General features: G+C 46.1%; 2 protein-coding genes across 2 annotated transcripts; both read left to right on the top strand.

Annotated features, from left to right (window-relative positions):
- Positions 1 to 1,719: 1,719 nt before the first annotated feature.
- LOC143774960 (olfactory receptor 5J3-like) lies at positions 1,720 to 2,658 on the top strand. Its single transcript, XM_077262771.1, has one exon. The coding sequence runs from the start codon at positions 1,720 to 1,722 to the stop codon at positions 2,656 to 2,658; it is 939 nt and encodes a 312-aa protein (XP_077118886.1).
- Positions 2,659 to 15,861: 13,203 nt separating this feature from the next.
- LOC143774959 (olfactory receptor 5J3-like) lies at positions 15,862 to 35,236 on the top strand. Its single transcript, XM_077262770.1, has 2 exons — positions 15,862 to 16,212; positions 34,649 to 35,236. The coding sequence occupies exons 1-2, from the start codon at positions 15,862 to 15,864 to the stop codon at positions 35,234 to 35,236; spliced, it is 939 nt and encodes a 312-aa protein (XP_077118885.1).
- Positions 35,237 to 72,089: the final 36,853 nt, after the last annotated feature.

The following is a 72,089-nucleotide window of genomic DNA, read 5'->3' as shown; positions in this document are numbered from 1 at the left end:
AAATCCTCTCACAATGGAGGCTGTCCGTTGCCTTCCCTTCTATCTCCCTGTGGCAGGGCTTAGATCCCTTTAGAGGCCTGTCTCCTGTCAGAGTCTCACATACCAGTCCTTGCTGCCATCACCATCCTTTTTCTGACTGACTCAAATCTAACCGACTCATAATAGTTAGCTCCTCCTCATGACATGTGACTTTCCGAGAAGCAGTCATTGGTTGACTGCACTGTCAATACTCCTTCCCACAAAACTCACTAAATCCTTTACTGATGTTGTCCCTGTAAGAATATTCACAATTAAGACAAGCAAAGAAAAGGGAATAACATAGGAAAAACCACATACAATGAAAATGCAGAAATAACGTAATAACAAAAATACTTCTATCTCATAAACTTTATGTGATAGAGCAAAACTAAGCATATTTTTGTAATCAGCACATCAAACTCCATAAAACAGACATATCACTTTGCTGATGATTTTTTTGTGTTGACCAGTGTAATGAGACACCTAGGAATTAATAATTCATTATTCATTAAGTTAAATTCCCATGGGTATATTGCTGCAGAATTGCTTTTCTCCAGACACCTTGTCCTGAGAATTTTCTTATAAAAGACACATAGGCACACATTGATGAATTTCTTCGATCATCATTTACCTCAGTCTTGAGAAGGTATTATCTGTGACAAGATTTCATTAACCGAATGATGATTTGGTCTATTAATATCGCCAAGAGCAAACACAGAAAACTGTTTAACATTTGTTTCTTAAATTGATACTATATGATTAATAGCACTTCACCTAAGATGATTATGTATTTTATTAATGTAGGTGTTATTATCATAGGTATCCTAATCATATATAAAGACTGGGGCTCACAACTAGTTATCACATCCAGACTCTAAACACTATCATGAAATTTACTTACTAATAAATGTGAAATATTTCATCATGATTTTTTTGTACTTAGATAAAGCAAATTATATAATAAAAAGTCATCATTAATGACCTCTGAGGATGTCAAGGCCACCATCAATATGAAGAGGGACTTTCTAAACAAGCAAGCACTGATCAATAGAGAACTAGTGTTAACTCACATTATTCCAATGCCTTAATATAGTTTCTGTAATAATGTTGAGAGTGCATTAAGTTAGGATTTTTTTTTGCCATTTTCTGTGGTGCAATGAAAAGGAGTTGACAGCTGGCATTAGGTACCCTATAGTTGGTATTTTTGGTCTTTGGCATTACTAGTCATCTTTAGATTATTTTCATTATCTATTATATTAACTTATAGATAATTAAAACAGTAATCATGAAGATATTAAAAAGATGTCCGACTGTACCGCCTTTCTGAGGCTCTTTTGTTTCAGTGTATGTGTGGCAACAATCTGATCATTTAGTTGTAATTTAGAATTATTTTGTCGTTCTTTTGGTGAAAATTAGCACCGCATGGATTGACCTGTGGTGGGCTGGTGCTTATAAACAGCAGCCAAAGAGCAAAGAGCAGAGTAAGTTAGGAATAGTGAAAGAAAAAATAATCATCTTCATGTTCTCATTTTTATATACTTTTGTAACTTTTTGTTTTATATGGTTTTAGATTAATTGCCACATACCAGATATCTACATTATTCCATTTGCTTACAGATTTGGACCAATACAGCTTTAAATGAAAATCTGGAGAAATAATTGTTCTGCAATGTCCATCCTTGTATTGTGCGCATGAATGCAATGGGGCAAAGTAACAGAACATTTGTCACAGAATTCATTCTCTCTGGTCTCTCCTCCAACCCAGACCTCCAGCTTCCTCTCTTTCTGCTCTGCCTGTTAGTCTACATGATAACTTTGCTGGGAAACCTTATGATCATTGTATTAATTAGAGTAACCCCCGGACTGCAGACACCAATGTACTTCTTCCTTATGAATTTATCACTTCTAGATGTCCTTTATTCATCAACTATTACACCCAATATTATTGCCAACATCTTCTCTGAAATCAGAAAGATCTCCATTATTGCCTGTGCTATACAAATGTTTTTATTCATTGACCTGGCGAGCACAGAAGGGATGATACTTGCAGTGATGGCTTATGACCGATATGTAGCTATATGTAAACCGTTGTATTATACAGTCATTATGAACAAAGTGAAGTGTGTTAAATGTGTTATCTCAGTGTATATGGCAGGATGTGTTAATTCATTAATTCATACATGTGCTGCATTTAGCCTCCCGTTCTGTCGGTCTAATCGTGTCAACCATTTCTATTGTGATATCAATCCAATCCTAAGACTTTCATGTAAAGATACATTTCTTAACCAAGTTTTCTTATTTGTGTTTGCTGGTTCTATTGAAGTAGGCTCTTTTTTATGTATTGTGATATCATATGTCTACATTTTATTTGCCATATTTAGAATAGGTTCATCTGGAGGTAGGAGCAAGTCTTTATCCACTTGTGTCTCTCATTTTACTTGTGTAGCCTTATTCTACTGCCCGGTTTTCTTTATGTACTTGCGACCAAATTCTGCATATGCAGAGGATCAGGACTGGGTAGTGTCAGTGTTCTATACAGTAGTAATTCCTATGTTAAATCCCATGGTCTATAGTTTAAGGAATCAGGATGTTAAAAAAGCTCTGGTGCAACTTAATGTAAATAGGATTTGCTGTGTATAGAGAGAGCAGAAACACAATTATTGTATCACATGATGTCAACTTTTTTGTATATACGTATATTCAAATAGGGTCAGGCCAAAAATGAAAATAAAATAAAACACAAAGTATAATGATAATGTAAAAAGTGCTGTATCAAATAAAATTAGATAAAATGCTCAAATGAGTGATCAGAGATTATATTTCATGAATGTTTTCTTTCACGTACTATCCTGAGTTTTTAGTTTAGTTGAATGCTCACCATTTGGTGTTTATGTTTGCATTACCAGTTACATTTTCTTTAAAAACATATAGACCAACATTTGCAACTATATGCCTATTTTGTGCCATAAGACTATCAATACAAAACGTATACCATGCAGTATGTGGATGCTGTCTATGCCTGCATAAACAATAAACGTATAAAATTACCTATCCTTGGTCCTCTGCATGTCTGTCCCTCCGCTGCAGCTTTTCTTTTATTGTCTAGAAGCTTTCTCTTCATTCTTTTATGGTCATGTCATCTTTCAACCCAGGCTTTAATTAGCCACCCCCTACATGGTTTGCATCCCACGTGACTATTGGGGCCCAGTGAGCAATGGTGGTGTCCAAAAACCAAACTGAAGAAAAGGAAAGAGGAAGCTATGGGAAAAAGAAAGAGGAGAGGCAGCAGTAAGACAGTTATACGGAGGGCCACTGAGGTCGATTCATACAAAATATAATCAATGAGATTTGATTCTCTTGCCTGAATTGAGCAAATATGTGTTAGGGTTGGCAGAATGCACTAAATAAAATATAATAATAAAGTGCATTCGCCACCCGGGGTCCACTGTGCAGAGATGTAAAACTGCAGCTAATGTGAACAATGGCGAAATAAAGGTAGAGAAATAGCAACCTAAACACACAGTCTTATCCAACACACAGTGTGAACAGAAAACTAAGTAGCAATCTCTGTTACTCCACAGAGCGGCAATATACTGCAGAGCACTGAGTGTTATACCCTGTTAAACATCACAGGAGTATTGCAAATAATGATGCAAGATACAATCCCTGTTAAACTCACAGAGGAAAGAAGCTCACTAACGGAGCAGGTAGCATACAGTGGTCATACAGTCAGCAACTGCACTCAAAACAACTCCTCTCCGTAGGTGCCGGAATTCTAGTGGCTATACCCAGCCCTGAATTCATACAAACTCCTCTCTGGAAGTGCCGGAATTCTAATGGCTTACAGCCGACCCTGAGCACATGCAGACAGAGACCACATAGTTGCAAAGTTCATACACTCTTGAACATAAGTTGATACTATCACACCGGCAGGCGCCATTGAGAGCCTTTTATATCTTAACCTCAAGTCCAGTCAGACAGGACCTTGCCTGTGCACCAATCTGAAGCTGCTACATCACCAGAGCAGCTGATGTCCAAGCACCAATGAGGAGGCCCCGCATCACGGACATGCTCAATAGGGTGAAATCTGGACTTAGGCTTCAGAGCACATCGCTGCACGTGTATACCAGTAGTCACCATAGGCTTAGCTGGAGAGCCAGCAGTAACTACACATACAGCACGAGCCTGGGCAAGGCACTGGGACCGGAGTCTGTGCTGAGCAGTCATCCCAGTGGCTGAGCTTGAAAGGGAGACCACAGCTCCAGACAAGGCTTGGGATCTAGCCCATGCAGTGGAAAAATCCTGGCACTTAACATTTTGTTTGAGTAGAATTTCAGGAAATTCGCTCTACTCTACAAGCTATCACCACAATTTAGCGTGCTAAAGCACTAGGATGTGTAATTTGTCTAAAAAGCAATAATATTTTAAGTGCTATATTTAAATTGCCATACATGTGTCCAGCAGTATCTGCCACATGCATAGGTAGAATCATAGAATGTTAGAGTTGGAAAAGACCTCAAAGGTCATCATGTCCGATTCCCTATTAAATTCAATAAACCATCTCAGGCAGAAGTCTGTCCAGCTTCTGTTTGAAGTAAGAAAAATAACCTGGCACTCAACTTAAGGTGATTCTCCTTTGTGTTTATTTACAGCAAAAGAGGAAATAAACGTTTCTGCCTTTGTTGGCATACAAAGGCCGAAACGTTTATTTCCTCTTTTGCTGTAAATAAACACAAAGGAGAATCAACTTAACCCCTTAACGACCGCCGATACGCCTTTTAACGGCGGCCGCTAAGGGTACTTAAACCACAGCGCCGTTAATTAACGGCGCTGTGGAAAAAGTGAATAGCGCCCCCCAGAGTCGGATTTTCTCTGGGGTCTCGGTTGCCGAGGGTAGCCGAGACCCCAGAGAACATGATTCGGGGGGTTTTTACCGACCCCCGAGTTGCGATCGCCGGTAATTAACCGTTTACCGGCGGTCGCAAAAAAAAAAAAAAAACGCGATTTGCCGTTTAATTTCTCTGTCCTCCGATGTGATCGCACATCGGAGGACAGAGAAATGTGGTCCCCGATGGCCCCCAATAGCCCCCCAATACTTACCTACCTCCCCCGGTGCTCCTCGTGTCTCCCCATGGGCGCCGCCATCTTTTTTCCGGGAAAAAATGGCGGGCGCACGCGCAGTGCGCCCGCCGCCCGGCACCCGGATGTTCTTTGGGGTCTCGGCTGCCGGGGGTAGCCGAGACCCCAAAGAACATGATCGGGGTCGATTTGCACCGACCCCTGCTTTGCGATCGCCGGTAATTAACAGTTTACCGGCGACCGCAAAAAAAAAAAAAAAAAAAAAAAAAGCGATCAGTTATTTCTCTGTCCTCTGATGTGATCGCACATCAGAGGACAGAGAAATAGGGGGATTCGGGGACCCTATCATACTCACCCGGGGTCCCTGGGTCCTCTTCTGTCTTCTCCTGCCAGCCGGCTTTTTCATCATGGCGGGCGCATGCGCAGTGCGCCCGCCATCTGCTGCCATCTGCCGGCCGGCAGGAGAAGACAAGTTGGGGCTAAAATTAGGGTTAGGGTTAGGGTTAGAGTTAGGGTTAGGGTTAGGGTTAGAGTTGGGGTTAGGGTTGGGGCTAAATTTAGGGTTAGGGCTAGGGTTAGGGTTAGGCTACTTTCACACTAGCGTTTTTTGGCTTCCGTCGCAATGCGTCGTTGGAGAAAAAACGCATCCTGCAAAAGTGCTTGCAGGATGCGTTTTTTCTCCATTGGCTTGCATTAGCGACGCATTGCGACGGATTGCCACATGTCGCATCCGTCGTGCGACGGATGCGTCGTGCTTCGGCGGACCGTCGACACAAAAAAAACTACATGTAACTTTTTTGTGCGACGTGTCCCACATATTTCAGTGCCACGTGCCACGTATTTAAGTGACACGTGCCACGTATCAAAGTGCCACGTGCCACATATTTCAGTGCCACGTATCAAAGTGCCACGTGCCACGTATCAAAGTGCCACGTGCCACGTATCAAAGTGCCACGTGCCACGTATCAAAGTGCCACGTGCCACATATTTCAGTGCCACGTGCCACGTATCAAAGTGCCACGTGCCACGTATCAAAGTGCCACGTGCCACATCTTTCAGTGCCACGTGCCACGTATTTAAGAGACACGTGCCACGTATCAAAGTGCCACGTGCCACGTATCAAAGTGCCACGTGCCACGTATCAAAGTGCCACGTGCCACATCTTTCAGTGCCACGTGCCACGTATTTAAGAGACACGTGCCACGTATCAAAGTGCCACGTGCCACATATTTCAGTGCCACGTGCCACGTATTTAAGTGACACGTGCCACGTATCAAAGTGCCACGTATCACGTATTTCAGTGCCACGTATTTAAGTGACACGTATCACGTATAAGTGCCACGTGTCACGTATTTAATTGCCACATATTTAAGTGCCACGTATCAAGATTTTCCATGGAGAACAGACACATCCAGAGATATGTCTGCTCTCCACGGCTGCAGCAACACACTGACAGGAGCCATAGTTCCTGTCGGTGTGTCACTGCGCATGCGCGAGCGAGTTTACCGACGGTCATTGACCCCGGCACTCTCGCTTAACGGCAGTGCTGCGTGGGAAAGTTCAACGCAGCTGTACTGCTGTTAACCGAGACGCCGGAGTCATTGAACTCCGGAACAGTACGCGATACACTGCTAGGAGCTTCGCTCCTGGCAGTGTATCGCCGGAGAGCAGCCGATCGGCGTGGGACACTCGTTTTATGGATTCTGCGGACAGGGAGTATGAATTTGGTTTATTATTTTTGGATTTTTTCCTGGAGGATCGAGGGCTTCGCCTACAAGTGTGCTGTTGGTGAGTATATACTCTGTGTTATATGTTGTATGTACTGTGTGTCATGTATGTGTATTGTGTGTAGGTGTTTTGTGTAACTTTACAATTGTGCTAAGTCGCCGGACACAGGGTCAACTCTCCCATCCTAATACCGGATGGGAGTAGTAGTCCCATACGGCGACTTAGCACAATGGTGGCACTAGCGTCGCATGGGGACACACACACGCACACACACGCACACACACACACACAGAAGGACTCCATGCTGCTTCACTGGGGGGCGGGGGCTTCCCTCTTCCTGTCCGACGTCACGTCCGGTCCTGGGTGTCAACCCCTCCGTACAAAGACGCCGACACCCAGGACAAAGGCGCTGTGTGTGGAAGGTAATATGGGGCCCTAGGGGGATACGCAGACACGCCGCTGCGTAAAGAATTGACATGTCAATTCTTTTTACGCCGGCGTGTTTGCAGACAAAAGCGCCGCGTTTTTTTGCGGTGTGTCTGAACGGCAAAGTGAATTTCTCATTCACTTTGCCGGCAGACGAAAATGACATTGCGCATTTTTGAAAAGCGCCCGCAAAATAGCGCTCAAAAATGCGCTATGTCTGAAAGTAGCCTAAGGCTTCTTTCACACTTGCGTCGGTACGGGGCGGTCGCAATGCGTCGGCCCGATGTACCGATGCACGTTGTGAAAATTGTGCACAACGTGGGCAGCGGATGCAGTTTTTCAACGCATCCGCTGCCCAGTCTATGTCCTGGGGAGGAGGGGGCAGAGTTACGGCCACGCATCCGCGGAAATGGCGGACGCGACGTACAAAAAAAAGGTTACATTGAACTTTTTTTGTGACGACGGGGGCTAAAGTTATGGTTAGGGTTGGGGCTAAAGTTAGGGTTGGGGCTAAAGTTAGGGTTAGAGTTGGGATTAGGGTTAGGGTTTGGATTAGGGTTGGGATTAGTGTTACGTTTGGGATTAGGGTTGGGATTAGGGTTAGGGTTGGGATTAGGGTTAGGGGTGTGTTGGATTTAGGGTTTTGATTAGGGTTATGGTTAGGGTTGAGATTAGGGCTGTTTTGGGGTTAGGGTTGTGATTATCGTTAGGGTTGTGATTAGGATTATGGATCGGGTTGAGATTAGGGTTAGGGCTGTGTTGGGGTTAGGGTTGGAGTTAGAATTGGGGGGTTTCCACTGTTTAGGTACATCAGGGGGTCTCCAAACACGACAGCCAATTTTGCGCTAAAAAAGTCAAATGGTACTCCCTCCCTTCTGAGCTCTGCCGTGCGCCCAAACAGTGGTTTACCCCCACATATGGGGCATCAGAGTACTCGGGATAAATTGGACAACAACTTTTGGGGTCCAATTTCTCCTGTTACCCTTGTGAAAATAAAAACTTGGGGGCTAAAAATCTTTTTTGTTGGAAAAAAATATATTTTTTTATTTTCACTACTCTGCATTATAAATTTCTGTGAAGCACTTGAGCTTTCAAAGTTCTCACCACATATCTAGATAAGTTCCTTAGGGGGTCTAGTTTCCAAAATTTGGTCACTTGTGGGGGTTTCTACTGTTTAGGTACATTAGGGGTCTGCAAACGCAACATAACGCCCGCAGACAATTCTATCAAAGTCTGCATTGCAAAATGGCGCTCCTTCCCTTCCGAGCTCTGCCGTGCGCCCAAACAGTGGTTTACCCCCACATATGGGGTACCAGCATACTCAGGACAAATTGGACAACAACTTTTGGGGTCCAATTTCTCTTGTTACCCTTGTGAAAATAAAAATTTGGGGGCTAAAAAAATCTTTTTTGTGGGAAAAAAAATATTTTTTATTTTCACTACTCTGCATTATAAACTTCTGTGAAGCACTTGGGCATTCAAAGTTCTCACCACATATCTAGATAAGTTCCTTGGGGGGTCTATTTTCCAAAATGGGGTCACTTGTTGGGGGTTTCTACTGTTTAGGTACATTAGGGGTCTGCAAAGGCAACATAACGCCCGCAGACAATTCTATCAAAGTCTGCATTCCAAAATGGCACTCCTTCCCTTCCGAGCTCTGCCATGCGCCCAAACAGTGGTTTACCCCCACATATGGGGTACCAGCATACTCAGGACAAATTGGAAAACAACTTTTGGGGTCCAATTTCTCTTGTTACCCTTGTGAAAATAAAAACTTGGGGGCTAAAAAATCTTTATTGTTAAAAAATATATATTTTTTATTTTCACGACTCTGCATTATAAACTTCTGTGATGCACTTGGGCATTCAAAGTTCTCACTACACATCTAGATAAGTTCCATGGGGGGTCTAGTTTCCAAAATGGGGTCACTTTTGGGGGGTTTCTGCTGTTTAGGCACATCAGGGGCTCTCCAAACGCGACATGGCGTCCGATCTCAATTCCAGTCAATTTTGCATTGAAAAGTCAAATGGCGCTCCTTTGCTTCCGAGCTCAGCCATGCGCCCAAACAGTGGTTTACCCCCACATATGGGGTGTCGGCGTACTCAAGACAAATTGTACAACAGCTTCTGGGGTCCATGTTCTCCTGTTACCCTTGGTAAAATAAAAATTTGGAGGCAAAAAGATCATTTTTGTAGAAAAAATGCGATTTTTTTATTTTCACGGCTCTACGTTATAAACTTCTGTGAAGCACCTGGGGGTTTAAAGTGCTCACCACACATCTAGATAAGTTCCTTAAGGGGTCTAGTTTCCAAAATGGTGTCATATGTGGGGGGTCTCTACTGTTTAGGCACATCAGCGGCTCTCCAAACGTGACATGGCGTCCGATCTCAATTCCAGCCAATTCTACATTGAAAAAGTAAAACGACACTCCTTCTGTTCCAAGCTCTGCGGTGCGCCCAAACAGTGGTTTACCCCCATATATGGGGTATCGACGTACTCAGGAGAAATTGCACAACAACTTTTGTGGTCTAATTTCTCCTGTTACCCTTGTGAAAATAAAAATTTGGGGGCAAAAAGATCATTTTTGTAGAAAAAATGAGATTTTTTATTTTCACGGCTCTACGTTATAAACTTCTGTGAAGCACTTGGGGGTTCAAAGTGCTCACCACACATCTAGATAAGTTCCTTGGGGGGTCTAGTTTCCAAAATGGTATCACTTGTGGGGGGTTTCCACTGTTTAGGCACATCAGGGACTCTCCAAACGCGACATGGCATCCGATCTCAATTCCAGCCAATTCTGCATTGAAAAAGTCAAACGGTGCTCCTTCACTTCCAAGCTCTGCGGTGCGCCCAAACAGTGGTTTACCTCCACATATGGGGTATCGACGTACTCAGGAGAAATTGCACAACAACTTTTGTGGTCTAATTTCTCCTGTTACCCTTGTGAAAATAAGAATTTGTGGGCGAAAAAATCATTTTTGTGAAAACAAATGCGATTTTTTATTTTCACGGCTCTACGTTATAAACTTCTGTGAAGCACTTGGGGGTTCAAAGTGCTCACCACACATCTAGATAAGTTCCTTGGGGGGTCTAGTTTCCAAAATGGTGTCACTTGTGGGGGGTTTCCACTGTTTAGGCACATTAGGGGCTCTCCAAACGCGACATGGCGTCCGATCTCAATTTCAGCCAATTCTGCATTGAAACAGTCAAACGGTGCTCCTTCACTTACAAGCTCTGCGGTGCGCCCAAACAGTGGTTTACCTCCACATATGGGGTATCGGCGTACTCAGGAAAAATTGCACAACAAAATTTGTGGTTAAATTTCTGTTTTTACACTTGTGAAAATTAAAAAAAATGGTTCTGAAGTAAAATGTTTGCAAAAAAAAGTAAAATGTTCATTTTTTTCTTCCACATTGTTTTAGTTCCTGTGAAGTACGTAAAGGGTTAATAAACTTCTTGAATGTGGTTTTGAGCAGCTTGAGGGGTGCAGTTTTTAGAATGGTGTCACACTTGGTTATTTTCTATCATATAGACCCCTCAAAATCACTTCAAAGGTGATGTGGTCCCTAAAAAAAACATGGTGTTGTAAAAATGAGAAATTGCTGGTCAACTTTTAACCCTTATAACTCCCTAACAAAAAAAAAAATTGTTTCCAAAATTGTGCTGATGTAAAGTAGACATGTGAGAAATGTTATTTATTAACTATTTTTTGTGACATATCTCTCTGATTTAAGGGCATAAAAATACAAAGTTTGAAAATTGCAAAATTTTAAAAATTTTCGCCATATTTCCATTTTTTTCATAAATAATCGCAAGTAATATCGAAGAAATGTTACCACTAACTTGAAGTACAACATGTCACGAAAAAACAGTCTCAGAATCAGCGGGATCCGATAAAGCGTTCCAGAGTTATAACCTCATAAAGTGACACTGGTCAGAATTGTAAAAATTGGCTCGGTCATTAAGTACCAAATTGGCTCTGTCACTAAGGGGTTAAGTTGAGTGCCAGGTTCTTTTTCTTATGTCACATAGTGTGGGAACCTTCCTTGGCACCTCATTGGGTAGTGCATACGGTATTATTTTAGTATCAGCTTCTGTTTGAAGACTTCCGTTGAAGGAGAACTCACCACATTTCAAGGCAGCCTGTTAAACTAATTGATCACTCTCACTGTCAAAATGTTTTTTCTAATATCTAATCTGTATCTTCTCTCTTTCAGTTTCATTCTATTGCTTCTTGTGTTTTCATCTGCAAATGAGAACAAGGATGATCCCTCTGCACTGTGACATACCTTCAGATACTGTATTTGGATACAGCTCTTAAGTCTCCTCTTAGCCTTCTTTTTTGCAAGCTAAACATTCTTAGATCCTTTAATCGTTTCTTGTAGGACATACTTTGCATTGAGCTCACCATCTGGGTAGTTCTCTGAACTTGCTCCAGGTTTTCAATATCTTTTTTAAAATGTGGTGGCCAAAACTGAACACAGTATTCCAGATGAGGCCTGACCAAGGAGGAGTAAAGGGAGAAAATTACTTCAGGTGACCTAGATTCTATGGTTCTCATAATACATCCTAGAACAGTGTTTGCCTTTTTTGCTGCTGCATCACACTGTAGATTCATGTGCAGTCTGTGATCTATTAGTATACCCAAGTCTTTTTCACATGTGATGTTGCTTAGTTCTATTCCTCCCATTCTGTATATGTGCATTTTGTTTTTCTTGCCCAAATCTAGAATCTTGCTTTTTCCCTGTTAAATACCATTCTATTAGTTGCTGACCATTGTTCAAGCTTATCTAGATACTTCTGAATTCTTTCTCCAATACTCCAATTTTTTCTATGATCCTTGATGTGAGGCCAGAGTGAGGCCGGTGTCTGAGCCCCAGGTGGATGAGCATAGAGCAACTGGCTGAGCTGGAATCAAGTTTCTAGAAATTAAAAGTGCTTGACATTAGACTGTTGTTGATATAATTTTTCAGGGTTGTCCCTATATAACATCCAACAGTAATCTGCCATCATTGAGTCATTCCAAAAACCCTGTTAGCCGTGTTCCATTACTTTAATGTCTTGGTGAAACCACTCGGCTTGTTAATCGTTTACATCCCCAAGATTTTCAGGGAAGAAATCTAAATGTGAATGCAAAAAGTGTATTTTCAGAGACATGCAACATCCAAGACACTGGTATGTATTCAGGAGTTCCTCAACACCTTCAACATATTCTGGAGATTTTTGTCTTCCTAAGAAATTTTCAATGATCCACTTGAAGCTTTTCCAAGATCTCAATTCCTTATCATTTAGAGTTCCTTAAAATCATCTCTCATAAGCTCTCTCATCTGAGGACCAACAAGTACCCCTTCCTTCAGTTTTGCTGGTGAAATGCTGGATAATTTCTGTAAAATGTACTGGAATCCTTTTAAATTTGTCTTTGCAGTGGCTTTTACCAAGTTTTTAATCAATTCCAACTTTATATGTAATGGAGGAAGAAAAATGTTTGTTGGAGCAGCTAAAGGATTATGCTGAACATTGTCTCTACCTGGAACATAGATGTTTCTCTGTCCCCAATTGCAACAAACTTAATGCTCTACTGTATACCTACTGTCCCATAAACACAAGAAGCAACAATATTTTGTGAAAACAACTTGCCTTCCCATTAGTAGACCAATCCCTTTCAACTCTCCACAGATATTTCATTGATGATGCTTATATTGTATAGCATCCAAAATAACTGACAGATTTTCATAACTTTCCTTTAGATGACATGAGTGAGCTATAGGGATTGATGGTTTCATATTTCCATTGTGAAGCAACACTGCTTTCAAACTTCTCTGGTATGAGTTAATAAACAATCGCCAATCTGCAACAAAATATTCTTGATTTAGTTCTTCAAAGAGTCCATTCACATTGTTACAGTACACCATTGATCCATCAACTGCGAAAATTTGTGTTACAGTGTTACTTCTGTTTTAGCATTAATACACTTTGAAATCATCAAGAACATTCTCCTGCTTCAATCTAGATGCAAGAAGTTCAGCATTATCTTTTGACAATGAAATGTCTCTGATGAGATAATTTAATTCATGTTGAGTAAAGCATTCTGGCTGCTAGGCTGCTCCATCCAAATCATGACAATCCAGACAACAATGGTACAGGAACTGGCAAGGTACCATCATGTGGAACTGGCCTAATTGCAGATTCAAGTTCAGGGTATTTAATCTTATGTTTGTTCTTTGTAGAAAATGTCTTCCGTTTGACAAAACAAAAGTAGCAGTCATCACTATGATTTTTGTGCTCCCTCCAAATCATGGGAACAGCAAAAGGCATAGCCACTCTCCTCATATTCAACCAGTCATGAAGATCATTTGAACAACTTGAGCATATCACATGAGAGGCCCAGCTTTTGTCTCGATCACCAAGTGGACACTTAAAGTACATCTGGTACATCTTTTAATATCATGAGTTATTGAATGTACTTGGCCTTTTTGTGTGAAATAACCACACACAACAGAATCTGTTCAGATGATTGATACTGTCAGGGCATTTGTCTCCTTTAAATTAGATCAAACAGTAGAGTAAGTATAGTTCAATGGTGGTGGCAAACTAAAAAAAAAATCCGATGACCTGATCGAATATATGGAGATATTTCCCCAGAGATGACAGAACTGTATTTAGAACTGATTTTACTGGAGGTAATCTGGTAGATAACTATATACAATTGTGAGGTAAACGTGTCAGCCTATTCCTTACAGATGAACATTTGCAGACAGGCAATTTCTCAGTGTGATATTGGCTGGTTTCAGGTTCTTTCTCTGTGAAGTCCCTCACTTAGTTACACTCCAGTGACTGAGCTGTTTTCTTCCCTCTGAAGCGAATGGCCCTTCCAGACATGCAGTGAAAATCCTCTCACAATGGAGGCTGTCCGCTGCCTTCCCTTCTATCTCCCTGCAGCAGGGCTCAGATCCCTTTAGAGGCCTGTCTCCTGTCAGAGTCTCACATACCAGTCCTTGCTGCCATCACCATCCTTTTTCTGACTGACTCAAATCTAACCGACTCATAATAGCTCCTCCTCATAACATGTGACATCCCGAGAAGCAGTCATTGGTTGACTGCACTGTCAATACTCCTTCCTATAAAACTCACTAAATCCTTTACTGATGTTGTCCCTGTAAGAACATTCACAATTAAGTAAGACAAGCAAAGAAAAGGGAATAACATAGGAAAAACCACATACAATGAAAATGCAGAAATAACGTAATAACAAAAATACTTCTATCTCAGAAACTTTATGTGATAGAGCAAAACTAAGCATATTTTTGTAATCAGCACATCAAACTCCATAAAACAAACATATTACCTTTGCTGATGATTTTTTTGCGTTGACCAGTGTAATGAGACACCTAGGAATTAATAATTAATTATTCATTAAGTTAAATTCCCATGGGCATATTGCTGCAGAATTGCTTTTCTCCAGACACCATGTCCTGAGAATTTTCATATAAAAGACACATAGGCACACATTGATGAATTTCTTCGATGCTTACATAATTTACCTCAGTCTTGAGAAGGTATTATTTGTGACAAGATTTCATTAACCGAATGATGATTTGGTCTATTAATATCGCCAAGAGCAAACACAGAAAGCTGCTTAACATTTGTTTCTTAAATTGATACTATATGATTAATAGCACTTCACCTAAGATGATTATGTATTTTATTAATCTAGGTGTTAATATCATAGGTATCCTAATCATATATAAAGACTGGGGCTCACAACTAGTTATCACATCCAGACTCTGAACACTGTCATGAAATTTAATTACTATTAAATGTGAAATATTTCATCATGATTTTTTTGTACTTATATAAAGCAAATTATATAATAAAAAGTCATCATTAATGACCTCTGAGGATGTCAAGGCCACCATCAATATGAAGAGGGACTTTCTAAACAAGCAAGCACTGATCAATAGAGAACTAGTGTTAACTCACATTATTCCAATGCCTTAATATAGTTTCTGGAATGATGTTGAGAGTGCATTAACTTAGGATCGGTTTTTGCCATTTTCTGTGGTGCTATGAAAAGGAGTTGACAGCTGGCATTAGGTACCCTATAGTTGGTATTTTTGGTCTTTGGCATTACTAGTCATCTTTAGATTATTTTCATTATCTATTATATTGACTTATAGATAATTAGAACAGTAATCATGAAGATACTAAAAAGATGTCCGACTGTACCGCCTTTCTGAGGCTCTTTTGTTTCAGTGTATGTGTGGCAACAATCTGATCATTTAGTTGAAATTTAGAATTATTTTGTCGTTCTTTTGGTGAAAATTAGCACCGCATGGATTAACCTGTGGTGGGTTGGTGCTTATACACAGCAGCCAATCGCAAAGAGCAGAGCAAGATAGGAATAGTGAAGGAAAAAATAATCATCTTCATGTTCTCATTGTTATATACTTTTGTAACTATTTGTTTTATATGGTTTTAGATTAATTTTCACATACCAGACATCTCTATTATTCCATTTGCTTACAGATTTGGACCAATACAGCTTTAAATGAAAATCTGGAGGAATAATTGTTCTGCAATGTCCATCCTTGTATTGTGCGTATGAATGCAATGGGGCAAAGAAACAGAACATTTGTCACAGAATTCATTCTCTCTGGTCTCTCCTCCAACCCAGACCTCCAGCTTCCTCTCTTTCTGCTCTGCCTGTTAGTCTACATGATAACTTTGCTGGGAAACCTTATGATCATTGTATTAGTTAGAGTAACCCCCGGACTGCAGACACCAATGTACTTCTTCCTTATGAATTTATCACTTCTAGATGTCCTTTATTCATCAACTATTACACCCAATATTATTGCCAACATCTTCTCTGAAATCAGAACAATCTCCATTATCGCTTGTGCTATACAAATGTTTTTATTCATTGACCTGGCGAGCACAGAAGGGATGATACTTGCAGTGATGGCTTATGACTAGTGTTGAGCATTCCGATACCGCAAGTATCGGGTATCGGCCGATACTTGCGGTATCGGAATTCCGATACCGGGATTCCGATACTTGCCGCGTATCGGATACCGGAATCGGAAGTTCTAAGATTCAAAAAGCAGAAATTCAGCCAATGAGATTGATTCCAAGTGTGGGCACATCCTGTTTAGCATGGAGGGCATGAAACTACTGGCAAGGCTGTGATTGGCTGGTGTAATGATGTCATGATGCAGTTTAAAAGTCGCTGGCGCCATTTTGCGATCACTCTGCTGTGAATTCAGTTAGTGACAGGACGCTGTTTGCTGACTGAGGGACAGTTTAGAGATAGCGATTTGCTTCTTTGTGCTTTCCAAAGGCTAATTTAGCAACCGCTGTGTTCACCTACTATTCACCTTGCTTTTGCCTTGTAGCGCTGTTTTCACAGCGATCTGCAGGGTCTGTGTGTGTGTGTGTGTGAGTGCAGCCCAGTCTCCAGTCTGAGTGCAGCCACATAGGCCATCCATAGCTGGTTGTATTCAGTTCAGGGAGGGTGGTTCATTGCCTCATACTGTTCCTTTTTTTTTTTTTTTTCCCAAGTAGTGTAGTCTGCTGCTAATTTATTCAAAAAAATCCTATTAGTGTCTTTCCACCCGTCTCCAGCTAATTTGTGGAAAAACACTACATAGGATAAAGTAGAGGAGGGTTTTTGGGCCTTGCAGCGCCGTTTACGGCTGTCTGCACGGTCTCCGTGTGACTGCAGCTCGCCCTGTAATCTGTGAGCAGCTGTAGCCTGGTTGTCTCCAGCTCAGGGTTTTTCACTGCGTCATACCGCCAAATCAATTTTCTTTTTTTTCAAAGTAGTGTAGTCTGCTGCTAATTAATTTTAAAAAATCCTATTAGTGTCTTTCCACCCGTCTCCAGCTAATTTGTGGAAAAACACTACATAGGATAAAGTAGAGGAGGGTTTTTGGGCCTTGCAGCGCCGTTTACGGCTGTCTGCACGGTCTCCGTGTGACTGCAGCTCGCCCTGTAATCTGTGAGCAGCTGTAGCCTGGTTGTCTCCAGCTCAGGGTTTTTCACTGCGTCATACCGCCAAATCAATTTTCTTTTTTTTCAAAGTAGTGTAGTCTGCTGCTAATTAATTTAAAAAAATCCTATTAGTGTCTTTCCACCCGTCTCCAGCTAATTTGTGGAAAAACACTACATAGGATAAAGTAGAGGAGGGTTTTTGGGCCTTGCAGCGCCGTTTACGGCTGTCTGCACGGTCTCCGTGTGACTGCAGCTCGCCCTGTAATCTGTGAGCAGCTATAGCCTGGTTGTCTCCAGCTCAGGGTTTTTCACTGCGTCATACTGCCAAATCAATTTTCTTTTTTTTCAAAGTAGTGTAGTCTGCTGCTAATTAATTTAAAAAAATCCTATTAGTGTCTTTCCACCCGTCTCCAGCTAATTTGTGGAAAAACACTACATAGGATAAAGTAGAGGAGGGTTTTTGGGCCTTGCAGCGCCGTTTACGGCTGTCTGCACGGTCTCCGTGTGACTGCAGCTCGCCCTGTAATCTGTGAGCAGCTATAGCCTGGTTGTCTCCAGCTCAGGGTTTTTCACTGCGTCATACCGCCAAATCAATTTTCTTTTTTTTCCAAATAGTGTAGTCTGCTGCTAATTTATTCAAAAAAATCCTATTAGTGTCTTTCCACCCGTCTCCAGCTAATTTGTGGAAAAACACTACATAGGATAAAGTAGAGGAGGGTTTTTGGGCCTTGTAGCGCCGTTTACGTCTGTCTGCACGGTCTCCGTGTGACTGCAGCTCTATCTGTTGTCAGTTCAGCCCCCAAAAAATAAATAAATAATAAAGTTCACCAAACACACCAGTTACACCACTTTACATTTCTGTAGGCCACATTAGCTCATATTAAAGTCTAGTCCACACTTTAGATAATTAGTGCTTCTTATACCTGTTAGGAGGAGTTGCTCAGGAATAAGCACACAAATCCGTTAGTACTTTTCTGCTTATCTTTATCAGTCAACCAAGATGAAGAAGGCAGTGAGTAAGGCACGGGGGCGTGGGAGCCGTCGCGGAGCAGGGAGGGGACGTGGGGATTCTGTGCCTGCTGCGGGCACCGGTGACTCATCAGCACCCACTTTCACCAGGCAACAGTCGTTCATGCGAAGCTTTGTGTCCGAGCGCCGTACACCGCTGCTGCGTGAAGAACAAATTGAAGCTGTTGTCGGATGGATGGCAGCTAATGCATCAACTTCCATTAGTGCCACATCCTCTCAGACACAGAGCACTGGAGAGCAGCCATCTGTCTCTTCACCACCTGCCAAATTGCCCAGGCAGACAGAGAGCCCAGGACAGGAGCCGTCTCTACTTCTGTTCTCTGAATCTCTTGGCTTGGAAACAGGGGGCCAGCCAAGCAGCATTGGAGAAATGGAAGAAGAGGCAGGGTGCAGTGATGCCCAACAGCTTTTTCTGTCTTCCTCTGAAGAGGCGGGTGGGCCAGTGGCTCCGGTCACCACATCGCAGGCCGCATCAGCTGATGATGACACTCAGGTGCCACTTACTGGTGCGTGCTCTGCTGCTGAGACTACCCAGGAGGAGCAGTTGGGGGCAGAGGGTAGTGTAGATGATGAGGTCCTCGACCCATCTTGGCGTGAGGGACAGGAAGGTGGTGGGAGCAGCTCTGAGGAAGAGATTCCCCGTACGGCCCAAAGAGGGAGAGGGAGGGGGAAGACTGCGGATCCTGCAGCCTCCGCTTTGGCACCCGTTAGGAGCATGTCTCTTCCAAAAGCCAAAAAGGGCGCTCCCAAGACTTGCAGTGCCTGGTCCTTTTTTGACACAGTTGCAGATGACATTTGCTATGTCAGATGCAACGTGTGTCATCAAAAAGTCAAAAGAGGGAAAAATGTCAGCAACCTCAATACCTCCAACATGTGGAAACATGTGCGCAACAGGCACCCGGCGGAGTTAGAAAAACACACTGAAGAGGTAGGCCAACCAACAGCGGCAGCTACCACCTCTTCAGCTCGTGTTGCCTCTTCCTCTACCTCACACGCAGCTGGTTCGGCGTCCTCCCAGGATCGCCGTGGAAGAACCTCTGCCCCTGTTGTCCAGAGACCCGCTGTAATTCCACCCGCAGCGCCACTTTCCCAGTCATCCACACACTCCCAGCCCAGTCTACAGCCATCGGTAGTACAGGCATGGGAGAAAAGGCGGCCTTTCTCGTCAAACCACCCACGAGCACAGGCTCTGACTGCAGGCATTGCCAAACTTCTGTCACTGGAAATGCTGTCATTCAGGCTGGTGGAGACTGACAGCTTCCGTGACTTGATGTCATTGGCAGTCCCACAGTACAATGTGCCCAGCCGCTTTTACTTCAGCAGGCAAGCCGTCCCTGCCCTGCAGAAGCATGTGGAGGGACACATAAAACACGCGCTACTGAACGCCGTCAGTAGCAAGGTCCACCTCACCACCGATGCGTGGACCAGTCAACATGGACAGGGGCGATACCTTTCCCTCACTGCCCATTGGGTTAATGTCGTTGAGCCGGGTACAGACCGTGCGAGTGGCGCAGGACGTGTCCTGCCCACTCCAAGGATTGCAGGAATCCATTCTGTACGCATTGACTCCTCCTCTTACACCAGTTCCTCAGAATCATCGCTGCAGGAGCCGTCACAGTCCACCTCCACATGGACCCGTGATGAACGTGTACCTGTTACGACCGACATGAGCACAGCCGTGGCCAAACGTCAACAGGCCGTCTTGAAATTAATTTTCTTGGGGAATCGTAGCCACACAGCGCAGGAGCTCTGGAATGCCATCAAGCAGGAGAGCGATGTGTGGTTTGTGCCAGCGAATCTCCAGCCAGGCATGGTAGTGTGTGATAATGGCCGAAATCTGGTGGCAGCTCTGGGCCTCGGCAACCTCACTCACATCCCATGTCTGGCACATGTGCTCAATTTGGTCGTGCAGAGCTTTTTGAGGGACTATCCGGATCTTGATGCACTGCTGCACAAGGTCCGCCTAGAGTGTGCTCACTTGCGGCGTTCCAGCACGGCAAAAGCGCGCATTGCGGCTCTGCAGCGCCGACACCGCCTGCCGGAACATCGCATCATATGTGACCTACCTACCAGGTGGAATTCCACGTTACATATGTTGGAGCGGTTGTGTGAGCAGCAGCAAGCTGTAATGGAGTACCAGCTGCTTCAGGCGCAAAAAAGTCGCAGTCAGCGCCGTACAGACTTCACAACCACAGAGTGGGCCACTATGAATGACGTCTGCCAGGTTTTGCGTCCCTTTGATTATTCCACGCGGATGGCGAGTGCAGATGATGCACTAGTCAGCATGACTGTCCCCCTTATCTGCCTGCTTGAAAAATCACTGCAAGCGCTAAGGGATGATGTTGTGGAAGAGGTGGAGGATGAGGATTCACCATTTCCATCATCTTCTGGACAGTCAGCGCCACGTGGTTCCTCACAAACGCGTAGGCAGGGGACCGTTTGTGAGGAGGATGAGGAGGAGTCAATGGAGGAGGAAGACATCCGTCCAGAGGAGGGAGTTACACAATTGTCCAGTACTCAGTGTGTACAGCGAGGGTGGGGTGATGACGAGCGGGCAGAGATCACGCCTCCAGCAGGGGACAGCGTTTCTTGGGCAGTTGGCAGTCTGCAGCACATGGTGGATTACATGCTGCAGTGCCTGAGAAACGACCGCCGCATCGCCCACATTCTCAACATGTCTGATTATTGGGTGTTCACCCTCCTCGATCCTCGCTACCGGGACAACGTAGAAAGCCTCATCACACCGTTGAACCGGGAGCGAAAAATGCGGGAGTACCAAGACACACTGGTCAATTCCATCATCTTCTCCATTCCAACTGAGAGAAGTGCTGCTAGTGCATTCCAAAGCAGCTCAGTGCGTCCAGGCCGTGGTGGAGGCTCTGCACAAAGAGGGAGCAGAAGCAGTGCCTCTGCCCAAGGCAAGACCAGTATGGCCGAACTGTGGCACAGTTTTCTGTGCCCGCCACAAAAGTCTACACCATCACAGACGGCTCCAGTCAGCAGGAGGCAACGGTTCCGTCAGATGGTGACAGACTACATGTCTTGCCCTCTTGCTGTACTCCCAGACGGCTCTTCCCCTTTCAAGTTTTGGGTCTCAAAGCTGGATACATGGCCAGAGCTAAGCCAGTATGCATTGGAGGTGCTGTCTTGCCCTGCGGCCAGTGTATTATCGGAACGTGTCTTTAGTGCTGCAGGTGGTGTACTAACTGACCGTCGCATGCGACTATCCTCCGATAACGTTGACCGGCTTACTTTCCTGAAAATGAACAAGGCCTGGATCTCGCCGGAATTTGCCACTCCTCCTCCTGATTGAATAATTAGGTCACTGTATACGTTATCCAGGTCTCCTGTTGTGTTCATCTTTCTACCACCTGAACTTAAATTCCTGGGCTCCAACACCGCCAGTTGAGGCTCAGACGTGCCGTCTGCACAGTCAAAACATACGACCCAGTGTTATTGGGTTTCAGTAACGTCAGCTGATCCCCAGCTGTGTAGCCGGCAATGTGTCATGCGACCGCCACGCTGACACAACAACTGAAATGTAAGGGAATCTGTCCCCCCCCCCCCAAGGCGTTTGTTACTGAAAGAGCCACCTTGTGCAGCAGTAATGCTGCCCAAGGAAAAGGTAGCTATTTTTGTTTAGCTCCTTGCACACGCAGAACTTAACACTTATAAAATGTGTCCACTGATACCGTAAAACCGTCCCGGAGGTGGGACTTTCCTTCGTAATGTGACGCAGCCCAGCCGTCATTCCTACCCCCCCGGCGCCGCGCACCGGCTCCTCAGCGTTGTTTTATTCCGTCCAGGAGCCTGCGCTGTTATGTTATCCCGTGGCCAGGCACACTTAGCGCTGCCCGTCTTCTGGCATCATTTGGTGTCTGGATGGCTGCGCCTGTGCGGCCGCGCTGGCAGAGAGCCCGCCTCGCAGTGTCTTCTGATTTAATCCCACTGGGGGCCTGGGATCCATGGACATGCGCAGTGCATATCTGAACCTCCACCTCTCACTCATTTCCCTATGGCTTCTTCAGACTGTTCGGTGTCAGCTGGTCCCTAACAGCATGCCACGGCCGTGACACCGCACAGTCTGAAGAAGCCATAGGGAGATGAGTGAGAGGTGGAGGTTCAGATATGCACTGCGCATGTCCATGGATCCCAGGCCCCCAGTGGGATTAAATCAGAAGACACTGCGAGGCGGGCTCTCTGCCAGCGCGGCCGCACAGGCGCAGCCATCCAGACACCAAATGATGCCAGAAGACGGGCAGCGCTAAGTGTGCCTGGCCACGGGATAACATAACAGCGCAGGCTCCTGGACGGAATAAAACAACGCTGAGGAGCCGGTGCGCGGCGCCGGGGGGGTAGGAATGACGGCTGGGCTGCGTCACATTACGAAGGAAAGTCCCACCTCCGGGACGGTTTTACGGTTGCAGGGGACACATTTTATAAGTGTTTAGTTCTGTGTTTGCAAGGAGCATGATGAAAAGAGCCACCTTTTCCTTTTGCATCTTTTGTGCTGCACAAGCTGGCTCTTTCAGCTACAAACGCCTTGGGGGGGGGTTAAAGGTTCCCTTTCGACTTTCTCAGGCTTCGGCCTACATTGTGTTCCTCTGCTTTTCCACCTGTCCCTGGGCTCCAACACCGCTAGTTGTTGCCTGGTAGTGCTGTACGCACAGTCCCAACAGTCGCTCCTCTGTTATTGGGGTTCAGTAACGTCAGCTGTTCCCCTGCTGTGTGTGTGGCAATCCCTCCTACCTCCTCCAACCTCCTCCTCCTCCACCTGTCCCTGGGCTCCAACACCGCCAGTTGCCGTCCAGAAGTGCTGTACGCACAGTCAACAGTCCCTCCTCTGTTATTGGGGTTCAGTAACGTCAGCTGTTCCCCTGCTGTGTGTGTGGCAATCCCTCCTACCTCCTCCAACCTCCTCCTCCTCCACCTGTCCCTGGGCTCCAACACCGCCAGTTGCCGTCCAGAAGTGCTGTACGCACAGTCAACAGTCCCTCCTCTGTTATTGGGGTTCAGTAACGTCAGCTGTTCCCCTGCTGTGTGTGTGGCAATCCCTCCTACCTCCTCCAACCTCCTCCTCCTCCACCTGTCCCTGGGCTCCAACACCGCCAGTTGCCGTCCAGAAGTGCTGTACGCACAGTCAACAGTCCCTCCTCTGTTATTGGGGTTCAGTAACGTCAGCTGTTCCCCTGCTGTGTGTGTGGCAATCCCTCCTACCTCCTCCTACCTCCTCCTCCTCCACCTGTCCCTGGGCTCCAACACCGCCAGTTGCCGTCCAGAAGTGCTGTACGCACAGTCAACAGTCCCTCCTCTGTTATTGGGGTTCAGTAACGTCAGCTGTTCCCCTGCTGTGTGTGTGGCAATCCCTCCTACCTCCTCCAACCTCCTCCTCCTCCACCTGTCCCTGGGCTCCAACACCGCCAGTTGCCGTCCAGAAGTGCTGTACGCACAGTCAACAGTCCCTCCTCTGTTATTGGGGTTCAGTAACGTCAGCTGTTCCCCTGCTGTGTGTGTGGCAATCCCTCCTACCTCCTCCAACCTCCTCCTCCTCCACCTGTCCCTGGGCTCCAACACCGCCAGTTGCCGTCCAGAAGTGCTGTACGCACAGTCAACAGTCCCTCCTCTGTTATTGGGGTTCAGTAACGTCAGCTGTTCCCCTGCTGTGTGTGTGGCAATCCCTCCTACCTCCTCCTACCTCCTCCTCCTCCACCTGTCCCTGGGCTCCAACACCGCCAGTTGCCGTCCAGAAGTGCTGTACGCACAGTCAACAGTCCCTCCTCTGTTATTGGGGTTCAGTAACGTCAGCTGTTCCCCTGCTGTGTGTGTGGCAATCCCTCCTACCTCCTCCTACCTCCTCCAACCTCCTCCTCCTCCACCTGTCCCTGGGCTCCAACACCGCCAGTTGCCGTCCAGAAGTGCTGTACGCACAGTCAACAGTCCCTCCTCTGTTATTGGGGTTCAGTAACGTCAGCTGTTCCCCTGCTGTGTGTGTGGCAATCCCTCCTACCTCCTCCTACCTCCTCCTCCTCCACCTGTCCCTGGGCTCCAACACCGCCAGTTGCCGTCCAGAAGTGCTGTACGCACAGTCAACAGTCCCTCCTCTGTTATTGGGGTTCAGTAACGTCAGCTGTTCCCCTGCTGTGTGTGTGGCAATCCCTCCTACCTCCTCCTCCTCCACCTGTCCCTGGGCTCCAACACCGCCAGTTGCCGTCCAGAAGTGCTGTACGCACAGTCAACAGTCCCTCCTCTGTTATTGGGGTTCAGTAACGTCAGCTGTTCCCCTGCTGTGTGTGTGGCAATCCCTCCTACCTCCTCCTACCTCCTCCAACCTCCTCCTCCTCCACCTGTCCCTGGGCTCCAACACCGCCAGTTGCCGTCCAGAAGTGCTGTACGCACAGTCAACAGTCCCTCCTCTGTTATTGGGGTTCAGTAACGTCAGCTGTTCCCCTGCTGTGTGTGTGGCAATCCCTCCTACCTCCTCCTACCTCCTCCTCCTCCACCTGTCCCTGGGCTCCAACACCGCCAGTTGCCGTCCAGAAGTGCTGTACGCACAGTCAACAGTCCCTCCTCTGTTATTGGGGTTCAGTAACGTCAGCTGTTCCCCTGCTGTGTGTGTGGCAATCCCTCCTACCTCCTCCAACCTCCTCCTCCTCCACCTGTCCCTGGGCTCCAACACCGCCAGTTGCCGTCCAGAAGTGCTGTACGCACAGTCAACAGTCCCTCCTCTGTTATTGGGGTTCAGTAACGTCAGCTGTTCCCCTGCTGTGTGTGTGGCAATCCCTCCTACCTCCTCCTACCTCCTCCAACCTCCTCCTCCTCCACGTGTCCCTGGGCTCCAACACCGCTAGTTGCCGTCCAGAAGTGCTGTACGCACAGAGCCAAACACCTCGCCAATGTGTTAGTGGGGTTCAGCACCGCCAGCTGTTCCCCTGCTGTGTATACGGCAACGTGTACTGCGACCGCCACGCAGACACAACAAGTTAAATGTAAGGGAACCTGCCCCCCCCCCCCCCAGGCGTTTGTTACTGAAGGAGCCACCTTGTGCAGCAGTAATGATGATGCAAAGGGAAAAAGTGCCTCTTTTCGTGATGCTCCTTGCACATGCTGAACCAAACACTTATGAAATGTGTCCCCACACAGCGTTACACCGTCCGGTAGGTGGAACTTTCCTTTGTCGTGTGACGCAGCACAGCCATCATTTTTACCCCCTTGGCGCCGTGCGCCCCCTCCTCAGCGTTGTTTGAATCTGTCCCGGAGCCTGCGCTGTTAGGTTAGCCCTTGGCCATGCACACATGTTGCGCTGCCCGTCTTCTGACCTCATTTGGTGTCAGGCTGGCTGCGCCTGTGCGGGTGCGCTGGCCGAGATCCCGCCTCGCAGTGTCGTCTAATGTAATCCCACCGCGGGCCTGTGATCCGTGCCCGTGCGCAGTGCATATCCTCTCCTCTCACTCCCCTCCCTACGGCTTCTTCAGACTGTGCGATGTCAGCTGGTCCCTAATAGCATGCCACGGCCGTGACACCGCACAGTCTGAAAAAGCCGTAGGGAGGGGAGTGAGAGGAGAGGATATGCACTGCGCACGGGCACGGATCACAGGCCCGCGGTGGGATTACATGAGACGACACTGCGAGGCGGGATCTCGGCCAGCGCACCCGCACAGGCGCAGCCAGCCTGACACCAAATGAGGTCAGAAGACGGGCAGCGCAACATGTGTGCATAGCCATGGGCTAACCTAACAGCGCAGGCTCCGGGACAGATTCAAACAACGCTGAGGAGGGGGCGAACGGCGACAAGGGGGTAAAAATGATGGCTGTGCTGCGTCACACGACAAAGGAAAGTTCCACCTACCGGACGGTTTAACGCTGTGTGGGGACACATTTCATAAATGTTAGGTTCCGCATGTACAAGGACCATAATTAAAAGAGCTAAGTTTACCTTTTCCAGCATTAGTGCTGTACACAATGGCTCTTTCAGCTACAAACGCCTGGGGGGGGGGGGTTAAAGGTTTCCTTTCAACTTGCTCGAGTGCAGGCTTCGGCCTACACTCCGCTCCCCCTGCTCCTCCTGCTGACCCTGGGCTCTAACACCGCCAGTTTTTGCCCAGATGTGCTAGCTGCACAGAGAAAAACACCAGCCAATGTGTCAGTGGGGTCCAGCACCGCCAGCTGTTCCCCTGCTGTGTAGCCGGCAACGTGTCCTGCGACCGCCACGCAGACACAAGAACTGAAATTGAAGGGAACCTGTCCCCCCTCCCCCAGGTGTTTCTATGTTTTACAGCTACCTTGAACAGCAGTAATGCTGCATGTGTTCAAGGTGGCTCAGAAACTTATTCTCCTTGCCCATGTTGAAGTGAACACGTCTAAAATGTGTCCTCTGTGACCATTAAAACGTCCCTCAGGTGTGATTTGACTTTGTATTGACACACGCAACAAGCTCCTTGGTAACGCTGCCCGTCTTCTGGCATCATTGTTTGGCTGGCTGCGCTTCTGCGGCCGCCCTGACCCACACAACAGCCCTCGTTGTCTTATTTAATGGGACTGCGAGGGTGTGATTGATGGGCAGGATCAGTGCATCAGTTCGCCTGTCCCTCCTCTCCTTCCGCCTTCTTCGGACTGTGCGGCTTCATGGCCGTGGCATGCGATAAGGGATCAGATGACGCCGCACAGTCTGAAGCGGGTGTAAGGACCCGAGTGTGAGAGGCGAACATATGTGCTGCGCCAGGCCCTGAATCCCAGCCCCGCAGTGTTTTAACAATGTTAAGACACTGCGGGGCTGGGATTCATGGTCATCGCGAACCGCACCGGCCGACATTACATGATGCCAGAAGATGGGCAGCGCTAACGGCGCTAGGCCAGGGGATAACACGACAGCGCAGACTCCTGTACAGCAAATAACAACGCTCGGGAGGCTGCACCCAGCACCAAGGTGGGATTCTTGACACCTGTGCTGCGTCTCATTACAAAGGGAACTCTCGCCTCCATTACACAGTTTGACTGTATAAAGGGCTAAATGTTATACGTGTTCCATTCAGCGTGTGCAAGGAGAAAAATTACAAGAGCAACCTTTGACTTGCGCAGCACTGCTGCTGCATAAGCTGTGGCTCTTCTACTTTGTAACCCCTGAGGGGGGGTTAAAGGTGACTTTTGAAATCGGTTCAATTAGGCTTCGGCCTACACTCTGCTCCACCTGCAGAGCCCGGGCTCCAACAACGCTAGTTGCTGTCCGGAAGTGCTGGCTGCACAGAGCCAAACACCTCGCCAATGTGTCAGTGGGGTCCAGCACCGCCAGCTGTTCCCCTGCTGTGTAGCCGGCAACGTGTCCTGCAAAAGCCACGCAGACACAACACACCCAAAGCTGCCGCCTGTGCAGGCTTCGGCCTACACTCCCCTCCCCCTGCTCCTCCTCCTCCTGCTCCTCCTCCTGCTGTCCCTGGGCTCTAACACACCGCCAGTTTTTGCCCAGATGTGCTAGCTGCACAGAGAAAAACACCAGCCAATGTGTCAGTGGGGTCCAGCACCGCCAGCTGTTCCCCTGCTGTGCAGCCGGCAACGTGTCCTGCAAAAGCCACGCAGACACAAGAACTGAAATTGAAGGGAACCTGTCCCCCCTCCCCCAGGCGTTTTTACGTTATCCAGCCACCTTGTACAGCGGTAATGCTGCATGTGTGCAAGGTGGCTCAGAAACGTATTCTCCTCGCACATGTGGAACTGAAAACACGTCTGCAATGTGTCCTCTGTGTGACCATTTAACCGTCCCGGTGGTGTGACTTTCCTTTGTAATGACACGCTGCAACCCCCTTGGTAGCGCTGCCCGTCTTCTGGCATCATTGTTTGGCTGGCTGCGCCTCTGCGGCCGCCCTGTCCCACACAACGCCCCTCGGTGTCTTATTTATTGGGACTGCGAGGGTGTGATTGATGGGCAGGATCAGTGCATCAGTTCGCCTGTCCCTCCTCTCCTTCCGCCTTCTTCGGACTGTGCGGCTTCATGGCCGTGGCATGCGATAAGGGATCAGATGACGCCGCACAGTCTGAAGCGGGTGTAAGGACCCGAGTGTGAGAGGCGAACATATGTGCTGCGCCAGGCCCTGAATCCCAGCCCCGCAGTGTTTTAACAATGTTAAGACACTGCGGGGCTGGGATTCATGGTCATCGCGAACCGCACCGGCCGACATTACATGATGCCAGAAGATGGGCAGCGCTAACGGCGCTAGGCCAGGGGATAACACGACAGCGCAGACTCCTGTACAGCAAATAACAACGCTCGGGAGGCTGCACCCAGCACCAAGGTGGGATTCTTGACACCTGTGCTGCGTCTCATTACAAAGGGAACTCTCGCCTCCATTACACAGTTTGACTGTATAAAGGGCTAAATGTTATACGTGTTCCATTCAGCGTGTGCAAGGAGAAAAATTACAAGAGCAACCTTTGACTTGCGCAGCACTGCTGCTGCATAAGCTGTGGCTCTTCTACTTTGTAACCCCTGAGGGGGGGTTAAAGGTGACTTTTGAAATCGGTTCAATTAGGCTTCGGCCTACACTCTGCTCCACCTGCAGAGCCCGGGCTCCAACAACGCTAGTTGCTGTCCGGAAGTGCTGGCTGCACAGAGCCAAACACCTCGCCAATGTGTCAGTGGGGTCCAGCACCGCCAGCTGTTCCCCTGCTGTGTAGCCGGCAACGTGTCCTGCAAAAGCCACGCAGACACAACACACCCAAAGCTGCCGCCTGTGCAGGCTTCGGCCTACACTCCCCTCCCCCTGCTCCTCCTCCTCCTGCTCCTCCTCCTGCTGTCCCTGGGCTCTAACACACCGCCAGTTTTTGCCCAGATGTGCTAGCTGCACAGAGAAAAACACCAGCCAATGTGTCAGTGGGGTCCAGCACCGCCAGCTGTTCCCCTGCTGTGCAGCCGGCAACGTGTCCTGCAAAAGCCACGCAGACACAAGAACTGAAATTGAAGGGAACCTGTCCCCCCTCCCCCAGGCGTTTTTACGTTATCCAGCCACCTTGTACAGCGGTAATGCTGCATGTGTGCAAGGTGGCTCAGAAACGTATTCTCCTCGCACATGTGGAACTGAAAACACGTCTGCAATGTGTCCTCTGTGTGACCATTTAACCGTCCCGGTGGTGTGACTTTCCTTTGTAATGACACGCTGCAACCCCCTTGGTAGCGCTGCCCGTCTTCTGGCATCATTGTTTGGCTGGCTGCGCCTCTGCGGCCGCCCTGTCCCACACAACGCCCCTCGGTGTCTTATTTATTGGGACTGCGAGGGTGTGATTGATGGGCAGGATCAGTGCATCAGTTCGCCTGTCCCTCCTCTCCTTCCGCCTTCTTCGGACTGTGCGGCTTCATGGCCGTGGCATGCGATAAGGGATCAGATGACGCCGCACAGTCTGAAGCGGGTGTAAGGACCCGAGTGTGAGAGGCGAACATATGTGCTGCGCCAGGCCCTGAATCCCAGCCCCGCAGTGTTTTAACAATGTTAAGACACTGCGGGGCTGGGATTCATGGTCATCGCGAACCGCACCGGCCGACATTACATGATGCCAGAAGATGGGCAGCGCTAACGGCGCTAGGCCAGGGGATAACACGACAGCGCAGACTCCTGTACAGCAAATAACAACGCTCGGGAGGCTGCACCCAGCACCAAGGTGGGATTCTTGACACCTGTGCTGCGTCTCATTACAAAGGGAACTCTCGCCTCCATTACACAGTTTGACTGTATAAAGGGCTAAATGTTATACGTGTTCCATTCAGCGTGTGCAAGGAGAAAAATTACAAGAGCAACCTTTGACTTGCGCAGCACTGCTGCTGCATAAGCTGTGGCTCTTCTACTTTGTAACCCCTGAGGGGGGGTTAAAGGTGACTTTTGAAATCGGTTCAATTAGGCTTCGGCCTACACTCTGCTCCACCTGCAGAGCCCGGGCTCCAACAACGCTAGTTGCTGTCCGGAAGTGCTGGCTGCACAGAGCCAAACACCTCGCCAATGTGTCAGTGGGGTCCAGCACCGCCAGCTGTTCCCCTGCTGTGTAGCCGGCAACGTGTCCTGCAAAAGCCACGCAGACACAACACACCCAAAGCTGCCGCCTGTGCAGGCTTCGGCCTACACTCCCCTCCCCCTGCTCCTCCTCCTCCTGCTCCTCCTCCTGCTGTCCCTGGGCTCTAACACACCGCCAGTTTTTGCCCAGATGTGCTAGCTGCACAGAGAAAAACACCAGCCAATGTGTCAGTGGGGTCCAGCACCGCCAGCTGTTCCCCTGCTGTGCAGCCGGCAACGTGTCCTGCAAAAGCCACGCAGACACAAGAACTGAAATTGAAGGGAACCTGTCCCCCCTCCCCCAGGCGTTTTTACGTTATCCAGCCACCTTGTACAGCGGTAATGCTGCATGTGTGCAAGGTGGCTCAGAAACGTATTCTCCTCGCACATGTGGAACTGAAAACACGTCTGCAATGTGTCCTCTGTGTGACCATTTAACCGTCCCGGTGGTGTGACTTTCCTTTGTAATGACACGCTGCAACCCCCTTGGTAGCGCTGCCCGTCTTCTGGCATCATTGTTTGGCTGGCTGCGCCTCTGCGGCCGCCCTGACCCACACAACGCCCCTCGGTGTCTTATTTATTGGGACTGCGAGGGTGTGATTGATGGGCAGGATCAGTGCATCAGTTCGCCTGTCCCTCCTCTCCTTCCGCCTTCTTCGGACTGTGCGGCTTCATGGCCGTGGCATGCGATAAGGGATCAGATGACGCCGCACAGTCTGAAGCGGGTGTAAGGACCCGAGTGTGAGAGGCCAACATATGTGCTGCGCCAGGCCCTGAATCCCAGCCCCGCAGTGTTTTAACAATGTTAAGACACTGCGGGGCTGGGATTCATGGTCATCGCGAACCGCACCGGCCGACATTACATGATGCCAGAAGATGGGCAGCGCTAACGGCGCTAGGCCAGGGGATAACACGACAGCGCAGACTCCTGTACAGCAAATAACAACGCTCGGGAGGCTGCACCCAGCACCAAGGTGGGATTCTTGACACCTGTGCTGCGTCTCATTACAAAGGGAACTCTCGCCTCCATTACACAGTTTGACTGTATAAAGGGCTAAATGTTATACGTGTTCCATTCAGCGTGTGCAAGGAGAAAAATTACAAGAGCAACCTTTGACTTGCGCAGCACTGCTGCTGCATAAGCTGTGGCTCTTCTACTTTGTAACCCCTGAGGGGGGGTTAAAGGTAACTTTTGAAATCGGTTCAATTAGGCTTCGGCCTACACTCTGCTCCACCTGCAGAGCCCGGGCTCCAACAACGCTAGTTGCTGTCCGGAAGTGCTGGCTGCACAGAGCCAAACACCTCGCCAATGTGTCAGTGGGGTCCAGCACCGCCAGCTGTTCCCCTGCTGTGTAGCCGGCAACGTGTCCTGCAAAAGCCACGCAGACACAACACACCCAAAGCTGCCGCCTGTGCAGGCTTCGGCCTACACTCCCCTCCCCCTGCTCCTCCTCCTCCTGCTCCTCCTCCTGCTGTCCCTGGGCTCTAACACACCGCCAGTTTTTGCCCAGATGTGCTAGCTGCACAGAGAAAAACACCAGCCAATGTGTCAGTGGGGTCCAGCACCGCCAGCTGTTCCCCTGCTGTGCAGCCGGCAACGTGTCCTGCAAAAGCCACGCAGACACAAGAACTGAAATTGAAGGGAACCTGTCCCCCCTCCCCCAGGCGTTTTTACGTTATCCAGCCACCTTGTACAGCGGTAATGCTGCATGTGTGCAAGGTGGCTCAGAAACGTATTCTCCTCGCACATGTGGAACTGAAAACACGTCTGCAATGTGTCCTCTGTGTGACCATTTAACCGTCCCGGTGGTGTGACTTTCCTTTGTAATGACACGCTGCAACCCCCTTGGTAGCGCTGCCCGTCTTCTGGCATCATTGTTTGGCTGCCTGCGCCTCTGCGGCCGCCCTGACCCACACAACGCCCCTCGGTGTCTTATTTATTGGGACTGCGAGGGTGTGATTGATGGGCAGGATCAGTGCATCAGTTCGCCTGTCCCTCCTCTCCTTCCGCCTTCTTCGGACTGTGCGGCTTCATGGCCGTGGCATGCGATAAGGGATCAGATGACGCCGCATAGTCTGAAGCAGGTGTAAGAACCCAAGCGAGAGGCGAACATATGTACTGCGCCAGGCCATGAATCCCAGCCCCGCAGTGTTTAAACTATGTCAATACACTGCGGGGCTGTGATTCATGGGCATCGCGAACCGCACCGGCCAACATTAAATGAGGTCAGAAGATGGGCAGCGCTAACAGCGCTAGGCCAGGGGATAACACGACAGCGCAGACTCCTGTACAGCAAATAACAACGCTCAGGAGGCTGCACCCAGCACCAAGGTGGGATTCTTGACATCTGTGCTGCGTCTCATTACAAAGGGAACTCGCGCCTCCAACACAGTTTGACTGTATAAAGGGCTAAATGTTATACGTGTTTCATTCAGCGTGTGCAAGGAGCGAAATTAAAAGAGCAACCTTTGACTTGTGCAGCACTACTGCTGCATAAGCTGTGGCTCTTCTACTTTCTAACCCCTGAGGGGGGGTTAAAGGTTACCTTTGAAATTGGTTCAAGTAGGCTTCGGCCTACACTCTGCTCCCCCTGCAGAGCCCGGGCTACAACACCGCTCGTTGCTGTCCGGAAGTGCTGGCTGCACAGAGCCAAACACCTCGCCAATGTGTCAGTGGGGTCCAGCACCGCCAGCTGTTCCCCTGCTGTGCAGCCGGCAACGTGTCCTGCAAAAGCCACGCAGACACTTGCTCTTGTACCTTCTGCTCCACATCCTGGTTCCAGTACCGTCAGCTGGTTCCGGGCAGAGCCTTTGGCTTAGGTGCCTCCCTCTGGGTATCCGAGTTCCACCAACGTCAGGTGGTCCTTGGTAGTGCTTTCAGGCACGGGTACCTCCTGCTTAGTAACCGGGTTCCAGTAACGTCAGCTGGTCCTCGGTAGTTCCATTGGCTCTTGGACCTTCGGCTACCCATCCGGGTTCCAGCACCGTCAGCTGGTTCTCGGCAGTGTCTTTTGCTCTTGTACCTTCTGCTCCCCATCCTGGTTCCAGTACCGTCAGCTGGTTCCGGGCAGAGCCTTTGGCTTAGGTGCCTCCCTCTGGGTATCCGAGTTCCACCAACGTCAGGTGGTCCTTGGTAGTGCTTTCAGGCACGGGTACCTCCTGCTTAGTAACCGGGTTCCAGTAACGTCAGCTGGTCCTCGGTAGTTCCATTGGCTCTTGGACCTTCGGGTAGCCATCCGAGTTCCAGTTCCATCAGCTGGTTCTCGGCATTTTCTCAGCCTTCTTGTACCTTCTGCTACATTTCCAAGTTCAAGAGACTAAACACGATGACCCGGAAGAACACCCCTAAGATGACGACGACACCAGAGACGACAACCACCGTGATGACGACGACCCTGGAGACGATGACCCTGAAGACCACCCCGATGACGACGACCCCGGAGACCACCCCGATGACGACGACCCCGGAGACGACGACCCTGGAGACGACGACGACCTGGAAGACCGAGAAGCAGAAGAACAAGAGGCTGCAGAACAAAGAGCAGAAGGACATTAAGCATAACACAAAATATCAGAGCAAAAAAATATTATGTAAATTATAAGCAGAAGAAGACTAAGCAGTGTATGGGGGTGAGTCCGTTCCTCCTCGTGGTGCCCCTGGATAAAGCCTGATGCTGCAGGCCAAACTGAACGCGGACAAATGTAACTGGTTTGTGACAGGCAGAACGGAAGGTGTAATCTTCAAACTTTTATAGATAACAACTACGGGAATGCCTGTCACAAATAAGAATATGATGAAGAAGTTGAATATGATGAAGATAATAGTAAAATAAAAAGAATATGAACAATGTAACCCAAAAAATAATAGGTAGAAGATGAAGAAGAAGATGAATAAGGTGAAGAAGTTGATGTCAAAGAAGCTGATGATGAGGATAATTAAGAAGAAAGCGTGGGAGAAGTAAAAAAGAAGGTGAAGGGCGTGGAAGTAGTGAAACATCAATATCTGACATAAAAAAAAAAAAAAATAACATAGTCAAATTCTTTCTAACGCCGAACTTCATAAAAAAAAATTAAAAATCCTGCTATTCTATTACATTGGGCTAAACCTCTGTCCCTTTAATATCTCCGCCACGTCCCCCAATACATCCTACATTATTCTTAGTTGTTTTCCTTCATGTAGAATGAACCTACAAGTTTATAAAGGGTTTATTTTAATTCCGATATTTTCGTCCCATTGACTTGCATTGGGATCGGGTATCGGTATCGGATTGGATCCGATATTTTGACGGTATCGGCCGATACTTTCCGATACCGATACTTTCCGATATCGGAAAGTATCGCTCAACACTACTTATGACCGATATGTAGCTATATGTAAACCGTTGTATTATACAGTCATTATGAACAAAGTGAAGTGTGTTAAATGTGTTATCTCAGTGTATATGGCAGGATGTGTTAACTCATTAATTCATACATGTGCTGCATTTAGCCTCGTGTTCTGTCGGTCTAATCGTGTCAACCATTTCTATTGTGATATCAATCCAATCCTAAGACTTTCATGTAAAGATACATTTCTTAACCAAATTTTCTCATTTGTTTTTGCTGGTTCTATTGAAGTAGGCTCTTTTTTATGTATTGTGATATCATATGTCTACATTATGTTTGCCATATTTAGAATAGGTTCATCTGGAGGTAGGAGCAAGTCTTTATCCACTTGTGTCTCTCATTTTACTTGTGTAGCCTTATTCTACTGCCCGGTTTTCTTTATGTACTTGCGACCAAATTCTGCATATGCAGAGGATCAGGACTGGGTAGTGTCAGTGTTCTATACAGTAGTAATTCCTATGTTAAATCCCATGGTCTATAGTTTAAGGAATCAGGATGTTAAAAAAGCTCTGGTGCAACTTAATGTAAATAGGATTTGCTGTGTATAGAGATAGCAGAAACACAATTATTGTATCACATGATGTCAACTTTTTTGTATATACGTATATTCAAATAGGGTCAGGCCAAAAATGAAAATAAAATAAAACACAAAGTATAATGAAAATGTGAAAAGCCCTGTAGCAAATATAATTAGATAAAATGCTCAAATAAGTGATCAGAGTTTATATTTCATGAATGTTTTCTTTCACTTATTATCCTGAGTTTTTTAATTTGGTTGAATGCTCACCATTTGGTGTTTATGTTTGCATTACCATTTAAATTTTCCTTAAAAACATATAGACCAACATTTGCAACTATATGCCTATTTTGTGCCATAAGACTATCAATACAAAATGTATACCATGCAGTATGTGGATGCTGTCTATTCCTGCATAAACAATAAACGGATAAAATTACCTATCCTTGGTCCTTTGCATGCCTGTCACTCCACTGCTGCTTTTCTTTCATTGTCTAAAAGCTTTCTCTTCATTCTTTTACGGTCATGTCATCCTTCGACCCAGGCTTTAATTAGCCACCCCCTACATGGGTTGCATCCCACGTGACTATTGGGGCCCAGTCAGCAATGGCGGTGTCAAAAAACCAAACTGAAGAAAAGGAAAGAGGAAGCTATGGGAAATAGAAAGAGGAGAGGCAGCAGTAAGACAGTTATACGGAGGGCCAATGAGGTCGATTCATACAAAATATAATCAATGAGATTTTATTCTCTTGCCTGAATTGAACAAATATGTGTTAGGGTTGGCAGAACGCACTAAATAAAATATAATAATAAAGTACATTCGACACCTGGGGTCCACCATGCAGAGATGTAAAACTGCAGCTAATGTGAACAATGGCGAACTAAAGGTAGAGAAATAGCAACCTAAACACACAGTCTTATCCATCACACAGTGTGAACAGAAAACTAAGTAGCAAGCTCTGTTACTCCACAGAGCGGCAACATACCGCAGAGCACTGAGTGCTATACCCTGTTAAACATCACAGGAGTATGGAAAATAATAACACTAGATACAAACCCTGTTAAACTCACAGAGGAACGAAGTTCACTAACAGAGCAGATAGCATGCAGTCGTCTTAGGGCCCCTTCACACTGGTCGATTCTGCTACGATTACGACGCATTTGCGTCATATTCGACATCGCAGTACGAGCTCGTAGCCAGCGGTCACACTCTACGATGTTAACGCTTTTTCTGACGTAGTTGCGATGTGAACGTCACGCGTCGCAATCGTACGCTACCCTTCACACCGCCATAGTCCTACGACTCCGAGCGTGACGTATTACCAGCATGGGCGTGCTAAAACGTCACGCCCAATCAGGAGACAGGTATGCGGAAGCCCAACCCACGTAGTCGCATTACGAGCTCGTATGACCGCCGTCACATACTACGATTTCGACCGCCACAGCGAGACATTTACGACGAAAGAAAGTTCTGCTCTTTCTTTCACATCGTACGATGCTGGGCTGCGTCGCAAATCGTAACGCCATGTCACACTTTGCAACCTCGGAACGAGGACGGATAAACGTCACAAATCGAACGCTCGTTCAGACTTTGATTGCACAGTGTGAAGGGGCCCTTACAGTCAGCGACTGCACTCAAAACAACTTCTCTCCGGAGGTGTCGGAATTCTAGTGGCTATACCCAGCCCTGAATTCATACAAACAAACTCCTCTCCGGAGGTGCTGGAATTCTAATGAGCACATGCAGACAGGCCACACAATTGCAAAGTTCATACACACATGAACATAAGTTGATACTAGTGCACCAGCATGCGCCATTGAGAGCCTTTTATACCTTAAGCTCACGTCCAGTCAGACAGGACCTTTCCTGTATTCCAATCTGAAGCTGCCACATCACCAGAGCAGCTGTCATCCGAGCACCAATGAGAAGGCACCACATCACGGACATGCTAAGTGGGGTGAAATCTGGACTTGGGCTCCAGAGCACATCGCTGCACGTGTATACCAGTAGTCACCATAGACTTAGCTGGAGAGCCAGCAGTAACTGCACATACAGCATGAGCCTGGGAAAGGCGCTGGGACCGGAGTCTGCGCTGAGCAGTCATCTCAGTGGCCGATCCTGAAAGGGAGACCACAGCACCAGACAAGGCTTGGGATCTAACCCATGCAGTGGAAAAATACTGGCACCTAACATTTTGTTTGAGTAGAATTTCAGGAGATTTAGCGTGCTAACGCACTAGGATGTGTAATTTGTCTAAAAAGCAATAATATTTTAAGTGCTATATTTAAATTGCCAAAATGAGTCCAGCAGTAGCTCCCACACGCATAAGTATAATAATAAAATGTTACAGTTAGAAGGGACCTCAAAGATCATCATGTCCGACTCCCTATTCAATGAAGAGAAGGATTCACTAAACCATATCTAGCAGATGTCTGTCCAGCTTCTGTTTGAAGACTTCCACTGAAGAAGAACTCACCACCTCTCAAGGCAACCTGTTAAACTCATTGATCACCCTTACTGTCAAAATGTTTTTTTCTAATATCTAATCTGTATCTTCTCTCTTTCAATTTCATTCTATTGCTTCTTGTGTTTTCATGTTCAAATGAGAACAAGTATGATTCCTCTGCACTGTGACATCCCTTCAGATATTTTGATACTTAAGTCTCCTCTTAGCCTTCTTTTTTGCAAGCTAAACATTGTCAGATCCTTTAATCGTTCCTTGTAGGACATACTTGGGAGTCAGCTCACCATCTGGTAGTTCTCTGAACTTGCTCCAGGTTTTCAATGTCTTTTTTAAAATGTGGTGGCCAAAACTGAACACAATATTTCAGATGAGGCCTGACCAATGAGGAGGAAAATTACTTCACATGACCTAGACTTTATGGTTCTCCTAATACATCCTAGAAGTGTGTTTGCCTTTTTTTGCTGCTGCATCACACTATAGATTCATGTGCAGTCTGTGATCTATTAGTATACCCAAATCTTTTTCACAAGTGATGTTGCTTAGTTCTATTCCTTCCATTCTGTAGATGTCTTTTGTTTTTCTGTAAAGCTGGAAAAAACATAATTTATTACCGTGCCGACACAGACCGCATGGGGAGCCCAGTATCACACAAGACAGGATTAGATACACGGCTCAGCATACTGTATCACACAGGATAGGATTAGATGCACTGCCCAGTATCACACAGGATAGGATTAGATACACAGCTCAGCAGACAGTATCACACAGGATAGGATTAGATACACAGCTCAGCAGACAGTATCACACAGGATAGGATTAGATACACAGCTCAGCAGTCAGTAACACAGGATAGGCTTAGATATGCAGCTCAGCAGACAGTATCACACAGGATAGGATTAGATATATGGCTCAGCAGACTGTATCACACAGGATAGGATTAGATACACATTGTTAGGTGTTGAGTTCCCACCGCTGCACAGGGGGAATCTTGAACCATCTCCGCTGCGGTCTCTCATTCTCCTCCGGCCGCAGTGGAGCCTGCTCAGCAGAGACGTTGGTCCCAGCGCCTGGCTTGGACCGATACTGCACGTTTGGTTACTGCTGCCCTTCCAGGTTCAGCCATTATAACCAATACTGTTTAGCGGTGAGCAGGCGCTCCTGCGACTAAGTCCTGCTTTTCTCCTTCTGAGCATGGAGGACCTCTCATTGGAGGTCGGGGGTCACACGCTCAGGCCCTGTAGCAGCTCCTATTGGTTCACTAGGAAGGTCCTGGAGAGTTGCAGCTATAAAAGGTTCACATGGCTACACTGCCATGCGCTAGTATAAACCTGTTATCGTGTGTATGTGTGGTTGTATGCCTGTTCTGGTGATTGCTCCTTAATCATTCCCATTCTTAGTGATGTTGAATACTCGCGAGTCGCGAATGTTGGAGTTAACTAGCGCCTGACAGGGCTAATCTACACATAAAAGCGCTGTACGCACTCTGTGCGGCTATCTCCAGTTACTCCTGACAATCGGTCAGTGCAGGGTGGGAACTTCCTCTTGATCTAAGCATCTGACTCAGGGCATCATCAGGTGCGGACCCAATAGCCACCGAGGGTCAGAGCGGGATCAATCAACAGCATTGTGGGGGTGAATTGCAGGGATCCCACTAGATTCATTTGTTGCACCCTGTGACTGCTAACAGGGCACATCGTTTCCTTTATTCCCTGCGACTCTGTGAAGTAACAGAGTTCGCTCCTATACAGACCAGGTGATGGAACCCATGTCTATTTTGGCATAGTACCGCCAAATAGTGCTGCTATTAACTAGCAGCAGGTTCCACTCCTGCACGGTGGACACCGGGGTATGAACGCAACTTTAATATCATTATATTTACTCGGTGCGTTCCGCCAACCCTAACACACAGCTTAACAGACTATCGCACAGGATAGGATTAGATACAAGGCTCAACAGACAGAAACACACAGGATTGGATTAGATACACGGCTCAGCAGACAGTAACACAGGATAGGATTAGATACACGGCACAGCAGATAGTATCACACAGGATAGGATTAGATACACAGCTCAGCAGACAGTGTCACACAGGATATGATTAGATACACAGCTCAGCGGCCAGTAATACAGGATATGATTAGATACACGGCTCAGCAGACAGTATCACACAGGATAGGATTGGATACAAGGCTCAGCAAACAGAAACACACAGGATAGGATTAGATACACAGCTCAGCAGACAGTAACACACAGGATAGGATTACATACACAGCTCAGCAGACTGTCACACAGGATAGGATTAGATACACAGCTCAGCAGACAGTATCACACAGGATATGATTAGATACACAGCTCAGTAGACTGTATCACACAGGATAGTATTAGATACACAGCTCAGCGGTCAGTAACACAGGATAGGCTTAGATACACGGCTCAGCAGACAGTATCACGCAGGAAAGGATTAGATACATGGCTCAGCAGTCTGTATCACACAGGATAGGATTAGATACACAGCCCAGTATAACACAGGATAGGATTAGATACACAGCTCAGAAGACAGTATCACACAGGACAGGATTAGATACACAGCTCAGCAGTCAGTAACACAGGATAGGATTAGATACACGGCTCAGCAGACAGTATCACACAGGATAGTATTAGGTACACAGCTCAGCAGACTGTGTCACACAGGATAGGATTGGACACACAGCTCAGCGGTCAGTAACACAGGATAGGATTAGATACGTGGCTCAGCAGACTGTATCACACAGGATAGGATTAGATACACATCCCAGTATCACACAGGTTAGGATTAGATACACAGCTCAGCAAACAGTATCACACAGGATAGGATTAGATACACAGCTCAGCATACTGTATCACACAGGATAGGATTAGATACAAAGCTCAGCAGACAGAAACACACAGGATAGGATTAGATACACGGCTCAGCAGACAGTAAGGGTACTGTCACACAGTGCAATTTTGATCTCTACGACGGTACGATTCGTGACGTTCTAGCGATATCGTTACGATATCGCAGTGTCTGACACGCAGCAGCGATCAGGGACCCTGCTGAGAATCGTACGTCGTAGCAGATCGTTTGGAACTTTCTTTCGTCGCTTGATCACCCGCTGACATCGCTGGATCGTTGTGTGTGACACCGATCCAGCGATGTGTTCGCTGGTAACCAGGGTAAACATCGGGTAACTAAGCGCAGGGCCGCGCTTAGTAACCCGATGTTTACCCTGGTTACCAGCGTAAACGTAAAAAAACCAAACAGTACATACTCACATTCCGGTGTCTGTCCTCCGGCGTCTCAGCTTCTCTGCACTGTGAGCGCCTGCTGGCCGGAAAGCGAGCACAGCGGTGACGCGGTGACGTCACCGCTCTGCTTTCCGGCTATGGTGCTTACACAGTGGAGAGAAGCAGAACGCTGGGGGACAGACACCGGAATGTAAGTATGTACTGTTTGTTTTTTTTACGTTTACGCTGGTAACCAGGGTAAACATCGGGTTACTAAGCGTGGCCCTGCGCTTAGTAACCCGATGTTTACCCGGGGACTTCGGCATCGCTCCAGCGCCGTGATTGCAAAGTGTGACCGCAGTCTACGACGCTGGAGCGATAATCATATGACGCTGCGACGTCACGGATCGTGCCGTCGTAGCGATCGAAATTGCACTGTGTGACAGTACCTTTACAAACAGGATAGGATTAGATACATGGCTCAGCAGATAGTATCACACAGGATAGGATTAGGTACACAGCTCAGCAGACTGTCACACAGGATAGGATTAGATACACGGCTCAGCAGACTGTATCACACACGACAGGATTAGATACACGGCTCAGCAGACAGTAACACAGAGGATAAGATTAGATACACGGCTCAGTAGACTGTATCGCACAGGATAGGATTAGATACACCACCCTCTGACACAGACTGCAAGGGGAGCCGGTGTCACACAAGATAGGATTAGATACATGGCTCAGCAGACAGCATCACACAGGATAGGATTAGATACACAGCTCAGCAGACAGTATCACACAGGATAGGATTAGATACACAGCTCAGCAGACAGTATTACACAGGATAGGATTAGATACACAGCTCAGCAGTCAGTAACACAGGATAGGATTAGATACATGGCTCAGCAGACTATCACATAGGATAGGATTAGACACAAAGCTCAGCATACTGTATCACACAGGATAGGATTAGGTACACAGCTCAGCAAACAGTATCACACAGGATAGGATTAGATACACAGCTCAGCATACTGTATCACACAGGATAGGATTAGATACATGGCTCAGCAGACTGTATCACACAGGATAGGATTAGATACACATTCCAGTATCACACAGGTTAGGATTGGATACACAGCTCAGCAAACAGTATCACACAGGATAGGATTAGATACACAGCTCAGCATACTGTATCACACAGGATAGGATTAGATACAAAGCTCAGCAGACAGAAACACACAGGATAGGATTAGATATACGGCTCAGCAGACAGTAACAAACAGGTTAGGATTAGATACATGGCTCAGCAGATAGTATCACACAGGATAGGATTAGGTACACAGCTCAGCAGACTGTCACACAGGATAGGATTAGATACACGGCTTAGCAGACTGTATCACACACGACAGGATTAGATACATGGCTCAGCAGACAGTAACACAGAGGATAAGATTAGATACACAGCTCAGTAGACTGTATCGCACAGGATAGGATTAGATACACCACCCTCTGACACAGACTGCAAGGGGAGCCGGTTTCACACAAGATAGAATTAGATACATGGCTCAGCAGACAGCATCACACAGGATAGGATTATATACACAGCCCTCTGACACAGACTGCAAGGGGAGCCGGTTTCACACAGGATAGGATTAGATACACAGCTCAGCAGACAGTATTACACAGGATAGGATTAGATACACAGCTCAGCAGTCAGTAACACAGGATAGGATTAGATACATGGCTCAGCACACAGTATCACACAGGATAGGATTAGATACATGGCTCAGCGGACTATCACATAGGATAGGAATAAATGATAAATGAATGAATTGATGCCCTGAAGAAGAGAGCAGGAAAGCTCTTGAAACGCGTAGGCTTCAATAAATCACCTAAAAATTTACACCGTGTGCGCGGTCTTCAGTTTACCTAAGACTACTACTCTCAACATCCTATAGGATAGGAATAGACACACAGCTCAGCATACTGTATCACACAGGATAGGATTAGGTACACAGCTCAGCAGGTAGTATCACACAGGACAGAATTAGATACACAGCTCATCAGACATTATCACACAGGATAGGATTAGATACACGGCTCCGCAACAGGATATGCCAAAGGAGTGGACCTTTTCATTCCAAGAATTCCACTCATTCCATCTGATTTGCCTTTTGATTTTAAACACCTCCAATTTTGAGTTTGACTGGCATTTGCAATGTCCATTAACAAGGCTCAGCGACAGTCTGTGAAAGTAGTAAGGATCAATTTGCAATCTCCATGCTTTTCTCATGGTCAACATTATGTGGCCAGTTCAAGAGTTGGAACTGCCAAAAATCTGTTCATCTTTGCACCAGAAGGAAAAAACAAACATGTTGTTTATCAAAACGCTCTTGAATGAGTTGAAAATAAAATACTTTCAATACTTAGGTAATCGTTTAGTTAATTTCTGTTGCAAATCTGTAGTGTATGATGTGAAATGTTTTTATGTGCAATATAATCATTGTAATTTGTTATAACTAAGAACAGTTAGTTACTATGCCCAGGCAATGCTAGGCTCTTCAGCTAGTTGTTTATAATTTAGAAAAAATAAAATATTCCAATAATTGGAAAATGTATCTTTGTGAAGGACAAACATAAATAGTATTTAAATAAAGTATAGGTAAGATAAAGAGAATCGATGAAAACATGCAAAATATTTATCACTTTGCTCAGACTTGAAAAACTCATAATCATATTGGACTCTCGTGTACTCATGTTGATTTTTTAAGTGATCACTCTTGAATTTGTTATTACCCTCTCTGTTAGTAATCATTAATGTATGTGATGAGTGCATTAAAATATGTACCTTTTACGGTCTTCTGCCATTTCTAACGCTGTTCTGCTCCTTTCCTGCTTCCTATGAGTGCAGTTATGACCTGATGGCTCATAGAGTGTATTTAATGCGGGCCGGATATCACATTTTCAAGTCTATAAGACACAGATTGAGGCTATTATGATGTACAGGTGCTTCTCACAAAATTAGAATATCATAAAAAAGTTAATTTATTTCAGTTATTCAGTACAAAAAGTGAAACTCGTATATTATATAAAGTCATTACAGAGTCATCTATTTCCAATGTTTAGTTATGTCTATGTTGATTATTATGGCTTAGAGCCAATGAAAACCCAAAAGTCATAATCTCAGTAAATTAAAATAATTAACAAAATACACCTTCAAAGGCTTCCTAAGCATTTAAAAAGATCACTTAGTCTGTTTCAGTAGGCTCCACAATCATGGGGAAAACTGCTGACTTGACAAATGTCCAGAAGGCAGTCATTGACACACTCCACAAGGAGAGTAAGTCACAAAAGGTCATTGCTAAAGAAGCTGCCTTTTCATAGAGTGATGCATCGAAGCATAATAATGGAAAGTTGAGTGGAAGGAAAAAGTGTGGTAGAAAAAGGTGCTCAAGCAACCGGGATAACCGCAGCTTTGATAAGATTGTTAAGAAATGGCCATTCAAAAATTTAGTGGAGATTCACAAGGAGTGGACTGCTGCTGGAGTCATTGCTTCAAGAGCCTCCATACGCAGACGTATCCAGGACATGGGCTACAAATGTCGCATTCCTTGTGTCAAGCAACTCATGACCATTAGACAAGGCCAGAAGTGTCTTACCTGGGTCAAGGAGAAAAAGAACTGGACTGTTGCTCAGTAGTCCAAGGTGTTGATTTCAAATGAAAAGTAAAATTTGTATTTTGTTTGGAAATCAGGGTCCAAGAGTATGGAGGAAGAGTGAAGAGGCACACAATCCAAGCTGCTTGAGGTCTAGTGTGACGTTTCCACAATCAGTGATGGTTTGGGGAGCCATATCATCTGTTATTGTAGGTCCACTATGTTTTATCAAGACCAAAGTCAGCGCAGCCATCTACCAAGAAATTTTAGAACACTTCATGATTCTCTCTGCCGACAAGCTTTTTGGAGATGTAAATTTAATTCTCCAGCAGGACTTGGCACCTGTCCACACTGCTAAAAATACCAATTTCTGGTTTAAAAACAACCATATCACTGTGCTTGATTGGCCAGCAAACTCGCGTGACCTTAATCCCATAGAGAATCTATGGAGTATTCTCAAGAGGAAGATGAGAGACACCAGACCCAACAATGCAGATGAGCTGAAGGCTACTATCAAAGCAACCTGGGCCTCCATGACACCTCAGCAGTGCCACAGGCTGATCGCCTCCATGCCACGCCACATTGATGCAGTAATTGATGCAAAAGGAACTCCAACCAAGTATTGAGTGCATTTACTGAACAAACATTTCAGTAGGCCAACATTTCGAATTTTAAAATCATTTTTCAAGCTGGCGTTAAAAAGTATTATAATTTACTGAGAATGCCTTTGGGGTTTTCATTGGCTGTAAATAAACACTTGAAATAGATCACTTTGTTTGTAATGACTCTATATAATATATGAGTTTCACTTATTGTACTGAAGAACTGAAATAAATTAACTTTTTGATGATATTCTAATTTTGTAAAATAAAACACCTGTATTTGCTTTGAGTCTCATAGACTTACAATGACTAGAGCCGTGTTGGGAATGGCATACGACAGCAATGGGTAAGTATTTTAGTACACTCACTGCATACACACATTTGTAACAAAGGAAGCAATACAAATTTTGGAGCGCTGTTTTTTTTTTCTTTTCTAGAAGAAAAGATAAAAAGGTACCAGAACTAAACATGCTATGTATTTCCATTACATGTCCAAGAAAACTAAAGTTGATTGGCACATATAAAAAAAAATAGATAAAATCTTCAAATTTTATTCCATATATGTTAAATAAATACAATTCAGATGTTGCTGAAAGAAAAAAAAACACTCTTACACATTTCTGCTGCTCTGTGCATTCTTGGTCTATGACAACTTTCTCTTTCTTTGCACATAAAGGACACACTTCATCATTAATTGCATGGTGAGTAATTTCTTCAATTTTTTCATTATAGGCAATAAAATACAGGTAACGAAATTGCTATATTGACTAAAATTAACTTTTTGTTAGGGGCCTTTCAGATACGGTTCCAATACCTGAAATATGTTTGCGTGAATGAGGCTTTGAAAGGCATTTCCAAAATGTCATATCTTACTTATGTCATGAATAGTGTTGAGCGATACCGTCCGATATTTGAAAGTATCGGTATCGGAAAGTATCGGCCGATACCGGCAAAGTATCGGATCCAATCCGATACCGATACCCGATACCAATACAAGTCAATGGGACTCAAGTATCGGACGGTATCCCTGATGGTTCCCAGGGTCTGAAGGAGAGGAAACTCTCCTTCAGGCCCTGGGAACCATATTAATGTGTAAAATAAAGAATTAAAATAAAAAATATTGCTATACTCACCTCTCCGAGGGAACCGGCAGCGTTGTTTGCTTAAAATGCGCGCTTTTCCTTCCTTCCGTGACGTCACGGCTTCTGATTGGTCGCGTGCCAGCCATGTGGCCGCGACGTGACCAATCACAGCAAGCCGTGACGTAATTTTCAGGTCCTTCTAGGCATTCAGTATTTTAAAATTACGTTTCGGCTTTGTGATTGGTCGCGTCGCGGCCAACATGGCGATGCGACCAATCACAAGCCGTGACGTCACGGGAGGCAGGAGACGCGCGCATTTTAAAATGCGCGCGTCTCCAGCCTCCCGTGACGTCACGGCTTGTGATTGGTCACGTCGCCATGTTGGCCGCGACGCAACCAATCACAGAAAGCCGTGACGTAATTTCAGGTCCTTCAGTATTTTAAAATTACGTTCCGGCTTTGTGATTGGTCGCGTCGCGGTCACATGGCGACGCGACCAATCACAAGCCGTGACGTCACGGGAGGCTGGACACGCGCGCATTTTAAAATGCGCGCGTCTCCTGCCTCCCGTGACATCACGGCTTGTGATTGGTCGCGTCGCCATGTTGGCCGCGACGCGACCAATCACAAAGCCGGAACGTAATTTTAAAATACTGAATGCCTAGAAGGACCTGAAATTACGTCACGGCTTTCTGTGATTGGTTGCGTCGCGGCCAACATGGCGACGCGACCAATCAGAAGCCGTGACGTCACGGAAGGAAGGAAAAGCGCGCATTTTAAGCAAAGAACGCTGCCGGTTCCCTCGGTGAGGTCCAGGCTGCGTCGGAGAGGTGAGTATAGCAATATTTTTTATTTTAATTCTTTATTTTACACATTAATGTTGTTTCGATACCGATACCCGATACCACAAAAGTATCGGATCTCGGTATCGGAATTCCGATACAGCAAATATCGGCCGATACCCGATACTTGCGGTATCGGAATGCTCAACACTAGTCATGAATGTTTGAAGGCTTTAGAAAAATATTTAGAATTGAGAGTCCTCAGTGGTTGATACCTTTTAATGGCTAACTGAAAAGATGGTAACAAATTGCAAGCTTTCGAGACTACATATGTCTCTTCATCAGGCAAAGACTAAAACAAATTCTGAAGAATCACATATTTATGCACAACATAGTATAGTGAAAAAAAAAAAAAAAAAAGAGGGGAAAAAAAACCATGGATAAGCTAGGTTACAATAAACAGTTACGTCCATAAATATTGGGCCAATTCTTAGATAAGGATTGTTTTATTGTCCTGTGATTAGGGTCTCGTTCTGGTGTGATGACCCCACATGGTCTGAGGGGCAAGTTCATTAGTTGATGTAAAAAGACATAAATCCGTGTGACACATTCATTCCTGCATTTAGAGTGTCAAAGGTCGTCATCAGTTTATATTCCCAGACTCTTCTGTCTCTCTGAGTTTTGAAGTTACTTTTCAATACAAGTAATTTCATGTCCATAATGCTATGATTTGGGAGACAGAAATGTATTGCCACAGGTATATCCATTCTTTTTTCTTTTATTGTATGGCGATGAGAGTTCATCCTTGTTCTCAGTTTCTGCCCTGTCTCCCCCACATACAGACCCCCAGTTGGACATTTAGTACAAATAATTAGGTACACAACATTAGAAGTGATGCAGCTGAATGTACCTGGTATCTTGTAGTCCTGGTGTGAATTGGGGATCTTTATCTTGTCCGTGGTCATTATAAATGGACAGGTTTTACATTTTTTCTGATTGCAGGGAAAGGTACCTGCAGCTGTTGGAGAGGACAGGGAGCTTCTGACAATGATGCTTCTTAGATTTGGGGGCTGCCTAAAACACAGTAGTGGGGGGTCTGGAAAAATGGATTGTAAGCGGGCATCTTTTTGCAGTAAAGGTTGTAATTTCCGTGCAGCTCCCCTTAGCGCCTCCAGATTTGGATTGTAGGTGACCACTAGAGGCACCCGGTTATTTTCTTCTTTAGTTTTGTAATGTAGCAGGTGATTCCTTGATATTCTGGTGGCTCTTGTGATCTGATTTTCAATTGTTCTTGGATGGTAGCCCTGATTCAAAAAGGTCTTTCTAAGGCGACCCAGGTGTTCATCTCTATCCATTGGGTTGGAACATATACGATTGTATCTGATGGCTTGGCTGTAGACAATGGAGTTTTTTATGTGTTTTGGATGGAAACTGTCCCATTTAAGGTATGTTGGACGGTCGATTGGCTTCTGATACAGGGATGTCTCTATTTTATTGTTCTGCAGCTTAATGATGGTGTCTAAAAAGTTAATTTCAGTGCAGGAGTAGTTGAGTGTCAAGTTGATGGTAGGATGAAATTGATTAAACTGTTCATGGAACGACTTTAGCTGTGGCTCAGACTCCGTCCAGATGATTAAAATGTCATCAATGTAGCGGTAGTACGCCAGGGGCCTGATGGGACATGAGGACAAAAAGTCGCTTTCAAGCTTGGCCATGAACAGATTTGCATACTGTGGGGCCATTTTACTTCCCATTGCTGTGCCAGTCTCCTGTAGATAGATCTTCTTGTCAAACTCAAAGTAATTGTGGGTGAGGATAAATTTTATAAGTTTCACCACAGAATTTGCATCAGTCCCTGTGTTTTCCAGGAAGAATATGCAGGCATTTACTCCATCCTGATGTGGGATATTGGAGTACAAAGATTCCACATCCATGGTGACCAGGATGGTTCCTTCTGGTAGAGGACCAATTGCTGATAGTTTATTCAATAGGTCAGTTGTGTCCTGAATGAAGCTGGGTGTATCTTTTACTAGGGGTTTAAGAATACCCTCTACCCATCCAGATACCTGCTCAGTAAGGGTGCCCACACATGAAATAATTGGTCTTCCTGGGTTTCCAGATTTGTGGATTTTGGGAAGCATGTAGAATGTCCCTGTTCTTGGACTTTCTGGTATCAGGTCATTGGCTCTTATGGATACGTCAGGCAGACAGGATACTAACTTGTTGAGTTCCTTGTAATAGTCCTGTGTAGGATCCGACTCCAATGTTTTGTAGTAGCGTGTGTCCATAAGTTGTCTGTTTGCTTCCTTCATGTAGTCTGATGTGTTCATCATGACTATTGCACCTCCCTTGTCAGCAGGTTTGATGATGATTTCTTTGTTGGTTTTCAGAGACTGTATGGCCTTTCTCTCCTGGGCACTGATGTTGAATGCTTGTGTCCTGTTAGTATCTATGATGGTGGATTTTATCAAATGTCTGAAGGAGACTATAAAATCCACCATCATAGATACTAACAGGACACAAGCATTCAACATCAGTGCCCAGGAGAGAAAGGCCATACAGTCTCTGAAAACCAACAAAGAAATCATCATCAAACCTGCTGACAAGGGAGGTGCAATAGTCATGATGAACACATCAGACTACATGAAGGAAGCAAACAGACAACTTATGGACACACGCTACTACAAAACATTGTAGTCGGATCCTACACAGGACTATTACAAGGAACTAAACAAGTTAGTATCTTGTCTGCCTGACGTATCCATAAGAGCCAATGACCTGATACCAGAAAGTCCAAGAACAGGGACATTCTACATGCTTCCCAAAATCCACAAATCTGGAAACCCAGGAAGACCAATTATTTCATGTGTGGGCACCATTACTGAGCAGGTATCTGGATGGGTAGAGGGTATTCTTAAACCCCTAGTAAAAGATACACCCAGCTTCATTCAGGACACAACTGACCTATTGAATAAACTATCAGCAATTGGTCCTCTACCAGAAGGAACCATCCTGGTCACCATGGATGTGGAATCTTTGTACTCCAATATCCCACATCAGGATGGATTAAATGCCTGCAAATTCTTCCTGGAAAACACAGGGACTGATGCAAATTCTGTGGTGAAACTTATAAAATTTATCCTCACCCACAATTACTTTGAGTTTGACAAGAAGATCTATCTACAGGAGACTGGCACAGCAATGGGAAGTAAAATGGCCCCACAGTATGCAAATCTGTTCATGGCCAAGCTTGAAAGCGACTTTTTGTCCTCATGTCCCATCAGGCCCCTGGCGTACTACCGCTACATTGATGACATTTTAATCATCTGGACGGAGTCTGAGCCACAGCTAAAGTCGTTCCATGAACAGTTTAATCAATTTCATCCTACCATCAACTTGACACTCAACTACTCCTGCACTGAAATTAACTTTTTGGACACCATCATTAAGCTGCAGAACAATAAAATAGAGACATCCCTGTATCAGAAGCCAATCGACCGTCCAACATACCTTAAATGGGACAGTTTCCATCCAAAACACATAAAAAACTCCATTGTTTACAGCCAAGCCATCAGATACAATCGTATATGTTCCAACCCAATAGATAGAGATGAACACCTGGGTCGCCTCAGAAAGACCTTTTTGAATCAGGGCTACCATCCAAGAACAATTGAAAATCAGATCACAAGAGCCACCAGAATATCAAGGAATCACCTGCTACATTACAAAACTAAAGAAGAAAATAACCGGGTGCCTCTAGTGGTCACCTACAATCCAAATCTGGAGGCGCTAAGGGGAGCTGCACGGAAATTACAACCTTTACTGCAAAAAGATGCCCGCTTACAATCCATTTTTCCAGACCCCCCACTACTGTGTTTTAGGCAGCCCCCAAATCTAAGAAGCATCATTGTCAGAAGCTCCCTGTCCTCTCCAACAGCTGCAGGTACCTTTCCCTGCAATCAGAAAAAATGTAAAACCTGTCCATTTATAATGACCACGGACAAGATAAAGATCCCCAATTCACACCAGGACTACAAGATACCAGGTACATTCAGCTGCATCACTTCTAATGTGGTGTACCTAATTATTTGTACTAAATGTCCAACTGGGGGTCTGTATGTGGGGGAGACAGGGCAGAAACTGAGAACAAGGATGAACTCTCATCGCCATACAATAAAAGAAAAAAGAATGGATATACCTGTGGCAATACATTTCTGTCTCCCAAATCATAGCATTATGGACATGAAATTACTTGTATTGAAAAGTAACTTCAAAACTCAGAGAGACAGAAGAGTCTGGGAATATAAACTGATGACGACCTTTGACACTCTAAATGCAGGAATGAATGTGTCACACGGATTTATGTCTTTTTACATCAACTAATGAATTTGCCCCTCAGACCATGTGGCGTCATCACAACAGAACGAGACCCTAATCACAGGACAATAAAACAATCCTTATCTAAGAATTGGCCCAATATTTATGGACGTAACTGCTTATCACCCATGGTAATTCTGCTTCATGTCACCTAGCTTATCCATGGTTTTTTTTCCCCTCTTTTTTTTTTTTTCTCTATACTATGTTGTGCATAAATATGTGATTCTTCAGAATTTGTTTTAGTCTTTGCCTGATGAAGAGTCGTATGTAGTCTCGAAAGCTTGCAATTTGTTACCATCTTTTCAGTTAGCCATTAAAAGGTATCAACCACTGAGGACTCTCAATTCTAAATATTTTTCTATCTACTGGCTAACACGGTACCAAGATATATTTCTTTCCTGTAACAAAATGAAGGCTTTAGAAAATCCTATACAATTTTTTTTTAAGTATGGATTGTTGATGAGGTTTTCGCATAAATAGATACTCTGATCTTTACTATGCAGGTCAGAATTTCTTGAGTAGGGAGTGATGTCACAATAGCTATGTTGACTGCGGGAAGGAACACCGTCTAACTCTAAGTGACATTCAATCTATCCCTTTTGAACCTTAGAAATTGAAGGAACTTGTCCCTAGGGAATCTTACTCCTTTTTCCCATTCACACAAAACACGTATTACAATTCCATTCCATTCCAAAACTTACCATTGGTTTGAATGAATATAGAGACTTAAGCCAATATAGCATAAATTATATTAACTACTAACAGTAAATACATGAACACTTTTACATGAACACACAGCAGACAGTAAATCTTGTTACCTGAGTATGTCCCCGTAAAGGCACAACCGTACTTACACATAAAGTGTCTATATGCACACATATGGAATTTCAGTAGGGATTAAACAAAAGAGTTTTACATTAAATACAATGCTTTTAGATATTTATATACAATATATATTGAATCCAGACTAAAGGACTGGATTTGTTTATGTCCTTAAACCCCATCACCGGCTGAGTTAACCCCTTCCCGACATGTGCCATATATGCACGGCACTGCGGGAGCTGCATTCTCACAAACCGCTGTACATATACTTCTTTTCGATCATGCAGGCTCACGCTGAGCGCCGATCGAGTATGGCTATCAGCTCTGTATGAGAGCTGACTCTTTACAACAACTGTCACGATCGGTGCTAGCACCGATCACGGACGTTTAACCCCCTGATGCCGCTGTCAATAGTGCAAAGACATAGAGGAGCATCACAGAGGGAGGAAGCTTTCTGTCTGCTCCCATCAGCACAACGCAATGCAATGGTAGTTTGCAATCATCAATACACCTGTCAATAAATAACCAAACAGATATAATTTCCAAAATGGGGTCACTTGAAGGGGGATTCTGCTTTTCTAGCACTTAGAGGCTCTATGTATGGAATCCGCAAACTATTCTATGAAAATCTGGGCTCCAGGAGGCAAATAGCGCTCCGTCCCTCCTGAGTCTCACCGTGTGACTAAGCAGTACTGTACAGCTACATTCAAGATAAATTGTGGGACAAATTTTGGTGTCATTTTTACCCATTTCCCATCAAGAAAATGTAAAATCTGGGGCTCACACTAAATCTTCGTGTTAAAAATAATTGTTTTTTCTTCACTGCCCAATGGTTTAAAATTCTGTGGCACACCTGTGGTGTCAATATGATCACTTACCCCTAGATGAACTCACTGAAAGGTGTAATTTGTAACATAGAGTCACTTATGAGGATTTTTGCTGGTCTGGCACCTCAGGGGCTGTACCAATGTGACATGGCACCCTCAAACCGATCCAGCTAATTCTGATCTTCAAAATGGTGCTTTTTCCCTTCTGAGCTGTGCCTCAAAAGTAGTTTTCAACCACAAATGGGATGTTGGTGTACTCAGGAGAAATTGGACTACAAATTTTGGGGTCTATTTTCTCCTGTTATGTAGCGTAAACACCTCTGCTTGCAGTCCCTCTCTCCCTGCAGAGACACCAGAGTACTCAACGACAAGGCTCCCATCCTCTCCTTCCAGGTCTGCTGCTGCCCGGGGTGCGTGGACACCTAGCAAGTCTGTAGGCACTGTGCTTAGGTTGCATGTGTGCACACTTCCTCTTTCTTAAAGGGGCCACGCACATTCCTCTAAAGTGTCCCCAGCGAATAGCTGGAGGTCGCTTACTATTTAAACCACCTCCTCCAACATGGAGGTGCCTGTGCAATGTTGTGAGCTTGTTCCTAACATGCTTGTCAGTTCCCAGGTCCCTGTCCTTGCATCTCAGCCTGCTGCACCCGCCAGTGCTTTCCTCAACAGTAGCTCAGTCTGCTGCACCTGACAGTGGTTCCTTCAACTGTAGCTGAGTCTGCTGCACCCACCAGTGCTTCCTTCAATGGTAGTTGAGTCTGCTGCACCTGCCAGTGCTTCCTTTAATGGTAGCCAAGTCTGCTGCACCAACCAGTGCTTCCTTCAATGGTAGCCGAGTCTGCTGCACCCGCCAGTGCTTTCTTCTATGGTAGCCGAGTCTGCTGCACCCACTAGTGCTTCCTTCAATGGTAGCTGAGTCTGCTGCACCCACCAGTGCTTCCTTCAATGGTAGCTGAGTCTGCGGCACCTGCCAGGTCTTCCTTCAATGGTAGCCGAGTCTGCTGCACCTGCCAGTGCTTCCTTAAATGGTAGCTGAGTCTGCTGCACCTGCCAGTTCTTCCTTCTAAGGTAGCCGAGTCTGCTGCACCTGCCAGTACTTTCCTCAATGGCAGCTGAGCCAGCTGCACCTGCCAGTGCTCACCTCAATAGCAGCTGAGGCAGCTGCACCCACTAGTGCTCACCTCAACGGCAGCTGAGCCAGCTGCATCCACCAGTACTCATCTCTCCGTCAGACTGTCCTGTCTGCAGCTGCAGTCCCTGTCATCTTCTCTGCCTGCCTGCATCTGTTGGACATTCTCCTGGGCCATTCCAACTATCCGTTACTAGGGGTCAACCGCCATCTACCCATGGTCAGTCCTGGAGTAGCATCTGGATCACCTGCCTTGTCTACGGACTATGGTGCTGTTAGCTGCTGCGTCTCCGTGGTCAGATTGGGTGAGGCTCCTAGTCATGCCCCTTCAGGTCTTCCTTGGGCTTTGGCACAGTGGTTCCACCACCCAGCCACCCACCATGTTACTCTTGCGAAAATGCAAAATTTGGAGCTAAAAAATATTTTTGTTGGAAAATTGTGATTTTTTTTTCATGGCTCAACTTTATAAACTTCTGTGAAGCACCTGGTGGTCCAAGTTGCTCACCACACATCCAGATAAGTTACCTGAGGGGTCTAGTGTCCAAAATGGTGGAACATTTGGGGGTTTCCACTGCTTAGGCACTTCAGAGGCACTCCGAATGCGACATGGCGTTTGTTAAAGTCTAAAGGAAAATTTTGTGAAAAAGTTAAATGCTTATTTTTTCTTTCCACATTCCATTAATTCCTTTAAAGCATCTGAAGGGTTAATAAACTTCTTGAATGTGGTTTTGAGCACCTTGAGGGGTGTATTTTTTAGAATGGTGTAACTTTTTGGTATTTTGTTTCATATAGGCCCCCTGAAAGGCACTTCAAATGTAATGTGGTCTGTAATAAAATGGTTTTGCAAATTTTATTGTAAAAATGAGAAATTGCTAGTCAACTTTTAACCCTTATAACTTCCTAACAAAAAAATCTGTTTCAAAAATTGTGCTGATGTAAAGTAAACATGTGGGAAATGTTTGTATTAACTATTTTGTGTGATATAACTCTCTGATTTAAGGGCAGAAACATTAAAAGTTTGAAAATTGCTAAATTTAAAAAAGGTTCATCAAACTTTAGATTTTTTTTACAAATAAACGCAAGTCATATACAAATTTTTTTACCACGATCATGAACTACAATGTCTCAAGAAAACAGTCTCAGAATCAGTGGGATCCATTGAAACATTCCAGATTTATTACCTCATAAAGTTACAGTGGTCAGAACTGAATAATTGGCCTGGTCAGAAAGATGAAAACAGACTTGGGGGTGAAAGGGCTATTCAGGGACGGGCTGGGCCGGGTGGCAGGAATGCATATGCCTCCCAGGCCGGTGCCTAAACAGCTGCACAGGGCCACTGGAGGACTGGCAGTGCAGTATGTGATGAGCAGGCCAAGGGGGGCGGGACACGCAGCATGCACCTGTGGCTGGAGCCCTGGCTGGCTTCAGTAAAGTGCATGCAATGGTGAGAGGGGGCAGCTCCTGGCACACAAGAAGAGGAGGAGGGTGTATTACTTACATAGTGATTGCACACAGCATCCTCCTCTTTTGTGTGTGCAGATCTGTCTCCAATGTCTGATCACCCAGGACCTAGAAGAGGAGGAGCATCAGGGTGCAGAGCAGCAGCTCAGGATGGCAGGACATGGACAAGATGAGAGGTAGCTGCCCTTTGTGCCCACTGCCCAGCACATTCCAGCTAACCTCTCCAGCTGCCCATCTCAACGTTTGCTGTGCTAAGTAGTAGGGGGGTGGGGGCATTTGACAAATTAAACATAGCAGGTCAGTTTTCCTGGGTTTGTGTGCTATCCTGTGTGTGTGTGTGTGTGTTTTCCTGGGTGTGTGTATGAGTTTTCCTTGGTTTGTGTGCTATCCTGTGTGTTTGTGTATTTTCCTGGGTGTGTGTTTTCCTTGGTGTCTATGTTTTCCTGTGTGTGTGTGTTTTCCTGGGTATGTGTGTGTGTTTTCCAGAGTATGTGTGTGTGTTTTTTTTCCTGTGTGTGTTTTCCTGTGTGTGTGTGTTTTCCTGTGTGTGTGTGGGGGGGGGGGGTAAGTGTGTTTTCTTGGGTGTGTGTGTGTTTTCCTGGGTGGGTAAGTTGGTGTGAGTGTTTTCCTGGGTGGGTATGTGCGTGTGAGTTTTCCTGGGTGGGTATGTGTGTATGTGTGTATGTGTGTATGTTTTCCTGGGTGGGTATGTGTGTGTGTGTGTGGTTATGGGTGTGTTTTCCTGGGTGGGTATGTGTGTTTTCCTATGTGTGTTTTCTCATGTGTGTATGTGTGTTTTCTCATGTGTGTATGTGTGTTTTCTCAAGTGTGTGAGCGTGCATGTGTGCGTGTGTTTTTCCTGTCTTTGAGGGTGCATGTATGTGAGTGTGCATGTGTGCGAGCGTGTGGACAGCTTATAATTTCACTTTAAAATAACAAATTTGTAATGTATATATATCAGTCCCAGAGTACCCTATATGGTGGATAGTCATCGGCCCCGGCGTATCCAGCGTGGCAAATAGTGGTCGGCCCTGGCTTATCCCACGTGGCAAATAGTGGTCGGCCCCAACGGAACCCGCGTGGCGGATAGTTGTCAACCCCGGCGTATCCTTGTGACATAAATGGCATCTTTAAAGTGCCCCTGTCAGCAGGATTGTGCACAGTAATCTAGACACAGTGTCAGCTCGGTGCCGTTATACTGATTACAATGATACCTGGTGATGAAATCCATCTTATGGTTGTTGTGTAATCTTTATTTTCAGTTTTGTGTTAATGATATGCTCGCGGTCTGTGGGGGGTCTTCATGTGGTGCTCTGATTAGGTATTCATAGTGCAGACTGATGACTTGTCACTGATCCCACAATGACTGCCCCCTAGTTTACATAATGAATATTTTATAAATGTATATCATGGGAAAAATAAATCCACTTCTGCAGGCAGATGCCAGCTGTGGCGCCTGCGCTGCAGTCTGAGCGCATATGTGCTGTGTATATAATTAATTTGTTAAAGGTTATCCTGAAATTAATGTAAAAAAATCTGTTTTGAAAATGGCACCAGCCTCGCCTGCGCAGTAGCAACTATCAGTGTACATAGAGGTGATCCGATGGCTGCTACTGCGCAGTTGGCACCATCTTTGTAGAGAAAAAAAATATCCTCCTCCAAGATGCCACCGCCGGTGCATGCGTAGTAACAGCTATTGGATCACCTTTATGTACACCCGATAGCTGCTACTGCCAGGCTGTGGTTGTGGTTTACAAATACTGATGTAAAATACTGAACGTGTGAACAGGGCCTTATTCTGTATATACACTGTATATACACACTTCTCCTGTCACATTGTAGGAGAGGCTATATTGCACATCTGGATTGTCATTATTGGTTTATTTTTTATAGTCTTATGGCCAAACAAAAACAAATCTTGGAAAACCCGTTTAAATGGGTTACCCCAAGTAACCCCCTCTCCTTGGTATATGGGATAACTTGACAATCTCTGGGACCCCCATAATCTCGAAAACTGGATCTCTGAAGTGCATCACCTAACTAGAGCTGTTGTCGATCCTGTGCACTGTGGCACCATTCACATGTGGCTCTCATAATCTTGTATTGAAAGCTTGTGATGTAACTTCTGACTTCCAGCTGTCAGAAGCTGCGCTTACAAAATGGTGCTGTGGGACCAGAGCGGTGCTCAAAAGCAGGGAAGATGCCAGAGGGTGAGAATATCACTGAGGTTAGGGGGCTTATACTTAAAGCGCCAATCCAGCTCTGAAAAAAAATCAAACTGCTGGAGTAAGTAAATAAAAATCCACTGATCGGGGGTGGGATGTGTTATTATATGTGGGCTGGTGGGATTTTTTTGGCAGGGCTGCTTTTTTGTCTGAGTCTGGCTCTGGACAGAGCAACAGACCGCCCGCAGAGCGGAATCCTGCACTGGTCTGAGAACTATGACCCGGGCAGCAGAACACCACAACACCACTGATAAGACCATCTGTCTCCCTACCTTTCCATATAGATGTGTGTGTATATATATATATATACATATATATATACGAGTGATTGCGCGCCCTTAGGGCGCGTGTGGTGGTAACGTACACCAATTACACTAACCAAAGTGCAGCGGACCCAAGTTAAAATGGTGGATGACAGATGCACAGGTGCAATAATACCAATACTGCAGCCAGCCTACAATGAGGATTTGGCCGCCTGGCACACCTATGCAAAAATGATCTGTATGTGGCGTGTTCACACAGAAATACAAAGCATATGGCTCTGTCATCCACCATCTTAACTTGGGTCCGCTGCACTTTGGTTAGTGTAATTGGTTGGAGGCCTCAGACAGGTAAGCATCTCTGCCTGTGTACTGTTTTTTTGTCTTGAATAGTGGTTTTTTTTTGTCCTCCTATTGTTTTTTTTTTTTTGTTTGTTGTTTGCGTAGGAGCGGCAATATGTGAGGACCCTTGACGTGGGTTGTCGGCTTAAGTATTGTGGCCATAATACCAACTAATACCTTACATACATTGTTATGTTTTTGGACACATCATTTTTTCAGGGTGCAGCTGGGCCCTAGATGGCTCTGTATACTGTGGCCTCTGTTCACACAGGATGCATGATAGCAATGGCTGGCCCGCTATATGGCATTACTAATAAGCCTGAGCCATATGCTTTGTATTTCTGTGTGAACATGCCACATACAGATAATTTTTACACAGGTGTGCCAGGCGGCCAAATCCTGATTGTAGGCTGGCTGCAGTATTGGTATTATTGCACCTGTGCATCTGTCATCCACCATCTTAACTTGGGTCCGCTGCACTTTGGTTAGTGTTAATTGGTTGGAGGCCTCAGACAGGTAAGCACAACTCTCCATTGCCAAGTTTCAGTAAACATGAGTTGTACTCCACTTCGTCCTGAGATGTTCTCATATTCTGTTGTAACTGGAACCGTGAAAACTAATTCCAGGATTTTCAGTATTTAATGGTGGACTGTACAATTTGGGCTCTTTTCCACCTTCCACTATTGGTAGGGCTTGACGAAAGTCACCACCGTTTATGAAAACTTTTCCACCAAACTTTTTTTCCACTTATGTCTTGGAACAAATTATCCACAGCGTTCATATTAAAACAGGGAGTCATTGTTACTTCGTCCCAAATAACGACAGATGACTCTCTAAGCTCCTTTGCTTGAAGTGAGGTTGGCTTAATTTTTGACACTGTGTCTCATTTGTTTTAATTCCAATGCTAAACTTGGAATGGTAAGTGCTACCGTTTTGTAGTAATGTAGTCACAAATCCAGTGGAGGCTACAGAGCAAATAGACTTCTTTTCTGCTTGTAGTGTCTTGTGCAAGCAGTTGTACAAAAATGTCTTCCCACTGCCTCCTGGTGTCAGGACTCTGAACATTTTTTACCTTTTGTGCATTACTGCCCTTTTCCAAGATGGTGTCTTTGGTCTCATGTGCACTGTGTCTTCCTGCTATAAACTCCACCCCAGCCTTCAGTCTGTGCTAGAGTATTCTGCCTTGCATCCAGCTCCTGACCTCTGATTACTTCCTGGCTATATACCTGCTCTTGTGAACCTGTGTGGTGATCCTGCTACTCTGCTCTGAGTTCCTGCTGCATACACCAGTTTAAAATAATCCTCCTTCATCTGCTGCTCATGTTTACTTCCATCTGCATTTGCTGGACATGTAAGCTGTTGCTGCTCTGCAAAAACCTGAGACTATTAACCAGGCCTCCCTGGTTGAGCTAAGATATGATTTGAACTGCCTTATAAGCTTATCTATCTGTGTTTGGACTAAGACAAGGATTTTTTCGTGTCAAGTATCCTCAAGAATAACTGTGCTTCATAGACTTTCTGCTTGATTGAATTTTCCTCTGAAGTTTCCTATAGACTGCTAAGCTGCATTTAATATTTATACCAAGTGTTGTGGACTTGAGTTTCTCTCTGCACCTGTTTGAATCACCATGTGATAATATAGAATTTACCACTTATAAAACTGTGTCCTGTAGTTGTCTTGTTCCACGCAAAGAGTCTCCTGAGTTATCCCCTATAATTATTACACCTGGGCCATCCAGAAAAAAACAGTGTGAGCTAGTGTCGTCTGGCTGTGATGCAGCATTGACTGCTTACATAATTGCATTGAAAGCTGATTTCTGAGCTTCATTAAGCATAGCTTTCAATTGCTCAGCCTCCTGCTTTATTACAGCATAATTCAGTTGGTCCAGTATTTAATCTGGAACATTTACTGGAGTTGGCAATCCGCAGTCAGCACAGGACTTTTTATTGCTTAAGAGCACTTCATTAATATCACGAAGAGCCAGCTGCTCAGCAATTTCTGGAGTATACCACCTGGTGTAATCCTCCATAAATTCGGTTTTATATTTTTGCCATAATGCCAATGATTTAGCTGGTTCCCCATATACACAAATTATAGCAAATAATTTGCGAAGTTGGTAGGGCATTTGGAAAGCAATTGCATCCGTTATACCGTCTTCCCATTGGGAATCGTCTTCCAAAAGATGAAGATCAATGCACACATTTTTATACGTGTCATGTATGACTCCATTGACAATCCTTAAGTCAGCATAAGACTTTGCTCCTCTTACGTGAAGTAAAAGGAGTCTTAGGTAATACAGCTCACCATCTGTTAAAGAGACTGTATGCATTCAGGTTTTTGTTTTCCCAAAGTGAGCCCCGTCGTTTTTTCCATCCTTCTAGTATAATGCAGCATTATGGATGTAAATGGTGTAATGCAGCATTATGGATGTGATCCATAACGCCGGCATAACTGTCGATGCAGAAATTCCTTTTGATTTTGTTTTACATATTCGATCCTGTCGGATGCAATTTTGATGTAACTGTCAAAGATAAATTGTTGCGTCAACTTCCCAGCATTTAAAAGGGGATTGAACTTGTCACGAATGGCCAGCCTGTATGCATAGTACTGCAACAGGGTGATTTTTTTCTTGTTGATAGTGTTGAGCATTCCGATACCGCAAGTATCGGGTATCGGCCGATATTTGCTGCATCGGAATTCCGATACCGTGTTCCGATATTTTCTGTATATCGGATACTGGAATCGGAAGTTCCCACAATTCAAAGTGCCCGAATTCAGCCAATGAGGAATGATTAGAAGTGTGGGCACATCCTGTTCTGCATGGTGGGCATGTAAGTACTGGCATGGCTGTGATTGGCTGCTGAAATGATGTCATGATGCACTATAAAAGTCGCTGCGGCCATTTATGGCTCACTTTGCTGTGAATTCAGTTAGGGACAGGATGCTGTGTTCTGACTGAGGGCCAGTTTAGAGATAGCAATTTGCTTCATTGTGCTTTACCAAGGCTAATTTAGCAACCACTGTGTGAGATCCTTGCTTTTGCCTTGCAGCACTGTTCACAGCTGTCTGCAAGGTCTCTGTGTGTGTGACTAGAATTAGGAATTTAGGACCTGAGGGATGACGTCACGGCTTCTGATTGGTCGCGTGGCGGTCACATGAGCGGCACGCGACCAATCAGAAGCCGTGACATCATGGAAGGTACTGAACGCGCTCATTTTAAACAAAGCAGGCTGCCGGTTACCAGCGGTGATGTCCAGGCTGCGTCGTAGAGGTGAGTATATCAAATTTTGTATTTTAATTCTTTATTTTACACATTAATATGGTCCCGATACCGATTCCCGATACAACAAAAGTATCGGATCTCGGTATCGGAATTCCGATACGGCAAGTATCGGCCGATACCCGATACTTGCGGTATCAGAATGCTCAACACTAGTGAGTGCACATCGCTCTGTAGTCTGTCCGCAGCCACAGCCGGTTGTAGTCAGCTCAGAGTGTGTCACTGCCTCATACTGTTCTATCCATTGTCCTTTTTTGCAATTAGTGCAGCCTGCTGCACATTTTTTCAAATATTTCCTATTAGTGGCTTTCTATCCATATACAGCTAAATTGTGGAAAAACACTACATAGGATTACATAGAGCAGCTTTTTTTGGCCTTGCAGCGCCGTTTACGGCTGTCTGCATGGTCTCTGTGTGAGTGCACATCGCTCTGTAGTCTGTCCGCAGCCACAGCCGGTTGCAGTCAGCTCAGGGTGCGTGACTGCCTCATACCGTTCAATCCATAGTCTTTTTTTGCAATTAGTGCAGCCTGCTGCACATTTTTTCAAATATTTCCTATTAGTGGTTTTCCTTCTGTATCCAGCTAAATTGTGGAAAAACACTACATAGAATTACATAGAGGAGCTTTTTTTTGGCCTTGCAGTGCCGTTTACAGCTGTATGCATGGTCTCTGTGTGAGTGCACATCGCTCTGTAGTCTGTCCGCAGCTACAGCCGGTTGTAGTCAGCTCAGGGTGCGTCAGTGCCTCATACCGTTCCATTGTCTGTTTCTCAATTAGTGCAGCCTGCTGCACATTTTTTCTATAGTGGAAAAACACTATATAGGATTACATAGAGGAGCTTGTTTTGGCCTTGCAGCGCCATTCACGGCTGTCTGCACGTTCTCTGTGTGAGTGCAGCTCACTCTGTAGTCAGTTCTGCAACAAAAAAACAAAAAAAATGATAAAGTTCACCAAACACACCACTTTACAGTTGTGTAGGCCACATTAGCTCATATTAAAGTCTAGACCATACTTTAGAAAATTAGTGTTTCTTTTACCTGTTAGGAGCTGTTCAGGAATAAGCACACTAAGCCCTTAGTACTTTTCTGCTTATCTTTATCAGTCAACCAAGATGAAGAAGGCAGGGAGTAAGGCACGTGGGCGTGGGCACGGAGCAGGGAGAGGATGTGGGGATTCTGTGCCTGCTGCGGGCAACGGTGACTCATCATCACCCAGTTTCAGCAAGGAACAGTCCTTCATGCGCAGCTTTGTAGGAGACCGCCGTACACCGCTGCTGCGTGAAGAACAAATTGAAGCCGTTGTCGGATGGATGGCAGCTAACGCATCGACTTCAATTAGTGCCACATCCTCTCAGGCACAGAGCACTGGTGAGCACCCATCTGTCTCTTCACCACCTGCCGAATTGCCCAGGCAGTCAGAGAGCCCAGGACAGGAGCCATCTCTACTTCTGTTCTCTGAATCTCTTGGCTTGGAAACAGGGGGCCAGCCAAGCAGCATTGGAGAAATGGAAGAAGAGGCAGTATGCAGTGATGCTCAACAGCTTTGTCTCTCTGACTCTGAAGAGATGGGTGGGCCAGTGCCTACGGTCACCACACTGCAGTACACAGCTGATGATGAGAATCAGGTGCCACTTTCTGGTGCGTACTGTGCTGCCGAGACTACCCAGGAGAAGCAGTTGGTGGCAGAGGGTAGTGTAGATGATGAGGTCCTTGACCCATCATGGCATGAGGTATAGGAAGATGGTGAGAGCAGCTCTGAGGAAGAGATTCCCCAAAGAGGGAGAGGGAGGGGGAAGACTGCGGTTCCTGTAGCCTCCACTTCGGCACCCATTAGGAGCACGCCTCTTCCAAAAGCCAAAACAGGTGCTCCCAAGACTTGCAGTGCCTGGTCCTTTTTTGACACAGTTGCAGATGACATTTGCTTTGTCAAATGAAAGGTGTGTCATCAGAAAGTCAAAAGAGGGGAAAATATCAGCAACCTCAATACCACAAATATGTGGAAACATGTGCGGACCAAGAACGCGGTGGAGTTACAAAAACACACTGAAGACCTAGGCCAACCAACAGCGGCACCTACCACCTCTTCAGCTCGTGTTGTTGCCTCTTCCTTTAGCTCACACGCAGCTGGTTCGGCTTCCTCACAGGATCGCCATGGAAGAACCTCTGGCACTGTTGTCCAGAGACCCACTGTAATTCCACCCACAGCACCACGTTCCCAGTCATCCTCACACTCCCAGCCCAGTCTACAGCCATCAGTAGCACATGCATGGGAGAAAAGGTGGCCATTCTCGGCAAACCACCCCCAAGCACAGGCTCTGAATGCTGGCATTGCAAAACTAGTGTCCCTTGAAATGCTGTCATTCAGGCTGGTGGAGACTGACAGTTTCCATAACTTGATGGCATTAGCAGTCCCACAATACAATGTGCCCAGCCACTTTTATTTCAGCAGGCAAGCCGTCCCTGCCCTGCACAAGCATGTGGAGGGACACATAAAACACGTGCTACTGAATGCCGTCAGTAGCAAGGTCCACCTCACCACCGATGCGTGGACCAGTCACCATTGATAGGGTCGAAACCTTTCCCTCACTGCCCATTGGGTTAATGTTGTTGAGCCAGGTATAGATTGGGCGAGTGGCGCACTACGTGTTCTGCCAACTCCAAGGATTGCAGGAATCCAGTCTGTACGCATTGACTCCTCCACATACACAAGTTCCTCAGAATCATCGCTGCAGGAGCCGTCACAGTCCACCTCCACATGGACCCATGAACGTTTACCTGTTACGACCAACATGAGCACAGCTGTGGCCAAACGTCAACAGGCCATCTTGAAATTAATTTCTTTGGGGAATCGAAGTCACACAGCGCAGGAGCTCTGGAATGCCATCAAGCAGGAGAGCGACATGTGGTTTGTGCCAGCGAATCTCCAGCCTGGCATGGTAGTGTGTGACAATGGCCGAAATCTGGTGGCAGCTTTTGCCCTAGGCAACCTCACTCGCATCCCATGTTTGGCACATGTGCTCAACTTGCTGCACAAGGTCCGCCTAGAGTGTGCTCACTTGCGGCGTTCCAGCATGGCAAGATCGCGCATTGCAGCTCTGCAGCGCCGATTCTGCCTTCCGGAACATCGCATCATATGTGACCTACCCACCAGGTGGAATTCCACGTTACATATGTTGGAGAGGTTGTGTGAGCAGCAGCCAGCAGTAATGGAGTACCAGCTGCAACAGGCGCAAAGAAATCGCACTCTGCGCCGTTCAGACTTCACAACCACTGAGTGGGCCACTATGAAGGACATCTGTCAGGTTTTGCATTCCTTTGATGATTCCATGCAGATGGCGAGTGCAGATGATGCACTAGTCAGCATGACTGTCCCACTTATGTGCCTGCTTCAACAAACACTGCAAGCGCTAAGGGATGATGTTGTGGAAGAGGTGGAGGATGAGGAGTCACCAATTTCATCAGCTTCTGGACAGTCAGCGCCATGTGGTTCCTCACAAAGGCCTAGGCAGGGGACACTTTGTGAGGAGGATGAGAAGGAGTCAATGGAGGAGGAAAACATCGGTCCAGAGGAGGGAGTAACACAATTCTCCAGTAGTCAGTGTGTAGAGCGAGGGTGGGGTGATGCAGAGCAGGCAGAGATCACGCCTCAAGCAGGGGACAGCGTTTCTTGGCCAGTTGGCAGTCTGCAGCACATGGCTGATTACATGCTGCAGTGCCTGAGAAACGACCGCCGCATCGCCCACATTCTCAACACGGCTGATTATTGGGTGCACACCCTCCTAGATCCTCGCTACTGGGACAACTTACAAAGCCTCATAACACCGTTGAACCGGGAGCGTAAAATGCGGGAGTACCAAGACACACTGGTGAATTCCATCATCTTCTCCAGTCCAACTGAGAGCAGTGCTGCTAGTGCTTTACAAAGCAGCTCAGTGTGTCGAGACAGTGGAGGAAGCTCTGCTCAAAGAGGGAGCAGAAGCAGTGCCTCAACACAAGGCAAGACCAGTATGGCCCAACTGTGGCACAGTTTTGTGTGCCCGCCACACATGTCTACACCATCACAGACGGCTCCAGTCAGCAGGAGGCAACGTTTCCGTCAGATGGTGACAGACTACATGTCTTGCCCTCTTACTGTACTCCCAGAAGGCTCTTCCCCCTTCAAATTTTGGGTCTCTAAGTTTCATACATGGCCAGAGCTAAGCCAGTATGCATTGGAGGTGCTGGCTTGCCCTGCTGCTAGTGTATTATCGGAACGCGTCTTTAGTGCCGCATGTGGTGTACTTACAGACTGTCGCATGCGACTATCCTCCAATAACGTTGACCGGCTTACTTTACTGAAAATGAACAAGGCCTGGATCTTGCAGGAATTTGCCACTCCTCTTCCAGATTAAATAATTGGTTGGCTACAGTATCCATGTCTCCTGTTGCGTTCATGTTTCTACCACCTGAAATGTAATCCCTGGGCTCCAATACCGCCAGTTGATGCGCAGAAGTGCCGTCTGCACAGTCAAAACACATTACCCAGTGTTATTGGGTTTCAGTAACGTCAGCTGATCCCCAGCTGTGTAGCCGGCAATTTGTCCTGCGACTGCCATGCTGACACAACTACTGAAATTTAAGAGAACCTGTCCCCCCCAGACGTTTGTTACTGAAAGAGCCATCTTGTGCAGCAGTAATGCTGCACAATGAAAAGGTAGCTCTTTTAGTTTAGCTCCTTGCACACGCAGAACTTAACACTTATAAAATGTGTCCCCTCATACCGTGAAACCGTCCCGGAGGTGGGACTTTCCTTCGTAATGGGACGCAGCACAGCCGTCATTCCTACCCCCTTGGTGCTGTGCGCCGACTCCTCAGCGTTGTTTGAATCTGTCCCGTAGCCTGCACTGTTATGTTATCCCTTGGCCATGCGCACTTAGTGCTGCCCGTCTTCTGATATCATTTGTTGTCAGGCTGCCTACGCCTGTGCAACCGCGCTGCCCGAGATCCCGCCTCGCAGTCTCTTCTGATTTAATCACACTGCGGGCCTGGGATCCATGGGCATGCGCAGTTCATATCTTCACCTCAGGCTCTCACTCATCTCCCTCCGCTTTCTTCAGACTGTGCGCCGTCAGCTGATCCCTAATAGGATGCCACGGCCGTGACGCCGCACAGTCTGAAGAATCCGGAAGGAGGGGAGTGAGAGGCGAAGATATGCACTGCGCATGCCCATGGATCCCAGGCCCACAGTTTGATTACAGTAGACGACACTGCCAGGTGGGATCTCGGGCAGTGCGGCCACACAGGCGCAGCCAGCCTGACACCAAATGATTTCAGAAGATGGGCTGCACTAACTGCGCATGGCCAAGGTTGAACATAACAGCACAGGCTATGGGACAGATTCAAACAACACTGAGGAGGTGGCGCACAGCGCCAAGGGGGTAGGTATGACGGCTGTGCTGTGTCCCATTTTGAAGGAAAGTCCCACCTCCGGGACGGGTTCACGGTGTCAGGGGACACATTTTATAAGTGTATAGTTCTGCGTTTGCAAGGAGCATAATTAAAAGAGCCACCTTTTCCTTTTGCATCCTTAGTGCTGCACAAGATGGCTCTTTCAGCTACAAATGCCTTGGGGGGTTAAAGGTTCCCTTTCAACTTCCTGGAATCAGGCTTCGGCCTACACTCTGCTCCTCCTGCTGTCCCTGGGCTCTAACACCGCCAGTTGGTGCTCGGAAGGGCTGGCTGCACAGAGAAAAACACTCGCCACTGTGTCAGTGGGGTTCAGTAACACCAGCTGTTCCCCTGCTGTGTAGCCGGCAACGTGTCCTGCAAACACCACGCAGACACAACAGACAATAAGATGCCTCCAGTGCAAGCTTCGGCCTACACTCTGCTCCTCCTTGATTCCCTGGGCTCTAACACCACCAGTTGGTGCTCGGAAGTGCATGCTGCACAGAGAAAAACACTCGCCACAGTGTCAGTGGGGTTCAGTAATGCCAGCTGTTCCCCTGCTGTGTAGCCGGCAACGTGTCCTGCTAATGCCACGCAGACTCAACAGACACTAAGGTGCCTCCAGTGCAGGCTTCGGCCTACACTCTGCTCCTCCTTGATTCCCTGGGCTCTAACACCGCCAGTTGGTGCTCGGAAGTGCAGGCTGCACAGAGAAAAACACTCGCCACTGTGTCAGTTGGGTTCAGTAACATCAACTGTTCCCCTGCTGTCTAGCCAGCAACGTGTCCTGCAAACACCACGCAGACACAACAGACACTAAGCTGCCTCCAGTGCAGGCTTCGGCCTACACTCTGCTCCTCCTGCTGTTCCTGGGCTCTAACACCGCCAGTTGGTGCTCGGAAGTGCAGGCTGCACAGAGAAAAACACTCGCCACTGTGTCAGTTGAGTTCAGTAACATCAACTGTTCCCCTGCTGTCTAGCTGGCAACGTGTCCTGCAAACGCCACGCAGACACAACAGACAATAAGCTGCCTCCAGTGCAGGCTTCAGCCTACACTCTGCTCTTCCTTGATTCCCTGGGCTCTAACACCGCCAGTTGGTGCTCGGAAGTGCAGGCTGCACAGAGAAAAACAATCGCCACTGTGTCAGTGGGGTTCAGTAACGCCAGCTGTTCCCCTGCTGTGTAGCCGGCAACGTGTCCTGCAAACGCCACGCAGACACAACAGATATTAAACTGCCTCCAGTGCAGGCTTCGGCCTACACTCTGCTCCCCCTGCTGATCCTTGGTTCCAATACCGCTAGTTGAGGCTCTAGGAAGACAATCTTGAATAGGTCCCCCTGGTTTCAGTACCGTCAGCTGGTTTCGGGCAGAGCCTTTGGCTTAGGTGCCTCCTTCTGGGTATCCGAGTTCCTCCAACATCAGGTGGTCCTTGGTAGTGCTTTTTGGCATGGGTACCTCCTGCTTAGTAACCAGGTTCCAGTAACGTCAGCTGGTCCTCGGTAGTTCCATTGGCTCTTGTTCCTTCTGCTCCCCATCCTGGTTCCAGTACCGTCAGCTGGTTTCGGGCAGAGCCTTTGGCTTAGGTGCCTCCTTCTGGGTATCCGAGTTCCACCAACGTCAGTTGGTCCTTTGTAGTGCTTTCTGGCACGGGTACCTCCTGCTTAGTAACCGGGTTCCAGTAACGTCAGCTGGTCCTCGGTAGTTCCATTGGCTCTTGGACCTTCGGGTAGCCATCCGAGTTCCAGTTCCATCAGCTGGTTCTCGGCATTTTCTCAGCCTTCTTGTACCTTCTGCTACAAGTTCAAGACCCTAAAGACAACGACCCGGAAGACCACCCCTAAGATGACGATGACACCAGAGACGACAACCACTGAGATGTCGACCCTGGAGACCACCCCGATGACGACGATGACCCCGGAGATAACGAACCTGGAGACGACGACACGGAAGACCGAGAAGCAGAAAAACAAGAGGCTGCAGAACAAAGAGCAGAAGAACATTAAGCATAAGACTAAACATCAGAGCAAAACATATTATCTAAATTATAAGCAGAAGAAGACTAAGCAGTGTATGGGGGTGAGTCCGTTCCTCCTCATGGTGCCCCTGGAAAAAGCCTGCTGCTGCAGGCCTAACTGAACGCGGACAAATCCTGTTTTGTAACTCTTTTGTGAAGAAGAAGGTGCAATCTTCAAACTTTTATAGATAACAACTACAGGAATGCCTGTCACAAATAAGAATATGATAAAGAAGTAGAATATGAAGAAGAAGAATAGTTTAATAAAAAGAATATGAAGAATGTAACAAAAAAATAATAGGTAGAAGATGAAGAAGAAGATGAATAAGGTGAAGAAGAAGTTGATGTCAAAGATTCCTGCTGCTGAGGATGATGAAGAAGAAAGTGTGGGAGAAGTAGAAAAGAAGGTGAAGGGCATGGAAGTAGTGAAACATCAATATCTGACAAAATAAAAAAAATCTTAACATAGTCAATATCTTTGTAACTCCGAACGTCTTAAAAAAAAATTAAAATTCCTGCTATTCTATTTGATTGGGCTAAACCTATATGCCTTTAATGACTCCGTCACCTCCCCCAATACATCCTACATTATTCTTAGTTGTTTTCCTTCATGTAGAATGAACCTACAAGGAAAGAAAGGGTTTATTTTAATTCCGATATTTTGGTCCCATTGACTTATATTGGTATCGGGTATCGGTATCGGCGATATCCGATATTTTTTGAATATCGGCCAATCCAATCCGATACCGATACTTTCCGATATCAGAAGGTATCGCTTAACACTACTCAACACTACTTGTCGATCTTGATCCACTGGTATGGATGGTAGATGATTGTCACCAATTCCTTGATGTTGCACACTTAGAGCAATTGGAGTTGTCAAATATGTTGTCCATCCACTGTCCCCATATGGGAATAGAAGTGGATATGTCATTGCATCACACTTTCTGTGAAGAAAACTGATTTGAACAGTTTGGTTTTCACTTTTGAGGTGAACTCAGATGTCCCTATTAAATAGGGGTTCACCCATTGCATTTTGATAAATTATAGCTACTTCATTGCACCTTGGTGCATTGTAGTGCCTCTGGTCATCATTGTAGTAATTTATTATTGACATTGTTATTCCGAGTGGATCGCGATTTTCTAATTCAGCAGTCCTCTCTTCCTCTATTTCAAATTCCCTCATAATTGTGAAGGCGCTTGCAAGTGGGTTAATTGCTTTCATTTTCTCTCCAAAAGATGACAGCAGTGCTAGGAGGCACTTTTTATTTGCTTGACTTCATGTACTTAATGCTTCTTCACTGTCCAAGATATAAATCTGGGAAAACTTGGGAGTACTACCCACAGCGGGATGCAATGGGGCAGTTTTGTGGTAAATTTGTCCATGAATTCGAAAACAGTATGGACATGACCAGGAGGTGGCGCTACTTGTGCTCCCATTGATGCCAAAGCAAGCAAGCTATTGTATTGACTTATATTAGCCATAAAGTTATTGGAGTGCTGATGCTCTCCTTTCATCAACTTGACTAATTGATTATCCATACGAATGAGACGTAATTGGATGTGCCTTCTCTTGTAGCAGGAAGGAAATGTTTTGTCCTGCGCCATTTTATCTTTGAAATTTTTAGATTGGCAGAACTGACATCGAAATATCAGTTCGCCAGTATAGTGCTCTTTAATACGTGTCTCATCAATTTGATTGAGAAGTCCTCTAGCAGAAAAATTTAACTTGCCGTGGTCGAGTGGATCTTGCATTTTTGGACACGTTTTCTATCTTGTTCTCTTTTTTGTTAAATACGTGTATCACTTTGTGTATTGCGTGTTGCTCGTTGTCGTGCAGCATTAGATGCTCTGCGTGATTCAGTTACTTCATTCGTTTCTCTTGCTCTGGCCGCCCTCTGTCGGGCTGCATCAGCAGTTCTTCGACAATTTTGTTCATCTTCTGTTTCATTAAGACGCAGGTTACGCATCCATATGCGATTCACTTCTCTACGTGCAGCAGCGCGCTCAATTTGATCCATCTTTGCAATCTTGCCTCACAGTGTAGCCTCACAGGCTAACATTCAAAAAAGGTTATGCCTTAACTCTCCACCAGGGGGAGCTCCTCTCCTTAGGTATCCATGGTTATGCCCAACTGTGGATGACTCATTGTGCACAGACACACGGACACGTCCAAATTACATATAATGATATAGTGTGTGGTGTGGCAACTGGTCATGAGGTTAATGGGTGGTATGTATCACAGAGGTGGGTGGCTGTTATGATCCTTAGTGGCTGAGGATCACAAATAGACCAGCAAGTGAATAAACTTAGGATAAGCTCTAGGGAGATGGTAACTGGACTGATCGCAAATCTGAACCTATCCAACACAACTAGAGGTAGCCGGTGAACGTGCCTAAAAAATTCCTAGACGTCTTGAGCCAGCCTGAGGAACTAGCTACCCCTAAAGAGAAAGAAAGACCTCGCTTTCCTCCAGAGAAATAATCCCCAAAGATATAGAAGCCCCCAACAAATATTAACGGTGAAGTAAGAAGAAGGCACATACATAGGGATGAAATCAGATTCAGCAAAAGAGGCCCACTAGTACTAGAAAGCAGAAAATAGAGCAGGGGTCTATGCGATCAATAAAAAACCCTACAAAATATCCATCCTGAGATTTCAAGAACCCACACACCAACTAACGGTGTGTGGGGAGAAACTCAGTCCACTAGAGCAACCAGCAAGCGAGGGAATCAAATTTTAGCAAGCTGGACAAGAAAACATGATAAACATTACTGATCAAAAAATGAGCAAACAAAACTTAGCTTGTCCTGGATGGACTGGGAGCAAGGTAGTCAGAAGGAATCTCAGTAGCACTGATTACATCGACAGCCGGCAACAAGT

This window comes from Ranitomeya variabilis, chromosome 5, assembly GCF_051348905.1.
Source record: "Ranitomeya variabilis isolate aRanVar5 chromosome 5, aRanVar5.hap1, whole genome shotgun sequence".
In the NCBI taxonomy this organism is placed as follows: domain Eukaryota; kingdom Metazoa; phylum Chordata; class Amphibia; order Anura; family Dendrobatidae; genus Ranitomeya; species Ranitomeya variabilis.
This window is presented reverse-complemented; position numbering and strand designations above follow the sequence as displayed.

Excerpts from the sequence above, each read along its gene's own strand:
- LOC143774960 (XM_077262771.1), top strand. The coding sequence starts at position 1,720 with ATGGGGCAAAGTAACAGAACATTTGTCACAGAATTCATTCTCTCTGGT.
- LOC143774959 (XM_077262770.1), top strand. The coding sequence starts at position 15,862 with ATGGGGCAAAGAAACAGAACATTTGTCACAGAATTCATTCTCTCTGGT. Across the intron at positions 16,213-34,648 it reads AAGGGATGATACTTGCAGTG|ACTACTTATGACCGATATGT; the intron begins ATGGCTTATGAC and ends GTATCGCTCAAC.